We start from the raw sequence: 51,893 nt of genomic DNA, 5'->3' as shown, positions 1-51,893 counted from the left end.
CAGGAAGTAACAGCTTGCACAAAATTCACTTCCTCAGCCAAAAGGCTGTTAGAAAGATTTTGCTTAAAAAGGTGCTGGAAAGTGAAGTATTGCATATGCTTGATCTTCCTGATTAGTTAAAAAAAGGTGGGAAGTTAGGAGTTTAAAATAAACAAACAAATAAATCACTTCTAATTAATGTGTTTGAGAGACTTTTTCATTCGGTAACCATCCTCTGGGGAAAGTAGTATAAAATTACAAAATAAGATCAACATATAGTTAAACTATTTCCTTGTTTGTAGATTGAGTCCACATCTTGTGACTCTTATGGGTAATTTACAGGGTGGGTTCTTTTTTTATTTTAAAAAAAGAAAGTCTTTAAGCAGTTTGATTTCCAGACCTGGTGCATAGTGTTTCCCTGTTTACTGACAACTGGTTCTCTCGAATATGATTATTTCTCCAAGTCTTATGGCAAATCAAATTGATTTTGGTATCAGCATGTCTTTAACTGGCCACTGTACTCCAAAATGTGGAACTCAAGTCCCTGATATCACTTTAGAGCTGGACCTACTTGTATGTTGAAGCATTTTACATGCTTAGACCTTAAAATGGAACTTTTTGATAATTTTTTCCCTTTCTGTTCTTCTTCTATGGTTTCCCCCAAATATATTGAAGATATTTTAAAGTTCGTCATAATTGAAGTGCAAAAGCCTTATTTACTGGCTGATTTTAGCAGTGGTATTGATGGATTTAAGTACAAACATTTCACATTCTTTTTAATAAATGGCACCTTTCTTGTGTTTTTCATGGACTAACAAGCGTTTCTGTTACACTGTTTTAAAAAGATGCTGTTTCTAAACTGAAGATGCTTCTCAGCTTTTGCGTAAAACAGTAGTGATGTATGTTCACAGGAATCACGACCTATCATTTTGTGTGTCAGAGGAGTTTAGGCTGTTGCTTGTGCTCTTGGCATGATGGCTGCATCAGAGCCTGGCGAGTGTGAAAGATGAGTGTCAACAAATTCCCTCACAGATTTCTTGCAAGTATTTCTCACTTCTGTTTGAAAACAGCTTGAATTATCCTGATAGTGGTGGAGCTCCATGCACAGTGCAGGCAGTGAAGTGTGCTTTCTCAAAGTGTTTTTCATCTAATATTAATGTTCCACAGCGCGCCTGTATGGGTCTTAGCGCTACTAGTGTAGCTGCATGAAGCATGAATGCTTTTCTTTGCACTCACCTCTTCTGTGGTGTTTTACACTAAGATAACTGCATCCACATAACATAGAGGCATAAAGGGCTATCTGAATGTGATGACATATTAGCAATGGTGTAGCTCCTTCAGTATTATGTGGTACCTTGATTAAAATAATTGGTTTTCTCATACATGGGCTCTCTCATTGTTTGTTGACAAATGGTTTTTAGTGGCAGAACGTGCAGGTTGCAGCCAGGCACTGCTCGCTCAGTTATGCTAGCAGGTAGAAGTGCTGATGCTGCTGCCAGAGAACTGCTGATTCTGGGTTATTTTAAGCCAGGATTGGCTGCCCAATATGGTTACAGTCAGCATACTGACATAACTAGGGAGGTAGTCTGGGGACTAGCGTGACTGCGTGGGGGCTAGGGGCTGCTGAGATCAGCCCAGCTATTAAAATGCGTTACCCTTAATATTTAAAAAGGGGGAGAAAAAAAAGTCTTTAAATTTTAGCATGCCCATAAGAACCAAAACCATGATTTGCCTACAAGCATGTATCTGGCAAAGTCCAAGGGGTAGCAGCTGTGAACAAATTTAAAAATTGGATCTTTTCATTAAGTTTGTTCTCTTTCCAATGTCACCTTGGGTCCTTGTATTAGTTTGTGTTTGGCATAAGACACTGTTTCCTCTGCCAAAACTGTCAAGCTATATAGTAAGTATGTGGTCCTTCATAGGCAGACACCCAAATTGTCCCATTTACCTGCAGCAGCACTCACACTGAAAACTTGCTGAAAGAAATGGGGAATGTTTTATGCATTTACAGGGATAATCTGTCATTTCTTAATGCTTTAGTTCAGTGGTATGAAAGTCAGTAAGCATTCATTATAACTTCTCTACAGAATTACTGTACAAGTAAATAGCCAGCAGAATACAGAGTCCGAGTACATTACACGTTTATGTGTATAATTTAAAATATACTTGCAGAAGTGTAGACAGCTCTAAGGATCTTGGATGGCCTTCTAGTAAGGTGTGTAAGTGGCACTGACAGCTAACGCCTATGCATATTAAGTAGGCAGTATGTAGTCACAACAGGGAATTAGACCAGATAAATTGATTTTTATGCTTGTGTATGTGTATAGTAACAACTTCAATATTATGGTCTGTAGGACCTTGACAATTTTGAGATGAATGACTGGATTTTGGCATTAATTACTGTGACATCACTTCTTATATTATATATTTGATTATTTTTTTGCTAAGGTGATGTGTTATTAACTGCATCAAGACAGCCATATCACTTAAGTGCTGTGTAAATTAATTTTTACAAAATGCCAGTACTGTTACAATCCAGTTATGTTTGAAGAATGTATTAAGCCAAGCAGTGGTGATCTGTCTATTTTGTGCTTGTATTGGTGCTACTGTAGACACACAGAATAAATGTTACAAAACTAGAATAATAAATGAATGCACCTACAAGTCTCAATTTTTCATCAGTAGATACAGATAGTGGTGAAAAAATTAACTGTACATAGTAATAACAAGCTAGAGGAAAAGCAGGAAATGGGGCTAAAATTACCTGAGGAAATGAGGCTTCGGCAGGACTTCTTGTCCCTGCTTAATGTCCTTTTGTCCCTTTTGGCCTTGAGTCCTTTTTTTTTTTTTTTTTTTTTTTGTGTTTTTTTTTTTTTGGTTTTAATAAGAATGAGCAGAATGGTGCCTGGTAAGACTTGTGAAGGCTGGTGGCAGAGGAGGGGGAAAGATGTACAGGACTTGGTCGGTTTGTCTGTTCAGTGCGTTGTTGGGATGATGGATGGTCAGAACATGGGCAGCTCTTAGCTATGGTCACAGCGTGTACCTGAAGTAGGATTGGTGCTGTAGGCAGAAGAATTGAGCAACAAAGAATACAAATACCTGTAGGAAACCAGGCTTCTCTAATTTTGCTGCTTACAGAACAACTTGCCTGTCTCCTGCTGTTTTTTAGGGTAAACTTGCAACGTGGCTATTTGTAGGCTGGAAATGCCCACACCAGAGGTTATATGTAGGCTGAAAGTGCTCGCACCGAAGCTATTTATACATACATATGTGTAAATATATAAAACATCCTTAAAAACACTTTTAGTGTTGCAGCATAGTACTTTAAATTCTCTGAAGTTGGATCTGATTCCAGTACAAATGTTCATCTTAATAAACTGGTTCACTCTTGTTAAAGTAAACCTTGAACGCTTTCTGTGAGTGATTAACCCTTTTGGCTTTTCATTTAGGGGATTCTCTATTTAAGGTAGCATGGGAAATGCTTTTGGTATTTTCATTGTGGTATTCTTTAAATTGCTCTTAAGTATATTGAAAAAAATAACAGCTTGGTAGTAGTTTAATCAAAAGTTAAGAGATTTGAGAACAATTTAATTGTTATCTATTATCTTGTGCTATAGAAGCACACTATTACAGCAGTTGAGAGATCTGAAAGATGTGTACCAGTTTACCACATCCTCATCTCCTTTCTGTTGATGTTCTTTAACATGTTTGTCTAACACTGTTTCTGTGGATGTAGGCAAATAGCTCATAATGTTGTTTTTAAAATAGTTTGTATAGGTTGTGTTTATTTTGAATGGGTTGTGTTTGTTAACATTGCTGCCTCTTTTTCTTCTAGGAAACCCAGCGCTTGCTGGCAGAGCCAGTCCCTGGGATAAAAGCGGAGCCAGATGAAAGCAACGCACGTTATTTTCACGTAGTCATTGCAGGTCCACAGGATTCCCCCTTTGAGGGTGGGACATTTAAACTTGAACTATTCCTTCCAGAAGAATATCCAATGGCAGCTCCTAAAGTACGTTTCATGACCAAAATTTATCATCCTAATGTAGACAAGCTGGGAAGAATATGTTTAGATATTTTGAAAGGTAAGTACTATCTTGTTTTCTTTCTTTAGATTTTACTAAGTACAGAAATGTATAAAATGACCTGAAAAATAGGTTTAATTTGTTTAAAAAATACCGTGCATATTCTTTAATCTAGGCGATGAAAACTTGCTGTTTCTATAGATTATGGTGAATACGGTGTTTCATACAGTTATAAATGTCTCTTCAGATAAATGGTCCCCAGCTTTGCAGATTCGTACAGTTCTGCTATCAATCCAGGCTTTGTTAAGCGCTCCCAATCCAGATGATCCACTAGCAAATGATGTAGCTGAGCAATGGAAGACCAATGAAGCCCAAGCCATAGAAACAGGTGATGTCTTACACTTTTTTCTTTTTCCCCCCTAGTTCTAGGAAGTTGCTGATTACTTGGTGGTGGGGGATGTAAATCCTGACCTCTTTGTCTTATGTCTGCAACTTGCAGAAACAATTACTGCATACAGTCATAGTCCAAGTACCCTGAATGTGCCTGCAGTGGTCTATTTTCAAGTCTGTGAGGCTTGCTAGAAGAAAAGGTCTGTCTGTTTTATCATGAATTTTCATGTTGCTAAATTGCAAGCGTGTCTAATGTGGAGTTGTGGTAAAATACAAGTATACACCACTGCTTTTCCTCTGTAGCTTAAAGAACAGATTATCTGGTTTCAGAAAGTACATCTCTTCCATACTAGCTTCTGTTGCAGGCCGCAGTGAACTGAAAGAATTGCTTCGTTACGCCTCTTCACTTTTGGATCCACTGTAGTCAGGCCATTTCTGTAATATACAAAAGCTGACAGCTGCTGGCCTTCAAAATTGCATTTAAAATCTCGGAACTAGTATATTTTGTGTACTTGCAGCAGTGATATACAAGTGATCTTTAAAAAAAAGTGTTTAAAATTACTTTATTAAAGCCTGAAAAATACATCTTTTCTTAAATGTGTTTCTTTTTCTTTCCAGCCAGAGCATGGACTAGGCTATATGCCATGAATAATATTTAAATGCGCTTTGAACATCAAGTGTGCATCACTTCTCCTGTTCTGCCAAGACCTCTTCCTTTTTTGTTTGCATTTAATGGACACAGTTTTAGAAACATTACAGAATAAAAGCCCAGACATCTTCAGTCCTTTGGTGATTAAATGCACATTAGCAAATCTGTGTCTTGTCCTAATTCACTATTGTACCGCATGAGCAGAGGCTAGAAGTATCATCTGGATTGTTGTGAAATTGTTTGAAAGCAGCAGCACATCTCTGCTTTTAATCATTTTTCCCATCATGGTTTAAGTATAAGCACTGTGAGTGAAGGTAGGCAGGGTTAGCTGTGGGGCTTTTTGTTTTAATTTTGTGGGCTCCTCCTCCCTTTTTATGGTGATGCTAATTGCATTGGTAAAAGCAGCTAACCAGTTATACTTTAGAATATACCCTCTAGCCCAGTCTAACTTAGGCGCTGTAGATGGACAAGCTTCATTGTTTGAACAAAAAATGGGAACATTAAACATCCATCACCTTCACTAATAATATTGTGATTCTGCTGTCAAGTGTAGAAAAATCCCTCCAAGAAAAAGCTTGTGACCATTTTGTATGGCTTGTCTGGAAAATCTCCTGTAAATCTTATGTTTTAGTAAAATATTTTTTGTTATTCTACTTTGCCTTTGTACAGTTTATTTTGCTGTGTTTTCATTTCTCTAATGTGACAATCGTATTTAAAAAAAAAATTAAACAAGAATTGACAATTTGTCTTCAGCAGTCTGACAGATTAAACAGTAAAGAGGTGGAATTCACAAGATTTTTTTTGCTTTTGTTTGACTTTTTTAATGAACTTGTGTTATGTGGGTGATCTTACCTGGCCAATTTAGTATGAAAATGCATTTGAAGTGACTTCTAGAAACAACTCTCTGATGTAGCCATTGTAACCATAATTTTAGTAATGTATTGACGTGCATTTTCATGGAAATAACTGTAATAAAGTAGGAGGTTGAGAGCAAATGACAGCACTAATTACGAGTATCTGCATAACTTTGCTGAGTGTCATCAGATGTTACACTACACAGTTTTCTAACTTATTTAATTCCTACCCTCCATTAATATGAAATACCACTGTTACATCAGTTGATACACAAACTGGCTCTTTGGTTAACCACTTACAGGTAGCGGCTCATACCACTGGTTTTCTCTACAAGCCTTATTAAGCTACTTGCTTGAGCAGCTGGTTTGCTTACATAGCAACAAAGCTTTTTTTATTGGAGGGAAGTGATTAAAAAACTTCTTACTCATCCTTGGTTTTTGCGTATGCGTTGTGTTTGGGAGTCCAGCATCTTTTCTGGGAACCCATCTGATTGCTTCCCTTAATTTCTTGTGTCCCTGTTACCATTCTTTCCCCAAGCCCTCTCACTCACACACACAAAAAAAAAAGCTTAAAAGCTTTTGGCAAGGCCAGCCTGAAGTATATAAATGACAGCTTGTAGTGGTTGCAGTAGGGAGTGTTTTGTCATGCAATTCAGGGGTATGGATATGTAGTCTAGTGGTATTCTCCCTCTTTCACCTCTTGTGTCATCTGAAATTTCTATAGAATGTTGTGTATTTATTGTGCTCTTATGTAAGATGAAGAATATCTATTAAAACTACATTTTCCAACAGACAGTGCTTTCAGTGGTTAGTAACTGGTATTGTCCCTCAAAGTAGTCTTCATAACATGGTTGAAGCTTGATGCAGAGTTCAACTTTTTCACCAGAATGAGCTATAACCCCCATCCCCCAAACTGTTTTAAAAGTAGTTTGTGTTGAATGTAAGCCAAAGTTGCATTCAAGGCTTGTAACAAATTGTTTGTTCTTCAGAGTGGGTAAGCACCATTACCCCTGCCCCTTTACAAGTGAGCATGTGTTTGGGTTTAGCAGGCATACATCCTATATGTGCTATTAACATGGGCAACTTCTGTGGCAGGCAGCTGAGACTAGTGAGCTGTGGTAAACTGTGGATTCACTTCACCTACCTCTTAAAGCTATACCTTACAGTACATACACAGCTTTCCTCAGCTCTGCCTGTAGTCCAAGGACAAAGGGCACCCCCACGGGACAGTCAGACCCACCTAAGCACCTGCTTTGAAAGTGGCTTTCCTTTCCTTTCATAGAGAACCAGGACCTGAACTGGCAGTGATGCAATTCAACTTCAGACTAGGTGGGATGAATCCAGAGCCGCGGCCATGTAGCGGATGGCTAGGTATTTGTATGTTCAGGGCTTAAAACTGTGCTAGAGCTGGCAGCTGATCAGAGGATGTAGTTAAAACTGAGGAAGTTCTGGATGGAATATTCTTAATAGAAAAAATCCTTTGCCTTCATTTGCTGTTGACTGAATAAAGTGGATTATAGAACAGTTTGAGTACACACTAGCCATTATGTGCCTGCGTTCTTTTTTTTAACTATCTCAACAAATTTGAGATTTTATTAAAGAAGTTCATGCTGTCTTGAGTTTGAATGTATGAGTACATCATGATGGTATATATGAAATTAACTGTGTAAAAGGATAGGTAAAATACTGTATTTTTGATCTTTTTAAAGCATTTGCAAATGATAGTTGTAATGAAGGAAACATTAAATGGGCTTCCTAAAAACTAAAACTTTGTGGGGTCTATTCAGGCATATCTTAAACCTTTTGAAGCTGATGATACATACTAAATACATATTATTTAACTTTTAAACCTGATTTAAGAGCCCTGTGTAAAACCAAGCTGGGAATTTAATTCTGTCTTATACTGAGGAATGTGTGAAACTTTTAGGCTAAATTCTTTGAAGCCAGTTAGATAGAACTTTTTCCTCAGTTAAGCAGACGTTTCAGACAACGGCTCTGAATATACTCAAGAGTTAGTTCTGTTAACATCTGCCATTACAGCTGGTTAGCAAATGCAGCCATCTTTCAGGGAGCATTAATTATATCTCCATTTTTAGTGGATGTCCATTGGATAAATTAACAGTACATTTTAAATAAATGGTTTTCCTCTAGTATTGCTGGTGCTGTGTGTTAAAGGTCCTGAAACCCTGTGCAAGAATGGTGACATTGCATTTTATGTTAGTGTCCAGGTAGTAGCTGTGGTACCTGTTGAGCCTGGGTTATCGCATGAGCTCTAAGACCACACATGCAAAATACTTTTGCAGTATTTTCCTTCAGATCAAGAGGAGGATTTGGAAGGCTTTTCTTTCTGCATAACCATTCAGTGGTGGTCTCTTCATGTATAGCCATGTTCTGTCATGCGTGTGAAGCGTATTATCGCTGGGAACTGATGGAGCAGGCTTTTTGTGTCTTAGCTGACTTTAGTCTAAACCAAGTGAAATGTTGCTTCTATAGCTTTCAAGAAAGTGTATTTCCAGCACATTGAGATTATTGTGAAACATCTTAATGGGCTCGTAACATAACAAATTGTGACATCTTGATTTATGTACATTCCTTCTTGGGATTTTTTTTTTTTTTGAGGGTTACTTTAAAGTGTCTGGTAGGTTTTGTCAGTAACATGCCTTGACTGTAATGTGACACTGAAATAAAAGGAAGAGTGATTATTCATCACATAGACACTGAGCTTCATTCAACTGTAGTGGGCTGCCATCGGGGTGGAATACAGTTTCCTAACAGTTCTTAACATCTGTTAAAATAAGGAAGGTAATAATTGATAACTTCTCTCATAAATCACCTTCCAGTTGCTGTGGCTTTTTCCCCCCTCTCTTGCTCTCAAGCCATCAGAGAGGATTGCTCTGGTACACAGCCCGAGGATGGTATCGTTTGTTTGTTTTTTTGTCTGCCTGGTTTAGTACAAGACTTTGCTACCTGAGCGCACAGCTTGGACAATTTCTAGTGCAATCTCATTGACAGATGTATTAAGCTTTGCTAAAGCATGCTACATAATGGGCATGGCACGAAGTTAGTAATTATGTCCGCTATGATAGATTTTGTACTGGATATTGCAATCTTGCCTGTCAAAGCATGCAGGAAGATTTTAAAGCAAATACCTAATTGTTAAGTTGCACTGAAGCACGTTGGAAGAGTGACATTAAAAGCAGCATAACTGCTTTGTCTGTGGTGTTTGCTTTCGTAAACTCCCCTCAACCCTTATGATAAGGGGTTCGGTGTGAGCACACAGACTGTCTGCAGGGCAGAAAGGCGAGGATTAAAACTGCTGTGATTTCAAGGGTGGTGGCAGGGGAAGCTGTCAGCTGAACACCTACCTACCCACGGAATGATCTGTGTTAGGAAAGGGGATTATACCCTCAGATGACTCATCCTGGTAGCCCAGTTTGTTGCTAGGGAGTTGTCACCATTGATTAGCCCATCACCGAGATGCTGAACACTCGGGAATCCCTCAAGGTAGAGAGCACGGGGAGGGACTGTACCTGCGGTTTCTGTACATCACACTGCATGAGCTTTCCCAGATAAAGAGATTGTAACTGTGGCATGTAACAAAGATTTTTATTTTTTAAAAAGGGAAACATAAATTATTTTCTATGGGAAATGCCTCTGACTGGAGTACTGGTTGAAAAATTGTTTCAGATGCTCTGGGGTAGGCTGGGCTCTTGTCTTCATTGCTGCTGTGGAATAGTTTTGGTTCAGGCCTCATCTGCTCCTCCCTGCCTGGCAGGGACCCAAGTTCAGATGTCCGGGATTTGTGTTGACAGGCTTGCACGGTCACTTACAGATCTGAAAGATTTCACGTGCGATGTTCGGTTGTTGCTTGCTGTAGCAGGTGTGCTTACCTCAGCCCAGGTACCTGCTGGGCCTTCAGAAGTACTGCTGCTGTGGTTTTCCCATCAGCTACTCCATATTAATTATTATTATTATTGCAGGTAACGCTGAAGGCTTAGGATGGGTACTGATAAATTTATGGAGGGGCATCTGTGGCAAATCTAGAAGAATAAGACACAGTGAGGTGATTCTAATGGTATTTTTCCTTTCTTCAGTTGCTGTGGGTGTTTCCCGCCTTATTCAAAGACAGGCTGTGCTAGCGGCATACCCAGAAGGCAGGAAAGAAGGAAGTGTTCAGGAGAATTAAGAAGTTAAATGGCAGCAAAAAGTCCCTTAGGACAAGGGCCTTGTTCTGGTCTGGGTGTAAGGGGTGCCAGGCCACAGGGCAGCCAGTGCCAGGGCAGGTGCGTAACGTGACGGGACTGGCCTTGGCCAGTCGTATGCATTGCTGGGCGTGCTGCTCCATACTGTCCGTCCATCAGAACTGGTGTTAGCAGGTAACGAGGGAAAGCTATTGGGAACCAGTGCTGCCACTGGTAGCTTAGAAGCTCAGCGTGGGCCATCAGGCAAATATCAGCTGATCATACAGCAGGCTCATTCAGTGGTCTCTAGCCTTCCTAGACTAGCTCTTTGAAAAGCATTTCCTGCTTATTTAGGGACAGAAAAACTGTCTTGAGAGCATTGTTCCAGGTGGTGCATAGCTCAGAGCACTCGGATCGCCACAGGCAGGGAGATGCCTGTGACCGTGTTTGCAGGCTAAGCAGCGATACCGTTCCTTCGGTGGAGCATTGCCCTCCGAATGTGGACACAGTGCTGGCTTCATCTGAGCCGAGCATGTGGTGCCTAGCTTACCATCACAGCAATACTGAGGCCAGAACAGCGTAGAAAGTAAGAAGGTAAGTTTAAAAGAAACCAAACACGTTCAACTTAAAAGTTTGAAGATTCTTATAATCTTTCTGAGTCTTGGAAATGAAGTCAATCATTTTGTCTTTCCTTTTTTGTGTTGTGCTGTGACACACACGCTTTACCCTGCTTGTGTCCTCCAATTTCACATGATGCATGGGAGATGCTCTGATAGGAACCAGACACAACTACAGTAAAACTCTTTCATCTGGCAAAGAGAAGGGTGTGTGGTAATGGTCTGCTTGTCCGAAGTCATACTGAGGGGAGGAAGAGAGTAACTGCTCAGTGCCAAAACAAGGTGGAAAAAGCAAGGTAAGCAGAGATGGGGTCTGCAGCAGCAGGCTGAGCTCTGGCAGCACTCTCTGAGCTGGGGTGGGTAGTGGAGATGTGTGTTCTAAGGGTGTGCATGTTGTGAAGCTCAAGAAAATACCCATTCCTTGTAACAGCACGGAACTATGCCTGGCTGGAGAGGATCCACAGAGTGCAGTAGATGGGAGGGACGGGGACACTTTTAACAAGGCAGAAGTAGAACACACTAGATGAAACTAGGTGTATTTTAGATGCTATTGGAGACTCTTGCGCAAACACTTCTTTTGCGGTATTTGCAATGGAATGACTACATCATCCACAGGACTAATTTAGATTTTATTCTGGTATTTCTCAAATATAAAAAGTCAAAATTCTTACATCAATCTTTAAAGAAAATCCATGCAAGCAGGTCAAAATGTTTACAACTTAATTTGCCCCCACCCCACCCCACCCCTTGTTTTCACTTCACCAACATGGTTTGTAAGTAAACCAACAATTTGCCTCTCAGTTTTTTTCACAGCACATTGTTAACAGACCAATGCTAGGCTAAGTCAGGGGTGCAGTAAGCACCAAAATAAGATTTTTTTCACTTTCGACAGCCTCTCTGCAATACCTCAGTATTTCCCTAACAGCCAGGAAAAGCAGCGGTACAAACTAGACTTTTTGATAATTGCAGATGACCACCTGTCTCTTCCCTTTCACCTCTGGAGAACCAAATCTGGATACGTTGTACAGAATTTATGACACGAGAAAAATCTCAAGTGTGCTCTGTATGAAATAAGTTTGGCCCATCTAAATGGTGATGCATGTAAAACCAAAATGCTTCTACATTTAAATTGATAGGTAGTAGAAAAAAGTTTAGCCTTCCTATTCTGATTTTTACACAGACCCTTTCTGTTGAAGTTTAGCATCAGTTTTCATTAGGACTGAAGCCATACCACTGCCTGTTCACTACAGTTGTTTGCTGTAGCGTAACTGAGGTGTTTTCAATTTACCTTTAAAATTCACAGAACTTGAAAGGGAGTCTAAGTCAAATTAAGCAATTGAGCTTCATTCTGAAGGTTGCATAGAGACTGAAGAGATTTATACAAGAAATGCTGTTTAAAAAAAAAATAAATCTGTCTGGCACTACTGAGCAGCTCAAATGTGTGTGACCAAAAAAATAACCAAAATATTTATAGGCAATCAACTCTTGAGTTTGTTAGCAACACCAATACTGTACATTTTTACATTATTATCAAATACATAATTCAAGAGTTACAAAATAAGATCATGCATTACCACTAAATCTCATACAAGCTTGGATTGGTTTCATTCCAAGAATGCAAAATGGAGACAGAAGCATTTTTTTTTTTTTTTTATGAATAAGAACTTAAAACTCTGGATTGTTTTAGCTTTCACAGATTCTATACAATCTTGTTACAAGAAACCCTGTACAAGTTTGCTCAATTTAAAGTGTTAAAATGACTACTGAACAAAAAAGTGAGCATCAAAGTGATCAAAAAAGGGAGCTGAATGATGTACTCTTTTAAAGGCAGCTTTAGAGCCAGAGGGACGCTTACACACTGTGGGTATGATTTTAACAAAGATTAGACATTCTTCAACACGCTTAACTCTACCTCCTTGTGTTTCACCTGGCAAAACATTGCTTTTGATAGACCATTTAGTGTAAAGAAGTGAGCCAAGCAAAGGGTGTCCCAATCTAGATGAGGGTCAGTATAAAGTATGCATATGCCTGTGTGTGCTACTGAAGCATCAACGCTCCTTTCCCAGCCCTCCACCTCATGACTGAAACGATACTTCCACCTCTAAGGTGCACCTGAACAGAGTTGTGTGTTTGTTCCAGTTCTGAAAGCGACCTGGAATAGGAGTTACAGGGATGGAAAGCAGCATCCTACCCAACATTTCAGAAGTCTTCAGCTTTGCGGCTCATGCCTCTTGTCAGTAGTATTTATGCCTCTTCAAAGAGAGCAGCATCAAGAGATCAGATCATCTGCCTCCCTAATTTAACTGCATTTACATATGGCACAGGGTAAGTTTTCTAAGGAGTAACTTGTGGCAACGGTTTTTCCTAAAAAAGTGTAACAGCACAAGAAAATTCATAGCAGCATTTTACACAATTTGTGTTAAAAAAGTAGAAGTTAACCATTTGTGTACTGAGTAACAAAAGGTTTAAATTACATTTATTTTCCATTTTACACTCACTATTTACTAGTTGGACTATTTACAAAAGTTCAAATGTTGTGTAAGAGCATGAGCTTTACCCAGAATAAATTTCACATATGAGGTAGCGGTCTACCTCAGCCTCTGGTTTGGCTGGCTATAGAGGAGTTACAGCTGGGTTTAGATCCTAGAAAAAATTCATAATTAGGACACTCGTATGAATTAGATTGTGTTCCTGTAGAAGAAACCATACACACGCACATACATAGAGAGAGTAATCCTATGGTAAAAACATTAAGACCAAGAGTGGATTTAGTTTTCATGTTTTTGGCTGAAAAAAAAAAAAAAAAAAAAAAAAAAAAGAAAATAGTTCAGAACAGGGAAGTTGTCAGCTGTACCTCATTTATTCCAACGGAGTTTTTATCAAGAGGCCAGCTTTTAATTCAAGAAGCTAAAGCAATTGGGTGTTAAACCAGTAAAACTGAAGTATTTAAGAGTTAACTTCAAACTAGGGCTTTCAGCAGACCTTCAGAGCAAGACAAAGGAATATTACTTTTCCACTAGTGTAAGTAAGTATCAACCCACCTGTCTCCAAGGCCAGGAGGTACCACTACTAGCTTCTGCTGGGCCAGACACCTCAACACACGCATGCTAAGACGACATACATATCTGTAGCATAAGGGTAAGCCTTACTTTCCTCTAAACGTTTTTAAATTACAACAGACTGCAGGAACATTGCGTGATGCTTCTCCTTGAAGATTAGAAGTTTTTGGAACCTGCAGTGTAATTATACCATGAACAAGATACTTATCAAAATGCTAATAAAAGGGAAAAACCCAAATGGGGCAAGAGGGACCTACAATGCTTTTCATGTAAGTCTTCTGACAGTTCATCAGCTGACCAAGTGATGAAGCAACAGTATAGTTTTGGTAGTTGCAAGACAAAGTTATTGTTCTTGCTCTAGTTATACATTATGTGAAGATTGCATAGGACAAGGCAACCTTTTGGATAATTGAGGCAAGCAGTGCTTAGTGTCGGTATCCTTTGCTCTTGACAGGCTGAATGTGGTTTAGTCCTTTATTGCAGTCACACTTAACGCATCTCTGCCTTCAGCACACCCATTTACCCAAATACTGCCATCTTAAGATCTTAGCGCTTCATCTGCGGATACCAAGTAAGAGTTTAATATAAGACTATTTGCTCAAGCTTTTTTCTAAGCAAGTACTCTTGCAGAACTACTGACTAAAACTAAGTCTTAAATAAGCTGAACACCACTGAGATGCATATTTTATTTTAGCAGATATGGAAATTTAATATACTCAAGTTTATGTTGGTTTTTTTTTTTTTTTTTTTAAAAATGGCCTATTAAGGCATCTTAAAAAAAATCCATATATGGCTTTGGTTTGCTGAAATACTATTTTACATTGTTAAAAAGGAAAAACATGTTCAAATAAATTTGACATTATGACACATTCACATATTTCACTTAGAACCGACAGTTATACAGATGCCTACACGTGATCACAGATGTCTCCCCTTTGTGATGACATGAATAAAAAGGTAATCCAAGTGTTTATCTCACAGTAGAGGGCAACCCAGAAGTCTGTGCAGAAGTGACATATAAGGAGTTATTGTCTGGAAGAGGGGGAACCACAGAGTTTCCATTAGTGGGTGAACAGCTCAGTTTCAGTTTTTCCAAGTACTCTGCATGAACAGGCTTGTGACACTGAAGGACCTTGATTGCATCTTCTACTTTAAACCATTCTCTTTTCCTTCCTGAATGAGTATAATCCACAAAGAACAACAGTTACAAATTTGTAACAGCACCATTTGCTGCTATTTGATCATTCACTTTTTCCTCATTTCTTTTACTTTAGAAGTTCCAAGTTGTTGGCCAAAAGATACAGAGTGAAAAGACCTTGAAAGAACTGGTGAACACAGGAGATTTTCATTCCTGCTGACTGAAACAGAGTTCATAATAAAGCCTTTCAGATAACTCTCTTAAAGCAGATACTGGGCAGAAGTTCGTATGACTGTTCATATGCTCTAAAAACCACATCTACTTCTTAGGGAAAAGGATATTTTATTTAAATTAGTTAATTCTGACTTCCTACACTGTCATACCTAGCAGAAAATCAGCCTGAAGAATCAACACCCATGATGCAAGCATGAAATGCAGGAGAATGGCTTGGTCAGATTTAGAAAGTAGTGCTCCATACTCAAAACATATCCATGTACGGAGTTACTCAGGTTAGCCGTAAGTTGTAAAAAATAGTGTATCTCATATACAGATATGTTTAGGTCTAGGACTTATCTTAAACAAGATAGTCCTAAGATCATCTTTCTTATATAGGTCCTTTAATATTAGAGGCCTCTGAAAATACTTCTAGACAAGGTCAAGGATAGTACTGTTAAAAGTGGGATTAATTCTATTTTTCATTTAGTTTTGCAGTGTTACAGGTACCGTGCTTGAACATTATTAAGACATTTACAGACTGCTTGTTTAAGACCAAGGTATGTGGCCCCACAGGGCCGTTCATCCACTGCCCACAGCGCTCCCCAGAAGGAAGCCAGCAGCCATGCCAGTGCTGGATGCTCCCCTCCACCCCACAGCCTGGCGTAGAGCAGGAACAGACTAGTACTGCCCTCACAGGCCCTCTACAATTCCAGGTACAACTCTTCAAAACAATCCCACTCCTGCCAATATTGACCCTCTTAGGTAATGGACCACTGACCAGTGTTGCTACACAGGGAGCCTGGCATGCAATTAAGAGGGTACACTCCCCACAACTAGATAGTACTGGAAACAAAACGTTCTCTTTCCACCTGAAAAACTGAGCAGAGTTTTGAAATTACTCTTACAGTTACATGCCATTTGCTGACAGATCAATATTGCTAAGTTTAATAACACCCCTAAAGCACCACCTCCTGAAAAGGGCAAAGCATAACCAAACAAGGGTAGGATGTAATTTTTTTTAATACCAGTTCTTAGTTAGCTAAAATTTCAGCTGGACAAATACTATTACTGAACTAAGCTTTTTTTTTTTTTTTAAACTTTAGGCAAACATAACTGGTTTTGTCCTTATTAAATTCAAAGTGTAAGGCCCATACAACATCACAAAGGATGTTAACTAACTAAACTGCATGACAGTGATATCTATAAGACATACACATATATATATACACAGAAATGGATCCCTCTTGAGGTCAGCACTACCACTACTGAAAAATTAGGCTAAGGTGAAAGTAGATACAAATGATTTTTCCCCCCCCCAGAAGAATCAGGGGAAAAAGAACATCAAAACTTTCCAAAGATTCCCGCCCCCCCCCTCCCCAGGCACTTTCAAAACCACCGTAAGACTATCACACAGCAAAACATTCTAAGGAAAAGGGAATTCATCAGTATAATATTTGGCCTTTAAATAAATTAAAAAAAAAAAAAGGAAAAAAAAAGAGCTGTATCAACAACTAATAATGAGGTTTATTCCATCATAATGTTTCGAATACTCTAACCTTATATTATATTAACATATCATATTGGAAGCTACCCTTGTTACATGCATACAAAAAGGTGTGGAAGAACAACATCATGATTTTCAGTAATTTTAGTTTATAGAATAGAATTAATATTCCCCCCAGAATTACACTAACTGCTTCAGAAAATGAAAAAGGTTTGCTTAATAAAATGTATTAGAGAATGGGTTTACCTATATTAACTGAATCCTCCCAGTCTTCCAGTATTTCCGTCACAGTAAGAACATAAACGTACGTCCTATGCTTCCGATCCTGGTTCTGCTTGAATGTTAAAAGTAGACGTTTTAATTCTCAGCAAGAAATAACTTACAGACTTACCACAACAACTGTAAGATTAGAAATTACTTACCTCTGAAGGATACTTGCCATCAAAACCTGGCTTTTATTTTCACTAAATAAACATCTGTACTGAGCAGGCCCAAAAGGATGGCAAAACTGAAATTTGTTTGAAAACAACAGCTATTCTGTTTTACTAGGCTAAAAAAAAAAAACAAACAACCAACAAACAACCCAAGTGTATTTGAAGGTGGTGAAGCTGGGACCAAACCGTGCTCTCAGTCACCCAGTTTAATGTTAGCACTTGCCCACTAGTACTGCCCATTACTTGTCTTTTACATAAGCTGTAAGTTACTACAGTAGAGCACATTTGCTAAAACTGTTTCCACAACTCATGTTCCTAGATTAAAGGTTATTAAAAACACCTTTGCAAGACGGAACCCACTGTGCCATGTGGCCAGATCATCTACGCAATGCTGGCTATAAAGTTTCACTCAGTAAGGCAAATTAAATAGCCTATGTTTGCAATCATGACAAATGCAAAAATCATTACCGTCTGTTTGCTCGACAGGTTTGCCACATTCACAGTACTTAACCACCTACTGAGAAAGCACACGCTTTTTGAACAAGGCAAGTCAAATACAGAGACTGACAGAGGTATCTGCTCAGGGCAGGGTCACGGTGCCACAAGCAGACCACGCAAGATTTGTGCAGACATTATTCCCGCTAGCTCCAAAGCGGGCCAGCGGTGCACCGCTAGCAGTGCTACCTGACTAACCAAACCAGACTGCCCCTTGGAAAAGAACTGAGCTTCTAGAATACCCATGACCATCTACGATTACAACTATATTAAGAACCAAGAGATGTTATGCCCTAGCTCCCCTTACAGCTGGTTTTATCCTTGTGCCAATAACCATCCCTACTTAACTCTGTTTCACAACTTTAGTACAGTTTTTAAACTGTTGTGCTTTACTAGGAAATAAAAATACTCCAAGACAGTTCTTTGTCAATATCAGTATTAAATGGAGTAAATGCATCTATTAACATGTATACTTTCTGGCTGTAGTTCCAGAATACAAAGACTCAGCAGTAATATCATTTCCATCTCATAGTTCCATCCCCAGCTCACGGTGTGTGGCCCCCTCAATGGTACTAACAACTGTTTGGGGAGCCACGTTGTGAAACTGAAGGAGGGCCTTGATTTAAGTTAGTAGTAACCTAGAAAAGGGCCACAACACAGATTTTTATCTCCTCTGGTCTAGACAGTGGTAGACGGAATCAGAAGAACACAGAACTGAATTACCAAAGAATCACCATCCCTTGCATGCCCCGTTTTAAGGCAACAAGATGACAGGCATCCTGTCTTTTTTGGTGTGAGCTGGGAAATACAGGATATTTCTGTAGACTAACCAGCAGAGTTAAAACACAGACAAGTTTTTAAAGTGTAGGACCATCCAGGTGTACTCAAACCCAAAACAAATCAGAAAATGGGACAGTGCAACTAACTACAAACAGGAACTTACCTAATTTTGTCATTGTTTCCATACCTCACAATGGGGACACCTTTAGCACTTTTTCAACTAGTCATGCATGACTAATATTTCATATAGGAAACTGCTATCAGGAATACACTGCCTCTGAAAGTTGCTTTTATAATTAAACTGAAGATTCATACCTAATTGACTGGAAGGACCTCCACTCTCCCCCATCATACAGCACAACCTAATAAACCTGGATGTACTATGATCTGAAGACTCTCATCTGTGTTTCTACAGTCTGCTCCTGCCTAGAACCAGAGCACAAGTGGGCAAATGCCAATAGTAAGAGAGCTGTATCTAGCATGCACCCTTGTGCTGTTTGTATTTCAAACATCAGACTGAACTACCAGTTCTGAACTACGTATTATTGCTAAAGGTTAGATTTATCTGTTATCCAAAGCTTTAGCTTTTTTAGTGAATCAAAGCCATAATGAGATACCTAAATTGATAGGTCTAAATATGAAGTAAGTGAAAGTTGACCAGTTACTTCAGCAAAATCTAATCAGAGAGGAAAAGTCAAAATAGTGCCCCAAAACAGACGTGTGATATTTCAGAAATCCTTGATCTATCAGTGTTGGTTTCACTTTTTTTTTTTTAGTTCTAGATGTTGTCCAAGTAGTAATTTTATCTTTTCAGGAAAGTTCCAAGTACTTTGAAAACTTCCTATTCAGATCTTCCCATATCCTGTAACAACTGAAGGAAATCACCTGTCTAATGCAGCATTTCCAGTAGTATTGCAAAATTACAGGCAGGTAATACTCAAGCACTTAAAACTGTAACTATAACATCACACTTATCAACTCTAATGAGGAAGGAAAAAATCCACCCCCAACAACAAAAAATCCAATACTGTTTCTAAAAGGTAAAAGAAATAGCTCACCTCAAATATCCCAAGCAGCCTGCCTAGCTTTCCCTTTACTCCAGCCTACAAAACAAACAGGAAAAAGTGTTAATGTGCTTTTCAATTTCAAAAACAAAAATATCAGTACCAGCCTCCTCCATCAGCATACTCCTCCTTATTAGGGTTATTTAAGCAAGTGTTTTAACATAAATTTTGATTAGACAGTGCTGCATTGCTTCTGGAGTTCTTAGTTTTAGAGTACACAGACGCTTGTCTTAATGAGTGGATCAAAGAATGCATAAATCTTTCAAGTTTTCCATCCAGCTTGAAATACTGTTTTACTTACCATGTTCTTTGTATACCGTATTTTATTAAAAGAGATAAATGATATCCAATACTGAAATAATTCAGGGAAGTAGAAAGGACAAGAGATAATTTAAAAGACATAAAATAATAAATCTAGAGAAGGAATCATTAAAACTCCATTACTATTTTACACAGCAACTTAAGTCCGAGTCTTCAAAATACAGTAACAAATTAAACTGTAGGTTACTGGGTAGATCTTGCAGCATAATGATGTAATGTACAGTAGTTTTTATATAAAAGTGTAGCTTTTGGCATATAAGCTTAAAACCAAGTTTATATCCCCAATTCCCTACAGTTTTAAATGTTTTTTTCTGGTTACAAACATTACAAAAGACTTTGAATTCAGAGTTTCACTCCAACTTTTTAAAACCCCATTGTGTATCAGCTTGTGCTTAGTAATTTTTATCAACACAGTTAAGGCAGTCATTATATGCTACTAAGACTCTAGGGCTTGTTTTTCCAAAAGTAATACATAATGCCTCTTCCACCAGAAGTAGTTTAGGATCATTCATTTGTTCTAAACAAATCTCAGTCCACACGCCTGAGGCATAAAAGCATATGTAGTCTACTGGTAGACAAAGCCATGTTTAGATTTTTTTTCATCTCGCTGTATAACCATTATTTTAAATAGGGCTTCTTAGCACTAAGATGACATTCTAGCCTTCAGTCTTTGTTTCATCTTTAACCAAAGAAAGTTATTGATGTCTTATGTCTTTATATAAAAAGACCATATGGATCTTAATTACATTTTAATGAGTAACTCTGACAGACAACTGGGCAGGCTTTAGCAATAAGTCTAACCAAGATCTTACAAGTGAACATTTTCTGTGTCTGTCTTCTTAAAGAAAGCAGATGGCTCATGTTATTTATTAAGCAGTTTTGATGAAAGAAGTCTGACTGCAGGCCATGCAACTCAACAAGTATTTTCTTTATCTGGAGCAAGAGCTAGACCTGAAGTTAATGCAAAGCTACATACAGTATTCTTCTGGGTGTCTGCTGTGATGACAGAGATAAGCGTTACGAGTTCATGAAGCTGAAACACGTAACTGGACCTGCTGGATAAGCAATTAGGCAGCACATTAATTATGAAAGCGACAGACCCTTATTTTGGTCTGAAAGGGTCAGCTATGCCACACCAGGTAACGAACTCCATTTGTGAGACAACATCACAACAGGCAATACAGTCTGCTGGGCTTTACATTAGGCTAATAAATGCTTCTTTATTACCCAAAGGAACACACGCTGAAAAAATATTTAGGTTTTACTAATCAGTCCAAATTTCCTCAACATTACAGTATCTTTTTTAAAAGAGAAGCAGAACCTAAAAGGCTACAAACATATGCTTCTGTACCCTATTTTTGCCTTTCTTCTCATGCAGCACTATCTAGGAATCACTACATTAAGACTTCTACTTTGGAACAACTGAAAAAAAGCAATTTCCCATCATAGTGTTCCATCAAAAGTAACAAATGAATCTGTAGGATTACTCTTTTTTTAATACTTCAGGTGTTTAAGTGTGCAGTTTTAGCTTCATGAGTTTTGTAATTTCTTCCCTAAAGTTGCAGCCAAGAACAAAATTGTTTACTATCCCCTTAAAGGTATGGCTTAACAGCATGACAGAGAGCCCAGTACAGACTCTGCAGGTTTCTCAAACATTAAGAAGAGTTTTTCCAAGTACCAAGGAGCTGCTCTAAAAGAGACTTAGCTCCACCAGAGGGAGGGAAAAAAAACCTTACTCCCCCTCACCTCAAACACTTTGCCTCACCCCCCCAACAACCAACCAACCACCAACCAACCGAAACACTTTCAGGATTTTAGCAAGCTTTTCAGAACTCCTAGCTAAGGCCATAATCACATTGTGAAGATTTCTTAAAGGCAGGTCTATAGAAACAGGACTGTTGAAGGACAAAGAAACCATCAATAGATTCAGGAGGGCTTCTCTGAACTGTTAAGTAGGAGTATGACAATTAACTGGTATCTGACACACAGCACAAACACCATGATCAGGTAAGGTCGTCAATACTTAAAAAACTTTCATGGAGAAATTTGTTTCAACTTATTCAACCCCATAGCCACAATATGATTATCATCAATGTTACTCTAAGTGGAATTTACTTAACAGCTCCTCTGTTCTCCCTCCAAGCAAATCACTGGCTTAAAGAAATGTTCTTAGCTGAGTAATTCTGAATGAAACAATTAGAAGCACTCCATTACATTAAGTGTAAAAATTCCCCAAAGCTTATAATGAAGTTTCTGTGCAAGCAGCTGTTGCTACGTAAATGTGATTACTGTCACTGATGTCTAGTTACTCTCCAGGCAAAGATACGTGCTTCCAAAATGTAGCATTATTCCTGCAGACAATAGCATCTTTTGAAAACCTTTATACTTAAAAGTATAAAAAGGTGGTAATTAGTCTCATAATCATCTTCATAGTTTAAAAAGTACCACCAACTTGACAGTGATGTTTTTAATTGCTTTTGCTAACAAAAATATTGCTTCCAAGGTCTTATCTTAATGTAGTTCCTTAAAACAGTGTCAAAATTAAGTGCTAAAGGACCAAGAAATGCTTCAGCTTTTCCCCAGAAAGTCAAATGGAATTCCCACTTTCCCAACTGTAAGCTTCTAATCCAATACACTGGTTAAGTTCTAGGCTTTGAACCATTTTGTCTCTAATAAAAGTATCTTTCTTCCTTTGGGTTTTATGTACCCACAGCCATTAAAACACGGTTCTTTTAAGTAGAGTAGCCTGTAGCATTCTGTTTAAGTGTGTAAGACATCTAAACTTTGGGAGAAAAGCCTGAAAAACCCCAGCATTTCTTTTAACAGTCAAGCTGTTGAATTAAGTGCTTCACACCCTGCCCAGAATGATTCCCTAAGGAAGTCTAGGAGTACTACGTAGGTAAGGTCTCAAATCTGAGTTTATGCATATATTTTAGTATTAGTCTAAATCCAGCCACAAGAGGGAAAACTGTCCGCTTCATCCCATAATCTTTCTGGCCTGGAGGTCATTCAGTGTTGGCAGCTCCACGCCTACTGCGCTCTCAGATGTGCAGCCAGCCTTGCCCCTTCTTCCCTGTAGATGGAGCAAGAGTCATGCTGCAGTGTAATTTTTAGGCTAACAGTTTACCAGGGCAAAAAGTTGCTTAAAATCTAGAAGATTTAAGAGTTATTTTTAACTGTGGTATCTGTTAGATAATACTTATTGGCCATGCCCCTGAAGGCACAGCATAAGTGTATTCTGCCCCTTTGTTGCATACTCTTATAGAACCCAAACGGTTTCACTGTACCTGCCACAATCTTACAGCTGAAAGGGTGTGGGTTTTTATTTATTTTTTTAAAGTATTTACCTAGTCCTAGTCTTTTAACACCCAATCATTTTTCAAATACTAGACGCCCACTGGAGCAAATTCCTCTTATTTCCTGTGAGAGGTCTTAGATAATATTACTGCCATTTTGACTGTTGCAGCAGATTAACCTTCAGCATCAGCCTCTTCTTCTTAGAAGCTATATTCACACAGGTCTGGGAGGAATTGCATGTGTTTTAGTAGGCATTTCGATATATCATCAAGTATAAAGAAAGCGAGAGCCTGTTTTTGGTGCAGAGGAGGAAGAAAAGGGAGCAGGAGGGTGCTCCTTCCATTCAGCAGTGTGGACATGTCAGCTTGCCATGCTTGTTTGTATCTTACTTCTCTTTGAACACCACATATGCAAACACAACTCGTTTCCATCTTTCACCTATGCAATTAAAGACTAAGCTCCAAATTCATTACCAGAGTAGCTCCTCATTTTAGATGAGGTTTAGTATCTTTCTGGGATTGCTTTATATTGTAACCTCATTTTGGTACTTAACTTTCAAGTTTGTAAGAACTTACTGTACCTAAGGAACTTGACATTAACCTGTGAGATGGCAGATAGACTTAAATGAAATAAACATACTAACCATTGAGTAAAGGCAAAAGCCCAAATCACTAACATGAACAAAACTTAAGGATAAAAAAAAAAAAAAACCACCTGGAGTCATGCACACAGGCAGACTATGGAACAATTGCAGCACATATAGATTTGACTACAAAGATTTTTACTTCCCGTTTTAAACCAAAGATTTTAAATACACTACTTAATACACTATTAAGTATAATAAATACACTATTTAAATAAATAAAATTGGCGTGAAAGTGAGGGATATTTAGAGCCAGTGGGCTACCATATTGTGAGCTATTAGCACACCTACCATTAAGAAGTGCCACTGTAACTCCCACTATCAATTTTTTTCATTTTAATAAATTCATAGAAACTGATGATTAAGTTCGTGCATGATCCAATACTGACGAAACACAGTTCAAACCAGTGCCACAGTGTGCCTCCTTTGAAGTTTATTCATTCACAAAACTCTTCACAGTTCAGTGTACTGTAACCAGCTTGCCAGGTGACATTGACCTTAGTGTAAAAATAGAAAGGACATCCATCTCTAGAAAGGTTAGTATGAATTTCCATGGCTCAAGTCAAAGCCCTTAACACCACTCTGGCTTTTCTTTAAAAACGGCACTTTGCAGTCTCATGGCAGCACACAAGATTCAGCCTGCAGCTTAAGAATATTCCACTTTGAGCATGAGCTTTTAACACTCATCAGCCACACAAGCTATCAAGCCCAGGAAACTCTGAAGCTGTAGAACAGGTGTCACCAAATGATTTTTGCTTATTAAAGCCTATAGCCTTTGAAAAATCTTTATGCAATTGCAAGCACAGCTCAGAGCTAATAATGGCTGGCGGTTTGTCTCTTACCCTGTAACATCATTTAAAAAAAAAAAAAAGCATAGCCACTACTGTAGCATAATAGTAACTTCTGAGAAAAATGCTACTGTGCTAGCTCTTCTCAAGAGCTTTGTATTTGCTGGGTTCTCTTCCTTACCTTCAGAAACAGTTTCTATCACAGTGTAAAACACTGATGACATTGGCATTTTGAGTAATTTACAACATGCAGCTTTTCTATCATGAAGCCTCTTACCAAAATTTTGATGACAACACATTCTAAGCAGCTACAGAACAGCTTACCATACAATACACTGAAAGGTAAAGCACTTGCCTAAACCACGTTTACATGTAGCTGGTTTTAGGATTCATTTTGTGTAACAGCACTTGAATAAAACATTATCAAAAGAGAACTCTGTGTATGAGTGAAGAAGGCTGACCTCTGTCTTCAGGATTCAAAACAGCCTAGGGCTGCCGAGTACTACAATTCCTGACCAGAACCACCATGATGTACAAGAAAGTCTTTTGCTTTGCCCTGAGAAAGAAATGAGGGCAAGAACAAAACTGAGCCATGAAAGGACTGTTTCACACCGTAACAGCAGGTACTCCTATTTTTCACTTTCCGATTTGCTCTTTTTCTTTTGGCCTGCTGATGTGAAAGGATATCCAAAGGGAAAAAGAATATTCAGAAGTAACTAACATATTGTTATCTGTATGAACTAGAGAAGTTCAGTGTCTGGGCAGTGCACTCACTCTGACTGGGCTTCGACATTAACAGAGAAATATGTACTAAGTTTATACTATATGATATGCCTTTCGGTAATATTCTATACCCATTCCTTAGCTATCCCTGCTTAACCTTCTCCACTACTCACGGCCCACGTACTGCACCACTACAGCAACGTGCAAGCACAGCTGCAGCAAAGCCAGAACTTCCAAGTGTTCCCCTGAATATTCCCAGGGCAGAACCACGTGTAGTTGAAAACTTGTCACAATCTCACTGCTATACTACTTTGCTATGAAGTCAGCCTGAGCGCTTCGTGTGTAGCACTGCATTCCCTGTCAGCTGAGAAGCTAGACCACTCAGGCAGCTTTCAATAGTTGGTCAAATCCCCACAGCAACTTTGGTGACATACTAACTGCAGACAGGCCCCTTCAAGGTGATCCATCTGCACCAAAGAAAAAACGCAAACACACAACTACATTCAGTCAGCTCTAGTTTGACACTGAGATGAGATGATTACTATCCCTCATCTTGGACTGTGCCTTAGGTCAGATCAGCGATTAAAACTACCAGTGTTCACAGGAACACCAAGCCAGTGGTCCTGTACTTTTTAATCCCACTCATCAACTCGTGACAGTGGAAAGTACCAGGACTTTCCCCAGGGGTGCTACTACTGCCTAGAAGCCTAAATCTCTGCTGACTCATTCCTAGAATCCTAAATCATTGCTCCTTTCGAATGGACTGCCTTATGATTGCTTCCTTTACTTTCACAAATACACCAGCACTTCATCCTAGGATGCCTTGTACAGCTCAAAACTGACTCCTCCAGCAAAGCTAGACAGAGACAGAATGTCTCAAATAACTTTGTATCGGTGAGGCTTACTCATGCTTGAACCTTGCTGCAGGAAGGCTGTTAAAAGCACTGATTTAGTCTGTTCCCCATGTAAGAGGAGGAGGGTCACCTCATTTTGATACCCAGGATCAGGCAGCTTTTGGCCCAAGCTGCATGTACATCAAGTTCCCAAGCCTCTACAACACAGCAGAACCAGTCTTAAGGGTAAGCAAGCTGAACCACAAGACAGCGCAGCTAATAAAAAAAAAATCATTAAACATACTAATTAGCAACAGTATTAGTGTTTTGTGAATATCAGTAGTCAAACTGGGATGAGAGAACTGTTTAAGACTAGCAGAAACTCCGTAGTTCACTCACTTGCCAGGATACATCCACTTTCTGCAAAACCTTGTACTTTCTGTTTAAGAATTAAGAGTTGACTGGTAGTCACTTACACATTGCATGATTTCTAGCTAAATCAAGTGACACTGATTTTTCTTGAATCTTTATTCTGCTTACAGTCGTGGCTGTTAGATATCCAAGTAACATTTACCATTTCTAACGGTTTGCCTAGGAAAAATAAATAGCTAGTTAAAAAACAGAATTTGGAATTTGAAATGGAAGTACCATACTAGGGTAGGAAACTGCATTAATTCATCAAGACTTAAAGCTTTGTTTTGCCTAAGCATAGGAGCAGAGAAAGAAAGGCAGACTATACCTATGGTGCTTTCTTCAAAAATACTTTTATAGATATATATACTTATATATAGATACAGCCTTAAAGGTACTTAAACAAGGCCTTTTTTATTGTTGAATTCTCAGCTGCTCAGATACATCAGTTTCTAATCCATTTATTTTGGAATCTCCTCAAAGGTCTGTTTATTTCTCTTATGCAGCTACACATTAATGATTAGTTCACCTTCAGTCTGTTCTGGAAGAGCTGAGAGTCAAAACATTTTCTGCACAAACACATAAATGCTATACTACTATGATATGTCACCTGGCATAAAGTCACAGTTCCACTTTCAGTAACTGTTTTTAAAGGCATACAGAAATTTAGCTATGAAATGAAAGTGTGCTGGGAAGCAAGCTGATGTAGTTCACCTCACCACATTATACCCCAATTCCAACACACAGAACTGCAGTTCTTTGAATTTCAAAACCATGGAAGTCTTAGTCAAACAGTCAAACCCTGTGTAAAGGAGGTAGAGTCCGCTCTTTCTTCTTGGTTCCCACCTAAAGATAGCAGCAGCAGACAGAAAGTAGATTTGTTTTGTTTTTTGTTACCTCTTCATACACCTCTCTGACAGCTGCTCCCCCTGGCTCTTCTTCTGGTTCCATTCCTCCACCTGGTACAATCCACTGATCTGGGTATCGGCTACTGCTTACCAACAGCACCTATAAATAATTGCAAATGACTGTCAAATATAGCTCACAAGTTAGGAATCTTCGTACTATCTACTTTTTCAGCAATGCACTTATGCACCTAGGCAGATGGATTATGGACTTTAGAAATTAAATATAATAGGCAACCAGGCACTGTAAGAAGGAGAAAAAAGTGAACTTACAAACATCCAATCTTTTTAATACAACTAAGTCAAGACAAGGACATTGTAATCTCCTTGCACAAGCACTTTCATCAGATCTTAGGCACAATGTGAAAAACACCAATACAATATATGCACAGGAATTAAGATGTACAACAAAAAACCAAGAAACTATATTCTCCAATACTGAGTAAATCTCAGGGTCATACAGACGGTAAAGCATGAAAATTAAGACATTTTCATCACACAGAAGTTAAACTAATTCTTTTGGAACGGCATCTTTTAGATAAAAAAACTAGACTCCTGAAAATACTTCTAATGTTTAGTCTTAGACAAGCTTCTTTTCAGTTACTGATGTGTTATGTTAGCATGGCATGCGTACAGTATTGTGTAACTAAATTACAAGCAGTACATCATTGGCCCTTGTCCAATCTGGTTTCTTCTAACATTTCTTTAAGAAAAACTGCAACACATTGAATTTTACATGTTCTACTAAATGTAATTTAAAAAAATTTTTGAACATATAGGTGGAGCATCTGTATCACCACAAAGAACGATCATGTCGGCAATGCTTAAAGAGCAGTTGTAAAGATCTAGTTATGAATTCACTTGTGGGATTCCCAGACGTAAGCATTACACATTATTTTCTGCTGATGAAACTAGCACTCACTGCAGTCATGTGGAAGCTAGCAACAATGATGAACAAAAGGATGATTATATTACATTAAATCATTCCCAGCTTGGTAGAATGGTTTTAATCAGCATTCATAGTTTAGTTAAGGCTTAACATTAAATTCTTAATTACTACTAAGGGATAAATCAGGTTGCTGGTTCTGGAAGCACAGCATAATGTCAGAAATTTTTTATGCCTTTATACATAGTAGTCGACTACTGGTAACCTGATCAATAGTCTATTGAGCTGGGTTTGTATTTCTGTTAGCTTTAAATTATCCTTTTAAAAAGCAGAAACGAATACATCTAGCAAGTAATTAACATTCAAATACATCAACTCTGATAGATAGGCTTTACAGCTATACATACAATAAACCCCCAAGCATTACAGCCTGGGAGTTCATTTTCACAACTATCCAAGTCTCCACTAACCCTGGAACTGAGCATCTTATCTTTCCCACTACGCTTTATTTTCCCATGATCCCACTGCTTTTACAGTCTGAATCCATGGGACCACACCTAAAGTATGTCCCCAAGATCTTCAGATGCACAATTTGTTCCACTCAGTAACATTATCGTTTGAAGCCACTACGGCATGCAGCATCTGTCCTGGGGTATGTGCTAGCAAAAACACACTCAGTGGTAATCAATTTCTACAAAAGCCAAGAGCCGATAGCTAGATTGTGTGTTAAGGCTGAAAAGCACTCCACACAGATTCTTTCAGTTACGGTAGCAAGCAACCTTGCACTAACTTACACATTTTGGTTTTAGGTGTTTGTTTGTGTGTGTGTTTTTTTTTATTTCATGTAGTGGATGTAGTTGTCAGGTACTTCCATCTGTAAGTGGCCAGAAGACACATCCCACAGTACCTGAATGACTAGGCTGTAAATATAATCTTCCCTTAATGTAAGATAAGCAAAGCGGGAAAAGGGAGATCTAGGTTGCATGGACATCCAGTCTTTTCTGAGGAGGTTCATGTTCACACCGATTACAGTAGTCTACTGAAAAACAAAGACTGCAGAATCTCACATACCTACATTTTTGCTGGCCTATACACACCAAATTTTACATCATAGGCTCGTCAGGCTCAGAAGATGACAACAGCAGTACTTCCTATGCAGGGAAATCTGTATTCCATATCTCTGCAAGCAGAGAAAGGCATAAAGTTTCTTGTGTTGTATTACTTGCTAGCAATCACTGCCTCTCCTGTTTCTCTGAAGAAGCCTTACTGTTGACTTGTTCAAAAGACTTCCAAAGTACAGAGTAACGGCATCAACTCTGCTTGCTCAGCTATACTGTTAAGTTTATCTTACGCCAAAGACTAAGGTAAAGCTATTACTTTCCATAATACTGCCAAGTGAGGAAGTAAAGCTAAAAAATTCAGCTAAGAGAAGAAAAAGATAAATTCTTCCACTAAATCTTACTAGCCAAGTTTCCACCTTGTTTTCAAGTCCAGGAATAGCAATGACCTTTGAGTGCGGTGAGGAAGAGAAACTGCTGGCCAGCCTACATGTAATAAGCACCTATTGATATGCTTAACCAAGATACAGTTAACGAAAAAAACCAAAAGGTAATTACAGAGCCCGTGGCATCATGGGACTTGCTCACTATAAATGCTAAGCCTGCAGACAAACAACCAAAAATTTCTAGAGAAAGATGCCAGTGTTTTGGCATGGTTAGTGTTCTCAAGTCAAATGAAACTTGTGAAACAGTTAGCAGCCATATATTCCAGACGACTAGGCAACAGCTCAGAGTAATATGAATTACCACTACAAGCTATTCCTCTTTATATTTTTTCATATCAAGCACTTGAAAAGGTAGAAAATGGCTTAATATTATACAAAATATCATTGCTTTCTATCTTCCTGAACTGTAGGGCATTATAGCTTACACAAATAACTATTAAAAATTCAGTTCACATAAAAAAAGGAAAAAAGCAATGCTAAAGTTGAAACTTGCTAGCCAGAACAAACTCCCACAGCTGGATTCTTCTGACTTCAGAGCAGAGACATCTATACCTTGAAGTAAGGAAGCAACAGCAGCAGAAGCCACTGTAAAACCAACTGCAAGATGGGAATTTTTCCATAGCAGATGTATTACTTCCAAGGAAAAATGAACTTACAGATGAAAAGGTACCACTCCGATTCCATAGAAATTTATTTGTCATTAGACTTTTTTTGTAAGATCTCTCTTCCCAGCCTAATCACATCTGTTCCTCTCTTCACCACTGCTCATCCCATTTTCTCCCTGCTCATCACCCCTACTCATACACTAGCTACATCCAACCTGCTGTTTGAATTACTTAATGGACATAAAAAGAAAGCAAACTTGGCTTTTTTTATAGTAAAATCGGCAGTTAAAAGGAACAACTTTCAAGAGGAAGAGAATCAACCCCTCACCCCAAAAGATCACTGAGCACCTGCGGCTCAGTTGCAAAAAACCACTGAATTGCTCAGGTGTATGACTGAACACTGTGCAGAGAAGGAAAGAAGGCAGGTGCACGGAAGATGAAGGATTTAACTCACAAGCTCTGCAAAGATGAGTACATATAGTTTCAGGAGTTTTAAACTGACATAGGAAAGATGCTAGAGTATAAGAAAGATAGTAAAGGCAGCAAGAAGTACCTCTCAGGTGTCAAAATGCTGTTAAAGAGAACAGATGAACTGCATGTTCTTACAAGCATCAGAAACACTGAGAGGGAAAAACACACCAGAACCCACTCTGATGGAGATTATATTAATCTAACCTAGCACACTCAACATGGAAGCTCCTACTATGTGGTTGGTCTGCCAAAGTTACAAGCACCTGAAAGTCATAAAGATGGTTTAATCCAAAAACAGCCAAAAGGGTCAGTCAAGCCCTGTGGTTTCTTTAAAGACGGCCATAAGGAGATGCTCAGGGAAGAGTAAGAGCAGGAAACATTTTATTATGCCCTAACACTTCAAACCTCCCATTATTTTCAGCTCAGGAGCTTCCTCAAAAGTTCTGGGAAACTACTTTGAACGCTACCACACAAACATTTTGAGAAGCAAGGAAAAGCACCCCTTACAAACCCTGGATCATATCTGCAGGATTCACTGTATGAATACTTAAGGCAGAAGCACACATCTCAAATTAGAGAGCACATGTGAACCTGCTACTGTAGTTCATCTAACACTTTCTGTTACAGAATCACTGCCTCACTTCGGTAGTTCTGGAACAGTTTCTCAGTTCCCCCTATACGTAGGTTACTGTGGGATCCTTGCCCTACGATGCCATTGTCTCTTTTTGGACTCCAGAAAGCTGAAAAACACAATAGAGCTTTACAACTTGCCACAGCGATGCAGCCACACAGGTACTGTTTAGTAAGGAACATGCTTTTGCCTTCCTGAAAATATTCTCAGTAGAGTGACTGCCTATAGGCCTCATTCTTTACTGCCATCATTTTCAGAATTACTTTAACCTGGAGACGCAATGGGCACAAAGTTATTGTAGAGCAGTAAAAAACCTTGGAATCAGACTTGACAGCATTCAAAAAGCTAATTTAAGTCAAGGCTGCAACATCTTTGCTTTCTTACAGTGGCACAATGAGTTCAGGAAGCTGATCTGGCTGAAGCTACCTCATACCATTAAAGCTTAGTTTTCAGCCTGCACACAGGCCACACTGATCAGTACACAGCCACACAAGGGTCAGCATGGCAGAAAGGCATGACTGCAGCTACCCATTTCAGATCAGCCTAAGCCAATTCAAGAGCCTCTAGCAAAGTACTTTACAGACAATAGACTGAAAAGCTGTCCCCCGCTATGACCGAGGTTAAAAAGATGACTTTGTCACAATGAACAAGAACTGGCAGAGAAGCAGCATAACAACTAGCAGTACATTAATCCTAACGCTCATCAACTTGAGCACAGCATCTTGAAAACAACCCAGGAAACTGGGTTCTGTCTATGTAATATAGTCTGCAATGTCCTCCCAACTTCAAGTAAAGATCACTTTTCATAGCAGCAGCATGATGCCTCAACATCAATCAGTGCAACTTTTCCCAGTATTCTGAAGACGAGTGATATAAAAATATATGCATGTATTTCTTTATTACTTCAAAAAATCAGATCTGCAAATTAATCTTCCTTTGACATCTTCTGATTTTAAGGCTATATGGCAATAGGGAGAAAACCAGCCCTTTTCTGGAGTTTTGCTTTAACTTGCACTTAAAAATGACATTATTCTATACATTTTTACTTCACATAAAATTCACACATCTGGCTAACATGCTATAGTGATGCAGAATTTGAGTACCTTCCTCTGGCTATTTAAAGTACTTTGTTTTGTTCTTGGGCTGAAGTGTTCATATCAGGAACAGACAGCACTATACTACTGTGGCATGTCAGCTAGAACACATTTCTTCACATCAGCAAGCACTCAAGTCACCTGTAACATAAGATCTCCCCCTAAGCTTTAGGATGCTTCAGAGAATCAGATGTGACAGGTCTCGTGGTGCGATGAAGGGTGCGGATCTTGTACCCAGCCATATGGCAAAAGGATTCCTGGCTGCAAAACCCCCTGCAAACAAGGAGAGCCCCCCCAGCAAGTGTCTGTAACAGAGGTGTTACTTCTCACACGGGGTCAGCTCACCAATCCACTTTACAGTACCTTCTCGTTCCCTTATGCTTGCCAATACAGACCAAGGGAAAAAACACGTGAGGTAGTAGGGGAAGAGCTAAAACTCAATATTGCTGCCTATTTCCTTTTAGCTTAAAACCATGGCCTAATCTTGAGCAGGAGAACTGGGCTTTACCAGTTACTCAGCAACATAATCTGTTTGACTAAGGGATCAGCTTCAAAGTACTTGTCAGAAACAAGAGCTCCAAGTCTTTGAGAAATGTTCAGCTGCAGGTAAGACACGACAAGGATACTTCTTGCCAAGTACCAGTTACCTTTCAGCCTTTTTTTGTCTTAAAGATACTTGGAAAAAACCCCATACATCTCTGAAGACAAAATTTGTTTTAAAATCTTTACATTTGTAGGACTGGTTCCATTAAAGTGCTTAAGCATTAGGTCAGAAAGCCACCTAATTAAAATAAGCTTTTTAAATTTTCAACAAACGAGACTGGGAAAAAATAGGCATCAACCTGTGGTCCACAAACTCACATATTTATAAAAGATGTTTAAGAAAACATGTCTACAAATCCTAGTTAAGAGATACACGTGCATATATATGTGTGTGTATATGTATCTCTAGACAGGATTTGTATGCATTTCTCAAGAAGTCTGCCACCACTGTTTCACAGAAACTGGTAACTTGGAGGTTTTGTGCACCACTGAGTTAACTGAGGCAATTCAAACAAACTTAGATACCAGTTTAAAATCTCAGAGTAAACTTAGGATGGTGCAAGTAAGCTACAACGGGTATTTTCTCAGGTATCTACATACTTAAAAATACTACTAGTTCAAAAAGACATCTTCTAAACTGGGCAAAAGATAAAACATGTTTTGTTGCAGTCTGATGTCAGGCAGGTACAACCGTATTTCCTTCTGAGCAACTATCCACCCCATTAAACACATGCATATGGCATAGGCAAGTAATACCATAGGTACCAGAAAAAAAAATTGGAGGTTTTGCAACAAAAAAACCAGTGAATAGTTGATTGATTTCAGTATCTGAAGAGGCATGAGTGAAGACTGAAGCTTCCTGCCGTGGTGGACAGATGAATTCCTGCAGTTCGCCGAACTTAGAAGCTTCTACTGCTGACAGGGTGTTGCAGTTTGTCAAAAAAAAAACAAAAACAAAAAAAAAAAGATCCCAACATGAAAGCAAGGTGCATATGCAATGCCTGCAGAAAGCTGTTTTTCTGTGGAAGTAGGGATAAGAAGGCACTTGTGGTTTTTAAATTGGTTACCTGATACAAATCCTACCCACAGCAGCCTAACATTCAATTATTTTTCTTAACATTAACACAAGCCTAAACCACTGCAGAACGCCGTACGAGCCTGCAGGGATACACCATAAGCAGACACTGTCTCTGTAGACACATCATAAAGAGCCATTTTGGAAGCTGTTTATAGGTCTTGATTCTTTGAGCTACACCCCTTCCTACACCACACAGATGATATTCAAGTATCAAGAAAATGCTGATGAAAAACTAAGGCAGCAAATATCCTATGCCCATTATTCCTCCTGTGTGCTAGCAGGGCAGGGACATGAGACAGAACAAGTAAAACCCACAGTGCACCTGAAGGGCACACTGAAACATGTATTCTCTGGTATTTTAAAGTATACCTATACTCTATTAGGCAATCGCAGAGCAAGCTAGGTAACCTGTATCAGTCCATACATTGTCTTGGAGAGCACGCCAGCCTTAAATATGGTGCTACGGTCATACTCTAAATTATATTTTAAAGCATACATTATCTGTGTGTGTACACCCAATAACTTACACTTAAGGATAAAGAAACCAAATGATGAATTTTGAGTCAAGCATAAAAGATCTTTCATCACTGTGCAAGTTTATTTACAAAAGTTCCTAGAACACCCCATTTTTCCAGGGTAGCCAGGTGACACTTCTGGGCCCTGGATTTATAGATGGGTTACATTGCAACAGGTCCTTCTGGTTTTCAGATGACTTGGACCAACGCAAATAAAAATAAAATTTTACTTTTTCCTTTATTATCCTTTACTAAAACCATTGCTAATAAGAAGCAACAGCTGTACAAAACTGAACTACACTACTATTTTTTAAAAAAAATGAAACAATGACCACCAGAACAAAGTAGATTGAACAAGGGTTTCTTAAATCTTGACATTCTACAGCCCAAGTAATAAAACTCTCTACATCAGACCAAAAAGATGACACAATACCAGGAGCCTGTAATTAACTCAAAGCTAAGAGGCAATAGGTGTCATGCAAGTGTGTGCCCTGCTACAGGGGGGAAAAAAAAATTACAAAAAAATATTCCATGTTTCCCCTAAGTGTATGACAATTCAGTTATCCTCACTACTCTCAATAGTAACAGAAAATCCTTCCTGTCTATTTTCATCTCCTGTACAAGTCTGAATAGCAAAAATGGCAAAATTAAAAATTGAAAAGCTTGAAGACTATTTTGTACATGAAACTATTTTTTAGATCTGCCACTAGCAATGGCTGGCTGAACGCTAAAGTAGGGCTTTCCATACCATATTCCATTACATAAAGCAGTGTTGCAGATGCCAAAATACTTAAAATGGACTCAAGTTTTATATTCAAGGTATTTAAAAAGAACTGCTCATTTATTTGTATGGTATGTGGTTGACGGAAGAAAAATTAAATTAGCTTTTAAAATTGTTTAGCTTATCCAAATTACTAGAAAAAAAAAGTTTATTACTATTTGTTGTTGCTTTAAAGGCCTGCCTCATTCTGTGCTTTGAGAAGTAAGAATTTCCTTGCCTAGCCTCCGCCCAGACCCTAAGACAGCAGCATTTTATGTAAAACCAGTGTTTGCAGAATCCTGAACGCATAAGCAATTCCAACCCATGGAAGCAGTCAGTCCTCACAGCACAGAGAATCGTTCTCTTGTGGGCTTAACCTAAAGCTGCCATCCACATCTAGTTGCTCAAGAGAGACCTGCATTTCCTCATATACAAATTCGCCAGCCCATCCCAGTCTGCTGAATACCATCAGCTTTTTGCACACACCTAACAGCTTCTGGCTTGTTCAAAGCAAAAAGCCTGCAGCCCCCACGCATTTCATGCCCACATAGCCTTACTTCGTTTTTCATGGGACTTCTCCTGCTTAATTTCCAGCATTTTTCTTTTGTTCAAAGGGCAGACAGTGCCTGCAATTACTGCTTCATTTCCATCAAGAACAACAAAAGCAGCCAGCACTTAAGCTCATATCCAGCCATCTTGCTCTCTCTTCAGTCCAAATGAGAGACCAGAACAGGCAACACTGATGTAGTCTAAGATCTTCTAAAACATTCAAAAAAACCAACAACCAAAACCCAAACCTAACGCTACTGGCCACATTACTTGGCTATTTGGGCTTCTTCCAGGAGATATGGTTTAGATTTTGTAGCCTTCATGCTGTTATATTGTATGGTTTATATATTATATATATAAGGGGCTATATAGCACTAAATTGGTGTATGTGGAGACACTTGAAGAAACAGAAGGGAGGATTTTTGCAGTGGTGCATGTGGACAATCAGTCATGTCACAGGTACATGCTTTCACAGCTGCAATACCAGCTCTCAAGACAAAGCAGAAGCTTTTGACAGGTCACAAGATTGCGGGCAAGCCCTGTTTCCAGCCTGTAACACCCAAGAGAACTGACTCAACAATTTTTAGCCTAGATGCAAAGACTGTTGGCAAGTCCAATTTGACACGGTGCTGTAGCTGGAGGCTGGGAGTACAGCACCTGTATTTCAAACTGTTTGCAGGGATCACCAAACTAAATTTTGCCTCAGCAGTACTCCAGAGCCCACCCATGTTTCAAATTTAGAAACAAACGAACAGAAAATGAATGGAAATACAACGTGTTTTTACCAAAAAACATCCTCTGTTACCAGTCTTTGATTTCTTTGACATGTTGCTTCACTGTCCATAAAAATCAGCTGTAACGTGGGCTTCAACAGGGCTACAAAGGTAGCATAAGAAGTGCAATACAGATAGGAAAGAAACCAGGAAGCTGTAACAAGCAGATTTTACTGGATGATGATTAACAGTAGAGATATCGAGTGTTTTAGTGACTGGCCTGATTTTCATAGGTAATGAGCACAAAAAGCTGTTACTGAAATTTGTAAGTCTCCACATCGAGGCAGTGTCTGTAAGTCATGATATCAACAGTGAGATCTCATGCTGAAGTTGCAGAAGGATCACATTCGGTTAAGAACGTATTGTGGATCTAATGCACAGGATACTAAAATTTCTGGAACAAGCTGAGAGTTCACGAGGTAGGAACAAGTTACAGTCTTAGATACCACTACTAATTGCAAGATGACTACATGATAGCTTTACAATCATGACAGACAGCTCCTATCACAATGTTTTTTTTCTTGGTATACATACAAAATTATTATTAACCTTCTATACAACACAGTGATATTCCATCTAAAGCAATCACAACTGTGATTTAAAAAAACATTAAAAAAATACGGCTGTCAAACTGAAGATGAAAGAGCTACTACGATGATCAGAAAGAGAAAAATGGTTTTAGAAGCCAAGGCTTTAAGACTTCAACTCTTAACAAAAAAGTGCTAAGAAAGGAATGACTGCTGTCTACAGATGTGTCAGAAAGCTAAGCGCAAGAAAGGAGGAAAACAGCTATAGCACAGGCACAACTGGACATAGACCGGCCTTTCAGAAAGTCAGAACAGAAGCAGGAAGACAGGTTAATTCCAGGATTGGTATCAGAAGATTGCTGCAGGTACCAGTGCCTCCAGATAGACACTGATCAGTTTCTATCAAATAGAACATGATCTGCTGAGAGAGACTTGCAGATAGGATCCCCGCTCAAAAATTTTGATTTCTTGCTTTAAAATGCCCCAAAACAAATGCATTGCTCAAGATGGCTTTCAGTTGTATGTTCTATTGTCTCTCCTTCAATGTCGAGCAACTGTTTTCTTACAACCTTACAACTACAGGTGTAGTAACCCTGTAGGTTAGAATAACTATGAAAACTAATTTGCCCCCCCAGTAGCTTCTACAGTAGTCTGCTGTTCCCTTCTTCTCCCTCCAGTCACCCAGGTACCGACTGCCTTTGAGCTCCTTCGCAGCAGAAACTACCCTGCACCTAAAAAGATCCCTGGAGATGTAGGTCAGCTGAAAATCAGTGGTACAGTCTCTGGAGAACTGGAAAGTAAACACTGAAGGCTTTATGTGGAGTTTGAAGTAGACCTACACAAAAACTTACTGAAACAACAGAGTTCAAGAAAAACAGAAGCAAGCTTCATCCAGCCAATCTGGGGAACACGGCTGGTGGTACAAGTTAATCACAAACAGTAGTCAGGCATCAGACTTCTAAGGAATAGGTTCTGTATTGATACAGATGGAGCTGGCACTTGGGAAATGGCTAAGGAAGTTCAAGATGTTGCCATTGCTCTTCTGGAAATAACTTATCAGAAAGTGATTTGACCTATTTCCACAAGCTCAATTTATATCCCAAATCTGACTTGGTGTTATCCCATTCATTTCATCCTCAAGCATGTCTACTTGCACAATGCCAAAGCCCAGCCTCATGCCAGCCATACAGGTACTCCACCCGCAATACCACAGAGCGCTCCAGTGCAACAAGTGTCAGCATCCACTCTTCTTACACAGCCCCGCAAAGCTGCTAATACCATCCTCAGCCTCAGAGGGTGTTCTTACACACAATTTTTTGAAGTAGCCAGTGGTCTCATTTGAATGCAAGACTGAAAGAGAAGATGTTGCAGCAGGAAATGAAGAGTGAATGGAAGTTATAGACAGAGGTGACCCCAACCATGAATTTCCAACTACAACTGGTGCAAGAAAACTGTAACAGTGGCTCCAAACAAGTCTGAGCAAAAGCAGCACCCAAAAATAAATAATGAAGACACATAAACAGGGAAGCATGCTAGAGTATCAGAAGTGCTGCTGAAACCAAAGAAAAGGTAGACCAATAGCAAGAACTAGCAAGATTCCTGCTGGGCACCTTTCTCCTTTATAATATTAGCATCAGCGTGGTCCCAAGGCTGTATTTACACCACACAGGGAATGGTATATACACAAACACTGTACAATTTTTTTTGCTAAATCCAAGGGTCCATATTTTGAAATCAGGCCTCTCCCTGCTGCGTTATATCGCTTCGTAGATGTTTAGGCAAGGAATTTGCCATACTGGCAGCACGGATAGGACGGTATGTTCTTCCAGCTCATAGATAAAAAGGGGGAACACCCCCAAGCCCTAACCTTTGTAGTTATTTTATAGCTATTAAACAACAAAACGAGAACGAAAACCAGGAAAGGGTATGCTTCCAGCCTTTAAACGCATTGTGCAATGAAACCATCAGCAAAGTTTCCAGATAACGGCCAGTGCAATTGACCTTGGCTAGGAATATAGGACAACTTCGTTGCCACCTCCCGATTCTGCTGCAACATAAAACCCCGGCTGAGCCCTATCCTCTACAACCAGCACCGCAGCACCCCCCTCTCCCGCCCCCGAGCTCCTTGGCAAAACATACGTAAGCACCATTTCACTCTCTCGGTAGGAAAAACAGTTTTTTCAAACACAAGATTTTTATTTTATTTTTTTCTTTTTATCCCACCCAAGCACGGCAGGGGGTTCCTCTTAAAAGCGTCACCAGCCCTGCCCTCCATGCGCCATTGCCCCCTATGCGGGCACACAAAGGATAACCCCGCGCCCAGCAGCCGGTGCCCGGCGCCCCCCCGCCCCCCGCGGGGCGCGGCCGCCGCCGTGCACAAAGGCGGGCCGCGCGCACGTGGGCCCGCGCCCCACCGCCCCAAGATGGTGGGCGAGAGGCGCCGCGGCCGGCCCGGTGGGGCACGGCGCAGGCCGGCCCGGCAGGGGGGCACCGCCACCGCCCCCCACCCCCCGCCCAGGCTGCGGGCCGCCACCGCCGCCTCCCCCCCCACCTCCGGCTTCGGCCACCCGGGCCCCGCAGCGCTCCGCGGCGGCGTGCCCTCCCCCGGCTCGCGGGGAGAGCCCCAGCACGGCTCCGTGCGTGCCGGGGGGGGGTCCCCCGGGAGCGGCCCGCGACCCCGGCCGGACGCAGGAACGCGGCGGCGCGATCCCCCCGGGTGGCGGCGGGACGGGAGCCCCGCCCGGACCCGGCGCCCCCCGCCCCACGTGCGCGCGGGCTGAGGCGGGCTCACCTCGTCCTCCCGCTCGCTGCGGAAGCAGAGGCACGCCGCCCGCTTCTTGTAGCCCTCCCGGTCGTACGTCCGCGTCTGATTCGGCTTAAATTTCATCATAGAGGCGGTGACACGCCGGCTGCCCCCGGCCGCTGCCGCCGCCACGGCTCCGCTCTCGGAGCGCCGCCGCGCCCCCGGAACGCCGGCGCGGGCCCCCGCTCAGGAGTGGGGCAGGCGGAAGGCCAGTCCCAGCCGCCGAGCTCCCGTCACAGCAGCGCCGTGCGGCTGCCACCGCCCCAGGAGCCGCGCCGCGCCATGGAGGCTGCCTCGCCGCCCGGCCCGACCCTGAGCCGCCGGCCGCGAGCACCGCGGCGGCCGCCCCTGCGCCCACTATTTAACTGTAACGCACATTCCTGCGCCCGCGCGCGCCGCACCGCACCGCGCAGGCGCCGGGCGCGACAGCGGGGGGGGAGGGGGAGGGGGGCGGGCCGGGCGCGGCGGCGGGCGGGGCGGGGCCGGGCCGGGCCGGGAGCGGGGCCGGGAGCGGAGGTGGGGGTAAAAGGCCGGTCGCGGCGCGGCGGCGGGTGTGCTTAGTCACCGTCGGGGCCCCGCTGGAAGGGGGACGCCGCCGCGCCCGTCCCCGAGAGGAGGGGGCGGTGGGCAGGGCCCGAGGGGAGGCTGGCCTTCGCCTCCCAGCCCGCACCGGGCGGCGGCTCGGGGTCTGGCCCCCGTGTTCCGCTGGCGGCGGGTGCTCAGTGGAGCTGCGGACGGGCGTGGCGGGGCAGGGCCGCACCTTGGGCCGGCGCGACGCGGTGTCCCGCAGGGCTGCTGCCGCGGGCGCCGCTCCAGCGCGCTGGGCTTGTGTGCGGCGCGGCCGGTGGCCGGTGCCCGTGGCCCAGGTAACGTAGTCAGGGCGCAGCGTCAGCGGCGCAAGTTAAACCGTTTCCGAAATAACTTGTTTTAGGAGATGCTGGTGCATGCAGGCTGGAGAGCGGGCAGCCCGTGCTGTTCTGGTGGTGGTTGTGCAGTAACGTTATTGGGAGCTGGAGCTGGACAAAAGGCCTTCCCAATGCTGCCAGCGGGCTCGGAAAAGGTCTGCTGGCTGCATGCCTTTTGTATCACCTAGTAGGGCAAAAGCCCTGGTGTTTGCATGATCATAAAAAAAAAATCCCACAAAACTCAACCCAAAAGCAAACCAGGAAAATGTTACTCTTCAATGCCCCTGGATTGCTGTTGATTGCAAGTAGCCATCAAAGCACTTACTGCTTGTGCATGAAAGATTGCTTAATCCTGTTGGCAGACCGAAGGTAGTGTGAATTTACATACTTGTAGAGATCACCCACCCAAACTGTTCCATAAACTTTTTCCTTCATCTGCATCTTACTGGTGTTCAATAGGCTCCTTTGCGCTTTTAGAGTCGACCAGAGCGTGCTTTAAACTGGTATCCTAGTTGTTTCTTGTGGTTCCACAACACATTTTTTTTATCCAAGATTTATTTTTTTAAAACAATTTTGTTGATCTGTGACAAGTCAGACTTCTTGTGTGCTCTTTGTGGCATGCATTGAAAGGAGACTGGTTTGTCAGTACTAGTTACTCTGGTTCTCAGTGAAATTTGGATGTTCTGTTCTTCCAACATGAACTAAGTGCAATGAGTCAGTGCAATACCGCACTTGAAAACTATGGAGGCTGGAGGAAGAAAAGCACAATTGTATTGAATTACATTATTTTGTTAAAGTTATAATAAGCTATAAATTTCAAACACCGAAAGACTGAGACACTCCAATTTTAATTTGTTTTTACACACTGATCACTTGTATAAACACGTTTTTCTTAAGAAGGCACTGCCACCTTTGCCACTTACCAAATGGACTGGCAGTAATATTTCTTCTTCCTCTTATTCATCGCAGGTCCAAGTGTCATTTAGTACTACCTGTCACCAGTCAGGCCTGAGGCTAAATACAGTTTTAGTAATTATTTAATGGCTCCCCAGTCAGGATGAGTAATTTTTATGTGAGGGCAGGACTGGCCTGAAAAATCTGAAATTTTTAGTTCAAAGTTTAAAGGATTGAGATCTGAAACCTTTGCGAATACTGAGGAACAAAGGCATGTTTTTGATGCTTATATTCATAAATTTGTCTACTATATGGAAAAGGGAGTGTGGTATGATGTAATGAAACACAGGGGCTACAAATTAAGATTGCACAGTTAGTCATTGCACCAACATTTCTTAGATTTTACATATTTGACCTTGCCACCTTTGCCATATTCCCGGTCTTTACAAACAGTATAGCTGTGCATTCATGTAATGCACATATCGAAAAAAAATCTTTGCATTGGTCTGCTTTTTATAATAGACCATTATGATAGAACTCATTTTGCTTTGGGTTGTTCCTTGAGCTACTGTTTCAGGGTTTACATTTTAAGACAAACATATTTTAAGTCTTCAGTATTGTTCTTTTTGAATTGTCTCCTTTTTGTTTTTTTCTTTTTTTATTGGTTTGGGAGGCTTCACCTCTCACGTAATTGGAGGAAGTTCAAAAGTAGGATTTATACTTAACGAGAGCAGTGTCCAAAGATCAGGTGAACTTAGGCCAGGTTTTCCACTTTTGTACAACTCACTCCTCCCACCCCCCAAAAACAAACAAAACATTTGACTGCCAAATCAGAACACGACACACAAATCCTCTCTTGTGAAACTCAATGGTTTCTTCGTCACGTATCACAGAGGTAAGAGCCGGAAGGAAGATCTCCATGAAATGGGTCAGCCAGTAGGCTGCCTGTAGTTATGTTTTCTAGTCCATGAGTCCTCAAACACGGTAACAACTCTGATGATTGTAAATTCATTTGGGCTCTCTTTGTGAAAGCCCCAAAGCCCCAGCTTCTGTCTGTATGGCTGTAGTCCACATGGCTATGTATAATTAGGCTTTCGTTTTACAAAGTAGAAGAAACCCAACTTCGTCAATGTGGAAGAACATTAAAAAATAATGACAGATCAATCCTAAAATATGAAGCAGTAGGACGTTTTGTTTTTGGACCTTGGGGCCTTGGGAGATTCTGCTTGGAGAGGTACTACTTGCTCTTTTTTTTTTTTTTTTTAAGAAAAATTGAGGTTCATTTTGCTAGGAATTAATCTTAAATGCCTGAAACATTTTTTTTGTTTTGTTTGGAGCTGTGATTCTCAAATGGCCCTTGGCTTTTAGAATCATCAAGAGGCTTGAACCTTCAAAAGTTTTGTATTGTTAGTTGTTGATCTTCTTGTAAGTTTAAGTGATGTGGTCTGTCTATACACAGAAGTTGGCAACCATTGTATGTGAAACAGTCAAATCATCAGTAAATAACATTTACAATGCTATCACATATTCATATTCCCAGTAGTTCTGTAATGATGCATAGATGTGTATTTTGTTAATGCAGTGTATGAATACTGGGTATCAATTTATGATTGCATGAGATGCATTACTGAAAGGAACTGTCTATTTTGTTCAGAGGTGGGGTTTTTTTTTGCTTTTGTGAAGTGTGTCTGGATTTTGCACTACAGCTATAGTAATTATGAACTGATGATACCTTGAGTACAAGTCTGAACAACAGCTGAGTGTACAATGCAGGATGCAGATACTTTAAAGGAAGTTCAAAACTCTCTACATTCAGACAAAAATAACTTTCCACCTAGCTGAAGTTACACTCTCAATGAAGTGAAGTCTGCTTAAATGCAAGGGAACAATTTTATTTTCCTTGAGAAGAAAGAAACGGGTTTAAAAATTTACAGAGTAATTAGATTTTCCAGTTCCCTTGACCTACATTTATTGTCGAGATTAGAAACTGCAGTGTTCAGTAACTATGGTCTGGCAAGTTTAAGTAACTTTCTTTTCCACTCTTAGTTTATCATGGTTAATGAAAATGAAATATTTGCATTGGAGGTACTTTTGGTCCTCTACTTAAGATTTACTTAGTAATAGATTTACTTAGAAATAGATATATAGATTTTTTTTTCCTCACCTCTGCAGATAGCACATCAAATTAATTACTTTATATTAGTGAAACCAGTGTCTTTAGTTATCATCCTTCTATGTGATTATTTGTTCTGTCACAGTTATAACACTTCTTTGGTATTCAACAGTTAAACCAGCACCAAAATTCAAAAGTTTGGGAGCAAACAGTGGAGCCAACAGTGTGCTGAGAATGGATCCCTCCTGTGCTGTGCATTGTGTGGGCTTTTGGAACAGTAAATCCTGGTTCAGCTGCATTGTAGCCTGGTGGAAGGCTGCCTGCCACTCCACGCCCAGTTGTCCTTTCAGGAGGACTTACAGTAACTGCAACGTTGAGGTCGGCAAGGTTAACCTGACAACCAGACTGGTTAGCACCTTTCCCAAACCTAGAAAAACATCTTAAACATATTTGAATACAAGAAGGTTTGGTATATGGCAAAGGTAAGTATTCATCAGGTTAGTTCATATTTAAGGTGATTACTCCCCCAAGATACAATAGGAGGGAGGAGTGATTCTTCTGTGGTTAGCTGTATAGAAGAAAATGCGAACAGTGCCAAGCTAACTTCCCTGAAAACTTAAAATGTCATCCGTCTAATGATTTAGCAGTTATGAAAATGCTAGCATTAGTCTTAAAATACTTTTAAGTGCCAAAAAATATGCAGAAAGCTTGCCAAATCATACATACACTCTTCTGGTAAACACTGAACAGAGAGAACTTTAAAAAATGGAACATTTATTTCTAAATCGTGCTTCTGCATAAAGCAGCTTTTATATAGTAAGTCTCACATTGTCTTTTCCCATAGAGCCAGATTTTCACCTGAATCTGTTGTAAAATGCACTTTAAAGAGAATACATGCATATGCTCACTATGGAAAGGGTTGTGTTCCTCATCCACAGGACTCCCTTATTTTAGGTGAATCTATAGCACTGCTACAGCTGCCAACAAATATCTTTTCCTTTGGTTTGTTATCATTATCAACTTATATGAACTATATGCAATTACACTATTACTGTGTACCAATGCAGCTTTATAATCTTGTCTTTTATGAAAAAGTATAGTTAGCATTGCTTTCATGTCTAGTAAAGTCACCCTCCCAGTAAAGAGAGGGTTTTGCATGAAATCCTTACAAATGCAGATAAATAATAATCACCAGTGAATGAAAAGCAGGAGATCAATTAAATACTGCTATGTTTATTTGAATGTAGACGTCTAAGCATGTTTATATGTTAAGAGTATTGTATGCTTTTGTGTGCTTTTATGGGCTCAGTGAATTGTGATTGGTTTGGATGTGCTTAACATTGAACTTCTTTTAGCAAAATAGAAAAAGTAGTACTTTACAGAACTGTTTAGCATATTTTATTGGGCTTCTACAATAAACCTAGATTGACGATCCTCAACTTCAGTAAAAATACCTGAAGAAGATTTTTTTTTTTAACTGGTGCAAAATTCTTTTGTCTTTATCATAGAGACAACATAAAACCCCAAGGATTTGGCCAGAATTCATGAAATAACTAAGTATGAATTAAGACCATTGTTGCGTATTTCAGATTCTCTGTGAGATTATGTGTTTAAGCTCCTTAGCCTGTAGGGCTTTGTTAGTGGGATGTCTCCTGTTGTTTGGTTTATGTTCATAAATATTCTTCCCTTGAACAATGCATTTCACAATTGGGTCCTTAGTATTTTCTTCTCCTTAGTTATGAATTCATTGCCATAATACTCTTGTTATTCGAGTTTTGAGTTAATTCTAATAATAGACTATTTTTGGTGTAAGTGGATGTAGTTTGCAAAAACTATTGTGAATTACTAGGCTTGTTCAGTTGATAGAGTTATGCTGTCCAGTGATTGCAGTGAAATCCTGCTTTACCTTCAAACATTTAAAATTATAAGTGTGGCTCCAAGAAGGCTGTGGTAGTATGCGTAGGCTTTTCATTGGTCCTCATTCAGTTTCCTGAATAGAATAGGGCAAGATATATCTAGGTTTTGAGGAGTTTGGCTTCTTGGGAAAAATGGAACTTCACTGACTCAAAGCTGAAAAAATACCTGAATTGTTTTGGAAATCTACATGTGGTTAAGGTGTTATCACCGCCACAGCAGCAGCAGCAAGCTTGTACCAACTATCAACTGCTCCGGAGTCCTAGCTTAAGGTGCAGAGTAAGTGGGACTGTGAAGTGGGTTGCTAAGAGATGGGCATGTGTTCTGTTTGGCTAAATGTACTGAGGAATGTGTTTTCCAGCAATGGTGGGAAGGAAAGAGTTGGTAGTGGGATTACTTCAAAACCACACAACTCCTTCTGGCAGAGCCAATCCCTTAGAAGCCAGGTTAATAATAATACAATGCAACTACCCTTTTATTAACAGGTGCATCAAAGAAGGATAGACTGCCATTTAAGCAATCTTCTAATCTAACAGAAGTCTGCTTGGCTAGACTTGGCACTCGAGTCCCACAGAACAGGTAATTTGTTTATTATGTTTATTTTGGTATGTTTGTGTAGCCAGGTTACTAACTGTTTCAGTCTGTTTCTGATATGACACTATATACATCTAGAAGAAGAGCTTGTCAGATAATGCACATCTTTTTTGACTGTGTAGAAAATCATAGTAATTTGTGGCAGAAAAAGCACTGGAGGCTTGGCCAAGGTATGCTTTATGAGGAACTGTGCTAAATAGGAATGGAAGCTATTTTGTGTAGCTGTGAGTTCAGGAAATAACAGATAATTACTAAAGGTAATTTTGTGTGAGAGGCAAACAGTGATTAAAATTTACTCTTATTTCTGGTTGAATTTCAAAGGTAAATCTTGGGAGTAGAGTATAGTGATTTCTTAAATATCTGAACAATATTTTGAGTGCTGTTATGTTGCAACGTTCAACCAAGTTACCGGAAAAAGTGATTACTGCAAAGGTGTGGTGGCAGAGAAAGAAATAACACCCTGTGAATGTTCCTCTCCACTGTTTTCATCTGAAGGCTTCATTCCAAAATGTTGGCTTTTGACCCTCGTGTTTAGTCAGGCTTAATCTTTCTTATATGAAGCAACCTTTAAAAAAGATCAGGTCTACAGGTCAATATGGGTGGAGCAGACTCATAATAGGTACCCCACCAATTTTTTATCATAGTCATTATCATCTTTATGACCCATTGCAAGAGTGTGAAATTGATCATGGGCTACTTGACAACACCTAGTCATGCAAGCTGATCATTGCTCTGTTTTTGAAGTGGGTCTAGGATAATTGAATGTGTTACCAGTTTTGGAGCCAAATTACAGTGAGGCCTGGTGTTATCACTTTTATTTGAGTGCTTTTGTTTCAGACTGTGGTTTAGCTACTTTTATTAAATATATGCATCAGACCTGTTTGCAATTTTAACTGTTGAACCTCCTAGTGTTAAGAGGGCCAGCAGAAGGTAGCATTTAAGGTATATGTGTAAGGTTTATATATGTGTAAGGGTTCTGCTGGGATCAAAGGCACAGATGTGTACCTGTTTTGTTTTTATACACAGAGAATCATGGAAGGACAGTTTGTGGGAAATCAGAACATTTGCATGTAAACTTACATGTTGATAGCAGTAGGAAATCACTGTGGTGGCTCTGAATTTAGCCTAGTCATTTGCATATGCTTGGGATTCTGTTGCTTAGCTTTCAGCAGGTGAAGTATGTTCTCTGTGTTTGGTTACAATAAAATGGCACTGATATGGGGGATGGAGTCAAACAAAAATGTATTATTAGAGCTAGCTAGGACCCCTTCAAGTTCTTTTTTCCCTAGAGAAGAAAGTTTTACTGAGGAATTGTAGTTCTTTTGACAAACTGTCTCTGGAAAACTTTCCAGGTCCTGTCAGATAGAATTTGGACTCGGCAGATGTGTACTAGTTTCCCTCTAGTTTTCCCCTAGGACCCAAGTTGTTCTCCTAACTGTACATGATTTCTAGAGATGCATTGTAAATGGCACCAGAGTCCAGTAAAATAAATGAAAACTGAACACATGAATTAAAATAGCATAGTATAAATGCTGAGCATGTGCTTTTTAGCCTTTACCTCTCCTTCCTTTTCTGATTTTCTCCGATTATTCCAATCACGTTTCCTTTTATCTTTTTTTTTCTTTTCTTTTTGTGTTTGGGAAGCATTATCCCCTTTGTATCAGTTTTGTGCAATATTAATGTTTAGGCTACTGCCAGATGGACTTTCACAAAGGTATACTGAAGTCTTTTGGGGCTTCATGTATGTGAAAGTGAGCAGACTAGATCCAATTGTAGAATTGGGATTACGCTTGGTAAGAGAGCTGTGAGCTTGATGTGCAAGTGTTGCCCCGGTATTAGAGATGATAAAACCATTTCATTCTGGAATGCTGCAAAATGGTGTACTAATTGCATTATGTGGACTCCAGCTGTATGCTTTCCTGGTTTAACAACAGTGGAGCAGTCCCATTTGACTATGAAGTAAAGTCTGCCACTCAGTTTGTCCTCAGTTGAACTCCATGTACAGACTTCATATAGTAAAGTCTGAAGAATGAACATGTAGTACAAGTACTTTACTTCACAAATTTAAAATTCATGCTGATGCTGTCAGCATGTCCTAAACAGTTTTTAAATACAATATGCATGTGTTATACAGAGATATTAGTTTATTTAAGGTAACATTAGGTGTTTTACCAACTTCCCTGTTACAATGATTTTGACTCCTGCAGAGAAACTGCTTCACTAGACTCATTTCTAAAGGTACTGTAAAATTTGTGCTTATGTTAGGGGCTGTATACTTGTACAGATGCAATCATGATACTGTTCTCTTGGCAGATATTTGAAGACACCTTTCATGTTTACAGGCTATTGAGCATTTGCCACCTTATGAGCTTTAACCTGATGTCAACCTCGTATTTCTGAGTGAACAGACTTGAAATACTAAAGTCAATTTCAAATGTAAAATGGTATAAAGAAACTGTCCTTTCAGGTATTTTCTTTTTAATTAATGCTTTATGAAATAAATATTTAGGAGAAAAGTGCATGGAAAGGTATGACAGCAGCTGAAGTTCGGCATAAACTGACAATAGAAGTAAGATTTTAAAGTACATCAAGACAACTCACTAAGCTGGGAGTAAAATTTGCATCATGGTCAGCAGCCTTCCCCTGTTGTACAGCCAGTGTGCTGCAAATTAATTTTGTAGTGTGTACTAAAAAAAAACCCCACTAGGCTGATATATCTTTAAGTTCTTTTTTACATGAACGAGGAAACTCCTAAACTCCTTTCACTTGCAGATACAAGCTGGATAGGAATCCAGCTACTTGGGTAACATTATTTCATTACAAGAACACTGTGGAGCACCTATGAAACGTGGATATAATATAAACTCAAACAGGATGTTCTTCCATGTTTGTCTTTTCAGGTGAACCTGGTTGGTGGATGATTGCACTTCATAGTCCACTTCACAGACCGCTCATTAATGCATATTCCACTTTACCTTTTCTTTCTGCAGCCACAAGATACCTTCTTAACACATTGAACTTCCACATTTTTACTTGCTAACGTTCACATGTAACAACACTTTGAAACTCCAGGTTTTAGAGTAATATATTTGTGCTTTTAGAAGTTGAACAGTACTAGAGGAAGAAAGTGTGAATGAATGTGGGGAAAGGAATGTGCTCAGAAACAGCTCATGTAAGGCAGTGTGTGGAGTCAAGCTGGGTGTGCAGGTATATAGGTTGTGCCAGGGAATTAGTGGGTCTTCCTGAGTATGCAGAAGGGGCAATACAAATTTGTTAAGGGCAGAGAGAGGCACAGTTGAATGTTGTAGCATAGGAATAACTAGCATTTGTATGAATGAATTGTCACTGTGTGAGTACACAAAAATAAGTTAAAAGCTTCATTTTAGGAGTAGTAGGTAGCTGGATTACCCTACAGAGTGCTAACAAAGAGCACGTCCTCACTGAGCTGCTAAGAATGAGAGAACCGCAGGTGGTAAAGAAAAGACTCATCCAAGGACCAGAATCAAAGTGTGCAGTGAAGTAATGGCTGCCAAGGTAGACAGTTAACCCCCCAAAAGCTAACATGAGGCACAACAGCTGGACAGAAAAGAGTAGTGGAGAACAGAGCAGACCTCCTGTTGAAGTGTGGAACTTCATTTCTTAGAAGGAGGAAAAAATGCTACTTCATGCAGGACATAAATAGATAAAAATTTGGGGATTGGGAGAAAACGTATAGAATATAGATTGAATCACCTTGCTTTAAAAAAAATGAATATTCAAGTTAATATTTAAGGATCACCTCTTCCAAGTTCAGGATTGATGTGTCCCAACAAAGAGAAAGTCAGACAAAAATGCCAGAAGGCCTGCATGGATGAACAAGGAGCTCCTGGACAACACCAAACACAAAAAGTGAAGCCTACAGATGATGGAAGCAAGGACAGGCAGCCTGGGAGGAATACAAAGAAATTGTCTGAGCAGTCAGGGACCAGGTTAGGAAAGCTAAAGCCCTGGTAGAATCTGGCCAGGGATATCAAGGGCAACAAGAAAAGCTTCTATAGGTATGTTGGTGATAAAAGGAAGACTATGGAAAACACGGGCCCTCTCTGGAAGGAAACGTGAGACCTGGTTACCCAGGACATGGAGAAGGCTGAGACACTCAATGACTTTTTTTTTCCTCAGTCTTGACCAGCAAGTGCTCCAGCCACACTACCTAAGTCACAGAAGGAAAAGGCAGGGACTGGGAGAATGAATAACTGCCCACTGTAGGAGATCAGGTTTGAGACCATCTAAGGAACCTGAAAGTGCGTAAGTCCATGGGACCTGATGAGATACATCCAGGGGTCTTAGGAAACTGGTGGATGAAGTGGCTAAGCCACTATCCATTGTATTTGAGAAGTAATGGCAATCCAGTGAAGTTCATGCTGACTGGAAAAGAGGAAATGTAATGCCCATTTTTAAGAAGGGAGGACCCTTTTTAAAGTAAGGAAGACCCAGGGAACTTCAGGCTGGTCAGTCTCACCTCTGTGCCTGGCAAGATCATGGAGCAGATCCTCCTGGAAACTATGCTAAGGCATGTGGAAACTAAGGAGGATATTGGTGACAGCATGGCTTCACTGAGGGCAAATCATGCCTGACAAATTTGGTGGCTTTCTACAATAGTGTTACAGTATTGGTAATGAAGGAAGCAACTGCTGTCATCTACCTGGACTTGTGCAAAGCATTTGATGCTGTCCTGCACAACATCCTTGTCTCTAAACTGGAGAGATGTAGATTTGATGGATGTACTACTCAGCGGATAAGGAATTGGCTGGATGGTTGCACTCGAAGGATTGTGGTCAACAGCTTGATGTCCAAGTGAAGACCATCATGGCACAGGCACCGTTTAACATCTTTGTTGGCAACATGAACAGTGGGATTGAGTGTACCCTCAGCAAGTTTGTGTGCTGTGGTTGATATGCCAGAGGGAAGGGGTACCATCCAGAGGGATCTTGACAGGCTTGAGAGGTGGGCCCATGTGAACCTCATGAAGTTCAGTAGGGCCAAGTGCAAGGTCCTGCATGTGGGTTGGGGCAATCCCAAGCACAAATACAGCCTGGGCGAAGAATGGATTGAGAGCAGCCCTGAGGAGAGAGACTTGGGGGTGTTGGTGGATGAGAAGCTCAACATGACCTGGTGATGTTCATTTGCAGCACAGAAAGCCAATTGTATCCTGGACTGCATCAAAAGAACCATGACCAGCAGGTCAAGGGAGGTGATTTTTGCCCCTCTGCTCTGGTGAGACCCCACCTGGAGTACTGTGTTCAGCTCTGGGGCCCCCAAGATAAGAAAGACAGGGACCTGTTGGAGTGAGTCTAGAGGAGGGCCACGAAGCTGATCAGTGGGCTGGAGCACCTCTCCTATTAGGAATGGCTGAGAGAGTTGGGATTGTTCAGCCTGGAGAAGAGAAGGCTCT

General features: G+C 40.3%; 2 protein-coding genes across 6 annotated transcripts in view; one reads left to right on the top strand and one right to left on the bottom strand.

The window, feature by feature from the left end:
- The window catches only part of UBE2N (ubiquitin conjugating enzyme E2 N), a 19,182-nt gene extending 13,489 nt beyond the window's left edge, over nucleotides 1-5,693 (top strand). The window contains exons 2-4 of one of the 2 annotated variants that reach the window (XM_080393349.1): nucleotides 3,815-4,061; nucleotides 4,249-4,389; nucleotides 5,010-5,693. In XM_080393349.1, the coding sequence (XP_080249475.1) occupies nucleotides 3,815-4,061; nucleotides 4,249-4,389; nucleotides 5,010-5,050 (429 nt within the window). In that variant the 3' untranslated portion in view covers nucleotides 5,051-5,693. The other variant, XM_080393348.1, reaches the window with a different exon arrangement.
- Nucleotides 5,694-14,423: 8,730 nt separating this feature from the next.
- Nucleotides 14,424-40,439, bottom strand: NUDT4 (nudix hydrolase 4). Of its 4 annotated transcripts, none has more exons than XM_080393337.1 (5): nucleotides 40,031-40,427; nucleotides 27,296-27,406; nucleotides 19,377-19,421; nucleotides 16,856-16,943; nucleotides 14,424-14,924 (listed from the first exon to the last, which is right to left on the bottom strand). In XM_080393337.1, the coding sequence occupies exons 1-5, from the start codon at nucleotides 40,127-40,129 to the stop codon at nucleotides 14,722-14,724; spliced, it is 546 nt and encodes a 181-aa protein (XP_080249463.1). In that variant the 5' UTR covers nucleotides 40,130-40,427; the 3' UTR covers nucleotides 14,424-14,721. The 4 variants fall into 4 exon arrangements, with proteins under 4 accessions (XP_080249463.1, XP_080249464.1, XP_080249465.1 ...); XM_080393338.1 differs by having other exon boundaries at nucleotides 16,856-16,940; nucleotides 40,031-40,423; XM_080393339.1 differs by lacking the exon at nucleotides 14,424-14,924 and adding an exon at nucleotides 14,982-15,109 and having other exon boundaries at nucleotides 40,031-40,439.
- Between the last annotated feature and the right edge of the window lie 11,454 nt (nucleotides 40,440-51,893).

Source organism: Falco punctatus (assembly GCF_963210335.1).
Source record: "Falco punctatus genome assembly, chromosome: 6".
Taxonomy (NCBI): Eukaryota; Metazoa; Chordata; class Aves; order Falconiformes; family Falconidae; genus Falco; species Falco punctatus.
This window is presented reverse-complemented; position numbering and strand designations above follow the sequence as displayed.

Excerpts from the sequence above, each read along its gene's own strand:
- NUDT4 (XM_080393337.1), bottom strand. The coding sequence starts at position 40,129 with ATGATGAAATTTAAGCCGAATCAGACGCGGACGTACGACCGGGAGGGC. Across the intron at positions 16,944-19,376 it reads GGCTGCTTGGGATATTTGAG|CAGAACCAGGATCGGAAGCA; the intron begins GTGAGCTATTTC and ends TTAACATTCAAG. Across the intron at positions 14,925-16,855 it reads GGAGGATTCAGTTAATATAG|GAAGGAAAAGAGAATGGTTT; the intron begins GTAAACCCATTC and ends ATACTCATTCAG.